This window comes from Zea mays, chromosome 8, assembly GCF_902167145.1.
Source record: "Zea mays cultivar B73 chromosome 8, Zm-B73-REFERENCE-NAM-5.0, whole genome shotgun sequence".
Lineage (NCBI taxonomy): Eukaryota > Viridiplantae > Streptophyta > Magnoliopsida > Poales > Poaceae > Zea > Zea mays.
The window spans coordinates 18,837,543-18,909,344 of record NC_050103.1 but is presented as its reverse complement, the minus strand read 5'-3'; the positions used below and the strand labels follow the sequence as shown (position 1 = coordinate 18,909,344).

The following is a 71,802-nucleotide window of genomic DNA, read 5'->3' as shown; positions in this document are numbered from 1 at the left end:
GGGCAGCATCCCCACTGGTCTGGCGTTAGGCTCTGCTGAATGTACTGAGCTCGTTCCTGCTGGTCTGCTGCAAGCTGCTTCGGGTGGTGGTCTTACACCTGATTATCCACTGATCTCTCCTGATTTGGGAATATCTTCGTTCTTCTCCAACCTCCAGGTAATTGTGCTGTATTGTAGCTTGATCTCTACATTGTATGAACTGTTGCCATTCTACTCATCTGTTCTTCTCATCAGGCTTTAGTGAATGGGATGGCCAGCCAGCTGAGATTGCATGGTGCTTCTGTCCCGGAAGTGGCTTCGTCTCTTGCATGCTGGAATCCAGTGTCGCTTCAACGTCGTGTGTCTGAGTTGGAGGCAACAAATGCTGGTCGGTGTTCTTTTCCTTCTTCTTCTTTGCCTTTGCTCGTGGATTGTTTTACCTTCTGACCTTATTTCATTTGATTACTCCTTGATAGGAATGACTCGGCAGATTGCAGTTCTTGAAGAAAAACATTCCCAAGATCAAGCTGAAATGGCTCAACGGTGCGCTGACTTCGAGGAGAAGTATTCTCAGAGTCAGATCGAGTTGAGTCAGGTATCTGCGGCTTTGGATGATGCCAACGCTCTGAGTTCTTCTCTTCATGCTCAGCTTGACTCTGAGAAGGTAGCTTACGAACCCGTGCTTTGCCTTATCATGCTCTTGGATTCTGAATGAGTTGATTTTTTGCTTGTAGGAAGAAAAACGCATCCTTGCTGCTTCTCGCGACAACCTTGACAGATTGTACCAAGATTCCAGCAACTCGCTGACCATCTTGGAGAGGAGCCACCGCTTTACGATGGAGGAGCTGGACAATCAGCGTCGTCAGCTGCAAGAATCCTCGGACGAAGTGACCCGCCTTACACAGTTGCTATCAGCAAAGGATACCATCATCAAGGGACTCCGAGCTTCTAAGAAATCCATTGCTCAAGAGTTAGAAACTGCCTAGCAGGCTGTTAAAGTTGCCGAAGAAACTGCTGCCACTTTCAAAGCTCAGCGCGATAAGGCCTTGGACAAGGCCATTCGGGCGGGACGAATCTTGATGAGAAGACCTGGCGTGGTTGTCCCTGAAGATATAGGAGCCGATGTGAATGCTGCCCCTGACTCCTCGAATCGCCCTTCTTCGTGAGTCGTTCCTGAGAAAGACATTGGAAAATAAAGAAACAGTTCGCGTGCTCTGAGCGCGCAGTTAGCATGATCAAGTACTCGTTAGAGGTTATCGGCTTATCATTCAAATGACATCATCATTTTCTTATTGTATCCGAATTTCGAATTCGTGGTAACGCTACATGATGATTATGAAGTTTGTTTGTGGGATATGGAAATCATCCCCTGAACTGCATAAGCGCGAGTGTGCTATACCGGTTTAAGCCGTAAACGACTTTTAGCCGATAACTCCGTTAGTAGGGTATAGTGGTCCCCCTAGGTAAAGTAAGCGTGAGCATGTTGCGCCGCCTTAAGTCGTTGCCGACTTAAGTCGATTGCTTCGTTTGTAGGGCATAGTGGTCACCCCGAGTTAAGTAAGCGTGAGCATGTTGCACCGCCTTAAGTCGTTGCCGACTTAAGTCGATTGCTCCGTTTGTAGGGCATAGTGGTCACCCCGAGTTAAGTAAGCGTGAGCATGTTGCACCGCCTTAAGTCGTTGCCGACTTAAGTCGATTGCTCCGTTTGTAGGGCATAGTGGTCACCCCGAGTTAAGTAAGCGTGAGCATGTTGCACCGCCTTAAATCGTTGCCGACTTAGGTCGATTGCTCCGTTTGTAGGGCATAGTGGTCACCCCGAGTTAAGTAAGCGTGAGCATGTTGCACCGCCTTAAGTCGTTGCCGACTTAAGTCGATTGCTCCGTTTGTAGGGCATAGTGGTCACCCCGAGTTAAGTAAGCGTGAGCATGTTGCACCGCCTTAAATCGTTGCCGACTTAAGTCGATTGCTCCGTTTGTAGGGCATAGTGGTCACCCCGAGTTAAGTAAGCGTGAGCATGTTGCACCGCCTTAAGTCGTTGCCGACTTAAGTCGATTGCTCCGTTTGTAGGGCATAGTGGTCACCCCGAGTTAAGTAGGAATGCAAGTCAATCATAAACGAACCGAGTATCTTTGAAATCTATCTTTATTGATGACATATTTCCACTTTACAGAGTACATGGTCGCCCCGGCTGTTTTGAAATACAGCTAGGGGTAAAACTTTCTGAGGTGCTCTATGTTCCAAGAGTTCCCAACTTCTGTACCATCCGTCTGGGTGAGGCGATACGATCCGGGCCAAGTGACCTCTGCTACTATGAAGGGTCCTTCCCATAAGGGTGATAGCTTGTGCCGTCCCTCCCCCGTTAGAATTCGGCGGAGGACGAGGTCTCCTACTGAAAAGAACCTTTGCCGCACAGCCTTATCGTGATAGCGCCTTAGAGTCTGCTGGTACCGTGCTGATTGGATTACTGCATTCAGTCGTTCTTCCTCAAGTACATCAATATCCTCCAGCCTGGTGGCCTCAGCTTCCGCTATGCTTTCGAAGATCAATCTTGGCGCCCCAAACTTGAGGTCAGCAGGTATCACTGCCTCCGACCCATAGACCATGAAGAAAGGAGTGTTTCCATGCAGGGCTCGGCTAGGTTGGGTTCTCAGGCTCCAAACGACATAAGGTAGTTCTCTTATCCATTTTCCTGCGAATTTTTCATTCTTATCGAAGACCCTTTTCCTGAGTGCCTCCAATATCATTCCGTTGGCTCGCTCAACCTGCCCGTTGGCTCTTGGATGCGCTACAGATGCGTATTTGATCTGAATGCTCTTTTGCTCGCAGAAGTCAAAGAATTCTGAGCTGGTGAAGTTGGATCCTAAGTCAGTGATGATGCTGTTTGGTATCCCGAATCTGAATATTATATCCTGTATGAATTCCACGGCCTTAGCAGAGGTTAAAGAAGCAATGGGCTTGAACTCTATCCATTTAGTGAATTTGTCAATTGCCACCAATACGTGGGTATAACCTCCTTGAGCTTTCTTGAAAGGTCCGATCATATCCAATCCCCAGCATGCGAAAGGCCAAGTTACTGGTATGGTCTGTAGCTGCTGTGCTGGCATGTGCTGTTGCTTTGACAGGTATTGACAAGCTTCGCATCTCTGAACTAACTCGGCTGCGTCGTTCTTCGCCGTCGGCCAATAGAATCCTGACCTGAAGACCTTCCCGACTAGTGTTCTGGAGGCTGCATGTATTCCACATTGCCCTGCATGGACCTCCTCCAGAAGTTGCTTCCCAGTGGACGGGAGAATGCACTTCATGAGAACACCTGATGCACCCCTTCTGTATAATATCTCCCCAATGAGTGTGTAGTGAGCCGACTGTCTGGCAATGCGCTCTGCCGAGTTCTTGTCGTCTGGTTCTTCTTCGTTCTTTATGTACTTAATGATTGGCCTCCTCCAGTCATCAGAGTCTGACTCGGGTTGATCTACGATGTTGCACTCTTCTGTTTGGTCTATTGAGATACTCGGTCGTGTAATTTCTTGCACGAAAACTCCGGGTGGGACCTGAGTTCGACCGGATCCGAGCTTGGATAGTGTATCAGCTGCTGTGTTACGATCCCTTTCCACATGATGAAATTCCAGACCCTCGAACTTATCTTCCAGCTTTCGGACGGCAGCGCAGTATTTTCCCATTGAATCACTTGAACAATCCCATTCTTTGTTTATTTGGCTAATGACTACCAGAGAGTCTCCATATACCATCAATCTTTTGACGCCCAGTGATATGGCGATGTTTAATCCGTGTATCAAAGCTTCATACTCGGCTGCGTTGTTAGAGGCCGGGAATAGCAGCTGGAGAGCATACTTGAGGTGCTCTCCTCCAGGTGCAGTGAAGAGAATTCCTGCTCCTGCTCCTTGCAGTTTCAGCGAGCCATCAAAATACATTCGCCATACTTCTGCGGTTTCTGGGTTATCCGGTACTTGCTGTTCTGTCCACTCTGATACGAAATCAACCAGTGCTTGAGTTTTGATGGCTGTGCGAGGTCGGAACTCGATATCATGGGATCCCAACTCGCAAGCCCACTTGGCTATTCGGCCAATGGCTTCCTTGTTGTGAAGAATGTCCCCTATTGGAAAACCAGTAACTACTATGACGTTGTGGTCGTCAAAGTAGTGGCGTAGCTTGCGGGCAGTTAGAAGTACTGCATATAATAGCTTCTGAACTTGAGGATACTTTTTCTTCGATGGACCCAGAACCTCACTGATGAAGTAGACAGGATGTTGTACCGGATAAGCATGCCCTTCTTCCACTCGTTCGACTACCAACTCAGTGCTTACCACGTGAGTCGTGCAAGAGATATATAGCAGCAAATCTTCAGCTGGTTGAGTTGGCGTAGCTCGCCGGGGCGGCTTTAGTACTGGTGGTGTTGTCAGGAATTTCTTAAGTGCATCTAGAGCTTCTTGTGCTTCTGAAGTCCATTGAAACTTATCCACCTTCTTAAGCAGCTTGTAAAACAGCAAGCCTTTCTCCCCCAGTCTGGATATAAATCTGCTTAGAGCTGCCATACATCCTGTGAGTCGCTGAACCTTCTTTTGTGACCGAGGAGCTTCCATCTTCATGATAGCTTCAATCTTATCTGGATTAGCCTCAATTCCCCGGTGGCTGACGATAAATCCGAGCAACTTTCCTGCTGGTACCCCGAAAACGCATTTTTCAGGATTGAGCTTCCATCTATATCTTCTCAGGCTGTTGAAAACCAGTTGTAAATCTTTGATGAAGTTTTCCGGATTCTCGGTTTTGATCACCACGTCATCAACGTAAGCCTCCACACGCTTGCCCCAGTGATCGGCTAGGCATGTTTGAATGGCTCTCTGATAAGTCGCTCCAGCGTTTTTGAGGCCGAAGGGCATGGAGGTATAACAGAAGGCACCAAACGGAGTGATGAACGCCGTTTTTTTCCTCGTCTTCTTTTGCCAAACTAATCTGATGATACCCGGAATAGCAATCTAAGAAAGACAACACAGAACATCCAGCGGTGGAATCCACCACCTGATCTATCCTCGGGAGCCCGAAGGGATCCTTCGGACAGTGTTTGTTGAGATCGGTATAGTCGACGCACATGCGCCAATCCACTTTATTCTTTTTTAGTACAAGAACAGGATTGGCTAACCACTCAGGGTGTAATACTTCTCTAATAAATCCAGCCGCGACCAGGCGAGCTAATTCGGCACGGATGGCTTCTCTCTTGTCGGGCGTGAAACGACGTAGCTTTTGTCGAATCGGCCTCGCCTGGGGGTAGACTTTCAGTTTGTGCTCGGCCAGTTCTCTTGGGACTCCCGGCATATCCGCAGGTTGCCACGCGAATACATCCCGGTTATCTTGCAGAAACTGGACGAGCGCGCTTTCCTATTTGTCGTTCAAACTGGAGCTGATGACAGCCGTCTTGCGCTCGTCAGCGAACCCCAGGTTGATTCTTTTGGTTTCTTCAGTCGGCCGCATAGAGGTCGCGGCCTGAGTTTCATTCGCCGGTACCGTGAGGCCTTCCTCAGGCTTAGAGTTCGCCGATGTAGAAGGAACCGTCGACGGCTTGGTGGTGAGGGCTGCCTGAATGGCCACTCGGAAACACTCTGCGGCGCCTTGGAAGTCGGCACGCACAGTTATGATTCCTCGTGGTCCCGGCATCTTCAGTATCATGTATGTATAGTGCGGAATGGCCATGAATTTGGCCAGTCCCGGCCTCCCGATGATGGCGTTGTACCCGCAGTCGAAGTTCGCCACCTCGAACCTCAGGAACTCGGTTCTGTAGTTCTCCGGAGTTCCGAAGGTGACCGGCATGTAGATGTGGCCCAGCGGGTATTCCCCTTCCGTCGGCACGATGCCGAAGAAAGGAGTGTCCGACTCGTGGAGCTCTTTGAGGTGAACTCCCAAGCCTTGGAGTGTATGGGGGAAGGTGACGTTGATGCTGCTCCCCCCGTCCACTAGCACCTTCTTTACCCGGCTCTCTCGGATCACCGGATCGACGAGGAGCGGGTATTTGCCTGGATGGTCGAAGTTGAGCCACTGATCCTCCCGAGTGAAAGTGATCGGGTGCTCCGACCACCGGTACGGGGCGGGAGGTCCGGTGGTCGCCACCAGTATCTGGCGGTCGTTGAGCTTTTGTTGTCTTTTGTTCTCCTGCGACCCATGTCCGCCGAAGATGACGTTGACCTCCCTGTCAACGCGCGGGAAAGCTCCTCCTCCCCCCTCCTCCTGCCGATAGGGCTGTCGTGGTTCATCAGGTCCTCCCCTCGGCGGAGGAGGCGGTAGAGGTTGGAAGGGTCGGCCGTGCCCGACGGAGTGCTTGAAGTCCCGGCAGTTTCGAAGGGTGTGGCGCATGTCCTTGTGGTACGGGCACTAGGCGTCGAGGATGTCGTCCAGCGTGCGCTCGCCTCCACGAGGTCCTCCTCGGGCGCGAGAGGCGGGTGGTCCGGCGGCGTGTACTTCTTCTCGAGGCCTCTTCTCCCAGCGTTTGTCGGACGGCTGGTTCGCGTCACGTCGTGGCGCTGCCGGTGCATGCTTTGCTCCTCCGATGAGATCCTGGGCCCGCTCGTCGGCGGTGATGTAGAGGTCGGCTTCCCGGAACAGCTCCTCGGAGGTAGTCGGCGCCTTTTGTAGTATGGCTCGGACGAAAACCGAGTCATTGGATCCTCTGTAGAAGTCCTCGATCACGGCCGCCTCCGTGACCTCGGGGATGCGGTTTCTCATGGTCTGGAACCTTTTAAGGTATGACCGAAGAGTCTCATCCCCCCGGCGCTTGATGGATTTGAGGTCCCATGGCTGCGCCGGCTTGTCGGAGAGGGACTGAAAGTTGGCGATGAAACGTCGACTGAAGTCTCTCCAGTCGTCGATGCAGTGTCGGGGTAGATGTCGCAGCCACTGCAGCGCATCTTGCCCAAGGACGATGGGCAGATACGCGGTCATGACGTCTTCGGATGCTCCGGCAGCTCGAGCGGCAGTGGTGTAGACGGCTAACCAACCCCCTGGATCCTGCTTAGGTTCATATTTGTCAACATTGGATACCTTGAAGCTGGGAGGCCATTGGATGGCCCTAAGGCGCGGAGTAAGTGCAGATACTCCGCACGTGTCCTCCTGTCGTCGGGGATGACGTCTGTCCCGGGGAGGGGAGTGGTGGTGGCGGTCCCTCGACCGTCCCCGGGTGGTTCCGCCAGTTGAAGCTGTTGCCGACTCAGTCCTGGTGGCCTGGCTTTGAGTCGGGAAGCCATGATCTCGGTCATACTCCTCCCGACGGCGAATTTCGTTCTCATGCCGCCGTTCGCGCGAAGCATTGATGGAGCTTCGCGCGTCTCGGCGACTGTTGATGGTGTGTCGCAAATCGTTCGGCGGGTGAGCGAGCGGTAGAAGATGGTTGGCCGCCTGAGTAAACAGGCGTCGGTATCCCTCGGCGTCGGGAGTCCGAGGAAGTCCGTCAGCTATCCGAGCTAGAACGCCTCCGACTTCGCTCGGCGTGTTCATAGCTCGAGCGAAGTCGGGGTTCAAGTTGCGCCCGAAGAGCGGATTCTCGCGTCGTTGCCTTGCATCTTGCTCGGCTTGCTCCTGAGTCCGACGGCGATCACGTCGTCGAGAGTTCCTTCGTTCCCTGAAGACGCGTTCTTCCGGAGTTTCTCCTATCTCTGAGACCTCGTCTCGCGAGACAGGCTGCTCCGGATCCCTTTCTCCAGCTGCGTGATGTCGTCGAACGTTCCTGCGTCGGTTCCTTCGTCGGCGGGATTCTCGCTGAGGCGGTTCTTCTCCAGGCGCGGTCGGTTCATCGTCGGAGATGGCGGGCGACTCTGCTCTCCCGATGAAGAGGACGTCGGGGTAGAACGGTATTGCTGCCGCGGTGACTTTCTTTCCGTTCTCCTTTGAGGTCGGAGGAACGGGAAGAACGACTTGCCTCTCCCTGGTCTCCTTCTTTCTCACGACCCGTGTCCATTCTTTCGTCGGGGAAGTAGACAGCGGAATCTTCCGGGTCAGCGAGCTTCTAGCTCCAGCCTCCCCGGAGACGATCTTTTTCCGAAGAGCCGGAGGTAGCGTCTTTCCAGCATTTTCGGAGTTTGTTGGAGGAGACTTCTGTTCCGGCAGATCTGCAAGGCGGTGTAGGATTCCTTCTTCATCTGCTACGGACGAGATTGTCCCGAAGCAGAATACAGATCCGGGACGCACGGCGATTTTGCTGTGGAAGGTGACGGCCATTGAGCTAGCTTGGATCGTCGACACACCCCCTACCCGGCGCGCCAGCTGTCGGTGTTTTGGGTCCGACCGCACACCCGGGGTTGCCCCTCAAGGTGTTTTTAGGAGTAGGACGGTGTCGACGACTGTAGCAAAATGGTTCGTGCCGTTCGCACGAGGGACAGTAGACAAGATTTGCAGGTTCGGGCCGCTTAGAAGTGCGTAACACCCTACGTCCTGGTGTGTATATGAGCGTGGTTATAAGAGGGTCCTCTGGATAGAGGGCGCAGAGAGTTTATGTGGGTGGCTAAGTAGAACAGGGCCGATCGTTCTGAAGGGGTGCCCCCTAGGCCTTATATACTCGACCGTGGGGCAGTACATGTGGATATGATAACAACAAGTAGCTAAAAGATAGTGAACCTCTTGAGTTTATCCCTACGTAACCCTCGCCGACTTATCCTTGCATGGCTCTGTTGCATGGGGGCTTCAGCGCGGGAAAGTCGGGTCTCTGTTGCGATTCATTCGTTCGACGTTTGTGGGCCGTCTGGGTTTGCACTAATCAGTCTCACGTCTTCTTTTCTTTGTTGGCTGTCCTTCCCTAGGCCCACGAAAGAATGACCTTACGAATTATTGGGCCCCTGGGCCTTTCGTGAGGCCTTTTACTTCTTTGGTGGACCCAGGGGATATCTATCCCCCACAGAGAGGACTACGGATTTTGGAGCCACAAAATGCGTAGTCACCTATTCTCTCTCCATCCTAGTATATGGGAGATTGTAGAGAGTGGAATGCACTTTGATAGTACGGATAGTCCTGTGTTCATTAATGAGAAAATACATAAGAATGCACAAGCTACTACTGTTCTTCTAGCCTCTTTGTGCAGGGATGAATACCACAAAGTGAGCGGCTTGGATAACGCCAAGCAAATATGGGACACCCTCAAGATTTCTCACGAGGGGAACGACGTCACCTTGCTCACTAAAATGGAGTTGGTGGAGGGCGAGCTTGGACGGTTCGCGATGATAAGGGGCGAGGAGCCAACCCAAACATACAACCGGCTCAAGACCCTTATCAACAAAATAAGGAGCTACGGAAGCACGCGATGGACGGACCACGACGTCGTCCGACTGATGCTAAGGTCCTTTACCGTTCTTGATCCTCATTTGGTGAATAATATTCGTGAGAATCCCAGGTACACCAAAATGTCGCCCGAAGAAGTCCTTGGAAAATTTGTGAGCGGGCGGATGATGATCAAGGAGGCAAGGTACGTGGACGACGCTTTGAATGGTCCGATCAACGAGCCGCAACCCCTTGCTCTCAAGGCAACAAGAAGCAAGGAGGCGCTACCTAGCAAGGTGGCACAAATCGAGGCGGCTGGACTTAATGATGAAGAGATGGCCCTCATCATCAAGAGATTCAAGACGGCGCTTAAAGGTCGCAAGGGACAGCCAAGCAAGACCAAAGTCAAAGGGAAGCGCTCATGCTTCAAATGCGGTAAGCTTGGTCATTTTATTGCTAACTGTCCCGACAATGATAGTGATCAGGATCAAGGGAACAAGAGGGAGAAGAAGAAAAACTATAAGAAGGCAAAGGGCGAGGCTCATCTTGGCAAGGAGTGGGATTCGGATTGCTCCTCGTCTGACTCCGACAATGAAGGACTCGCCGCCACCGCCTTCAACAAATCATCCCTCTTCCCCAACGAACGTCACACATGCCTTATGGCAAGGGAGAAGAAGGTATGTACTCAAGACTCTACTTATGCTTCTTCAAGTGAGGATGAATCTAGTGATGAGGATGAAATAGATTATTCATGTCTATTTAAGGGCCTAGATAGAACCAAGGTAGATAAAATTAATGAATTAATTGATGCCTTGAATGATAAGAATAGGCTTCTAGAAAAACAAGAAGATTTATTGTATGAAGAACATGACAAATTTATAGAAGCACAAAAATCTCATGTTTTAGAAGTCAAAAGAAATGAAATGCTTTCATGTGAATTATCTTCGTGCCATGAGACAATTTCTAGCTTAAGGAACATTAATGATGATTTGAATGCTAAGTTGAAAATAGTTAGTAAATCAACAACTTGTGTAGAAAATGTTGTTATTTGCAATAGATGTAAAGATTTTGATGTTGATGCTTGTAGTGAACACATAGCTTCTATTGCAAAGTTAAACGATGAATTGGCTAGTCTCAATGCCCAACTTAAGACTAGCAAAAGTGATTTCGATAAACTAAAATTTGCAAGGGATGCCTACACGATTGGTAGACACCCCTCCATTAAGGATGGACTTGGCTTCAAGAGGGAAGCCAAGGACTTAACAAGCCATAAGGCTCCCATCTCCACCAAGGAGAAAGGGAAGGCCCCTATGGCAAGGAGCACTAAAAAGAACCACACTTTTATGTACAACAATAGAAGACAGTCTCATAGGAGTTGCAATGCTTTTGATTCACATGACTCGTATGCTATGTTTGCTCCTAGTTCTTCCTATATGCATGGTAGAGATATGCCTAGGAAAAATGTTCATCATGTGCCTAGGAAGAATATTGTTCATGTTCCTAGAAGAGTTATGAATGGTCCCTCTACAATTTATCATGCTTTAAATGCTTCCTTTGCTATTTGTAGAAAGGATAGGAAGATAGTTGCTAGGAAATTAGGGGCAAAATGCAAGGGCGATAAAACTTGCATTTGGGTCCCTAAGGAAATTGTGACTAACCTTGTAGGACCCAACAAGAGTTGGGTACCTAAGACCCAAGCCTAAATTTGCCTTGCAGGTTTATGCATCCGGGGGTTCAAGCTGGATTATCGACAGCGGATGCACAAACCATATGACCAGGGAGAAGAAGATGTTCACCTCCTACGTCAAGAATAAGGATTCCCAAGATTCAATCATATTTGGTGATGGGAACCAAGGCAAGGTGAAAGGTTTAGGCAAGATTGCAATATCAAATGAGCATTCTATCTCTAATGTGTTTTTAGTGGAGAGTCTTGGATATAATTTACTATCTGTTAGTCAATTATGTAATATGGGATATAACTGTTTATTTACAAATGTAGATGTGTCTGTCTTTAGAAGATGTGATGGTTCACTAGCTTTTAAGGGTGTACTAGACGACAAACTTTACTTAGTTGATTTTGCAAAAGAAGAGACCGGTCTAGATGCATGCTTAATGGCTAAGACTTGCATGGGCTGGTTGTGGCATCGCCGCTTAGCACATGTGGGGATGAAGAACCTCCACAAGCTTCTAAAGGGAAAACACGTGATAGGTCTAACAAATGTTCATTTCGAAAAAGATAGACCTTGTGCAGCTTGTCAAGCAGGTAAACAAGTGGGAGGAGCACATCACAGCAAGAATGTGATGACCACGTCAAGACCTCTGGAGCTGCTGCATATGGACCTCTTCGGACCCGTCGCCTATCTGAGCATAGGAGGAAGTAAGTATGGTCTAGTTATTGTTGATGACTTTTCCCGCTTCACTTGGGTGTTCTTTTTGCAGGATAAGTCTGAAACCCAAGGGACCCTCAAGCGCTTCCTCAGGAGAGCTCAAAATGAGTTTGAGCTCAAGGTAAAGAAGATAAGGAGCGACAACGGGTCCGAATTCAAGAATCTTCAAGTGGAGGAGTTCCTTGAGGAGGAGGGGATCAAGCACGAGTTCTCCGCTCCCTACACACCTCAGCAAAATGGTGTGGTAGAGAGGAAGAACAGGACGCTCATTGATATGGCGAGGACTATGCTTGGAGAGTTCAAGACCCCCGAGTGTTTTTGGTCGGAAGCCGTGAACACGGCTTGCCACGCCATCAACAGAGTCTATCTTCACCGCCTCCTCAAGAAGACCTCATACGAACTGCTAACTGGTAACAAACCCAATGTATCGTACTTTCGTGTATTTGGGAGTAAATGCTACATTCTAGTGAAGAAGGGTAGGATTTCCAAATTTACTCCCAAAGTTGTAGAAGGGTTTTTATTAGGTTATAATTCAAATACAAAGGCGTATAGGGTCTTCAACAAATCATCGGGTTTGGTTGAAGTCTCTAGCGATGTTGTATTTGATGAGACTAATGGCTCTCCAAGAGAGCAAGTTGTTGATCTTGATGATGTAGATGAAGAAGACGTTCCAACGGCCGCGATACGCACCATGGCGATTGGAGATGTACGGCCTCAGGAACAATTGGAGCAAGATCAACCGTCTTCCTCAACAATGGTGCATCCCCCAACCCAAGATGACGAACATGTACCTCAAGTGGAGGCGCATGATCAAGGGGGAGCACATGATGTTCAAGTTGAAGAGGAAGAAGCACCTCAGGCACCTCCAACCCAAGTTCGAGCGACGATCCAAAGGGATCATCCCGTCGACCAAATATTGGGTGATATTAGCAAGGGAGTAACTACTCGCTCGAGATTAGTTAATTTTTGTGAGCATTACTCCTTTGTCTCTTCTATTGAGCCTTTCAGGGTAGAAGAGGCCTTGCTAGATCCGGACTGGGTGTTGGCCATGCAGGAGGAACTCAACAATTTCAAGCGCAATGAAGTTTGGACACTGGTGCCTCGCCCCAAGCAAAATGTTGTGGGAACCAAGTGGGTGTTCCGCAACAAACAGGACGAGCACGGGGTGGTGACGAGGAACAAGGCTCGACTTGTGGCAAAAGGTTATGCCCAAGTCGCAGGTTTGGACTTTGAGGAGACTTTTGCTCTTGTGGCTAGGCTAGAATCAATTCGTATCTTGCTAGCATATGCCGCTCACCATTCTTTCAGGTTGTACCAAATGGATGTGAAGAGCGCTTTCCTCAATGGGCCGATCAAGGAGGAGGTGTACGTGGAGCAACCCCCCGGCTTCGAGGATGAACGGTACCCCGACCACGTGTGTAAGCTCTCTAAGGCGCTCTATGGACTTAAGCAAGCCCCAAGAGCATGGTATGAATGCCTTAGAGACTTTTTAATTGCTAATGCTTTCAAGGTTGGGAAAGCCGATCCAACTCTTTTCACTAAGACGTGCGATGGTGATCTTTTTGTGTGCCAAATTTATGTCGATGACATAATATTTGGTTCTACTAATCAAAAGTCTTGTGAAGAGTTTAGCAGGGTTATGACGCAGAAATTCAGATGTCAATGATGGGCAAGTTGAACTACTTCCTTGGGTTCCAAGTGAAGCAACTCAAGGATGGCACCTTCATCTCCCAAACAAAGTACACGCAAGATTTGCTAAAGCGGTTTGGGATGAAGGACGCCAAGCCCGCAAAGACGCCGATGGGAACCGACGGACACACCGACCTCAACAAAGGAGGTAAGTCCGTTGATCAAAAAGCATACCGGTCCATGATAGGTTCTTTGCTTTATTTGTGTGCTAGTAGACCGGATATTATGCTTAGCGTATGCATGTGTGCTAGATTTCAATCCGATCCTAAGGAGTGTCACTTAGTGGCTGTGAAGCGAATTCTTAGATATTTAGTCGCTACGCCTTGCTTCGGGATCTGGTATCCAAAGGGGTCTAACTTTGACTTGATTGGGTACTCAGATTCCGACTATGCTGGATGTAAGGTCGATAGGAAGAGTACATCAGGGACGTGCCAATTCTTAGGAAGGTCCCTGGTGTCGTGGAACTCTAAGAAACAAACTTCCGTTGCCCTATCCACTGCTGAGGCCGAGTACGTTGCCGTAGGACAGTGTTGCGCGCAACTACTTTGGATGAGGCAAACCCTCCGGGACTTTGGCTACAATCTGAGCAAAGTCCCACTCCTATGTGATAATGAGAGTGCTATCCGAATAGCGGAAAATCCTGTTGAGCACAGCCGCACAAAGCACATTGACATCCGGCATCACTTTTTGAGAGACCACCAGCAAAAGGGGGATATCGAAGTGTTTCATGTTAGCACCGAGAACCAGCTAGCCGATATCTTTACCAAGCCTCTAGATGAGAAGACCTTTTGCAGGTTGCGTAGTGAGCTCAATATCTTAGATTCGCGGAACTTGGATTGAATTATAGCATACATGTGTTTATGCCTTTGATCATGTTCATTCTGCATTTTGTTGCTTATTGTGGTGCTCAAGTTGTACAAACATTATGCACATATTTAGGGGGAGCTGTGCTACAACTTGACCCCTTGAGACTAACCATGTACTTGAGTTTGGCTGTTTTTAGTCTCAAAAGAGGATTGAAAGGGAAAAGGTGGATTTGGACCATGCAAGACTTCCACTGCACTCCGATGAAAAGAGTAACTTTTCCAAGTTCATCTTTATACTCTTATTGCCTTTGTGTTCTCATTTGAAGATTTTGGTGAGGCAATGGGGTTAAAAGGGCCAAGATTGATCCCGTTTTGGTGTTTGATGCCAAAGGGGGGGAAAATAAAGGCCAAAGCAATAGATGGATCAGCTACCACTTGAGAAATTTTGAAAATAGTAGATTAGAGCTTTTGGTTTGTCAAAACTCTTTTATTGTCTCTTATGTCAAAAGTTGGCCTCTTGTGGGGAGAAGTGTTGATTATGGGACAAAGGGGGAGTTGGCCTCTTGTGGGGAGAAGTGTTGATTATGGGAAAAAGGGGGAGTTTTTGAAATCCTTGATCAAATTTCTTTGGAAAACCTCTCTTTATGTCCCTACAAGCGGATTTGACTTAGAGATAGGAATTTGAGTTTGATTTGCAAAAACAAACCAAGTGGTGGCATAGAGTGATCCATATATGTCAAATTTGAATCAAAACCATTTGAGTTCTTATTTGAATTGATTTTGTATTTGTTCTACTTGCTTTATGTTGTGTTGGCATAAATCACCAAAAAGGGGGAGATTGAAAGGGAAATGTGCCCTTGGGCCATTTCTAAGTATTTTGGTGGTTTAGTGTCCAACACAAGTGCCTAAGTGTAAAAAGGTGGACAAAGTACAAATCAAGGATAAAGGTATGTTTCTCAGACTTAGTACATTGTTTTATGGACTAATGTATTGTGTCTAAGTGCTGGAAACAGAAAAAATCGAGTTGGAGAAGAGATGGCTCGAGTAGCCAAAGACTGCTCAGTCTGGGTGCACCGGACAGTGTCCGGTGCGCCAGGCTGGCTCGAGCAAAGTGGCTGCTCTCGGGACTTCGACGGTGGTGTACGGCTATAATTCACCGGACTGTCCGGTGGGCCGTTCACAGGCGAACTCATCGCTCTCGAGAATTCATCGTCGACGTACGGCTATAATTCACCGGACTGTCCGGTGTGCACCGGACTGTCCGGTGAGCCAATGGTCGGCAGGGCCAACGGTCGGCCGCGCGATCTGCGCGGGACACGTGGCCGGACCAACGGCTAGGAGGGGGCACCGGTCTGTCCGGTGTGCACCAGACATGTCCGGTGCGCCAACGGCTCTCTGGCTGCCAACGGTCGACTGCGCCGTTTATGGAAGGAAATCGGGCACCGGACAGTGTCCGGTGTGCACCGGACTGTCCGGTGCGCCAGTCGACAGAAGGCAAGATCAACCTTCCAAGATTGCTCTCAACGACTCCTAGCTGCCTTGGGGCTATAAAAGGGACCCCTAGGCGCATGGAGGAGAATACCAAGCATTCCTACGACATTCCTAAACACCAAGACATCGATTTCGCGCATTCGTTTCATTGTGATAGCATATAGAGCTCTAGTGGAGTTGTGAACTCATTGAGTTGTGTTGCGAGCTCTTGTTGCGACTTGTGTGCGTGTTGACACTCTGATTCTTGTGTCTTGTGTGCGTTGCTAATCCCTCCCTTGCTCCGTGTTCTTTGTGAATTTCAAGTGTAAGGGCGAGAGGCTCCAAGTTGTGGAGATTCCTCGCAAACGGGATTGAGAAAAAGCAAGCAAAACACCGTGGTATTCAAGTGGGTCTTTGGACCGCTTGAGAGGGGTTGATTGCAACCCTCGTCCGTTGGGACGCCACAACGTGGAGTAGGCAAGCGTTGGTCTTGGCCGAACCACGGGATAACCACCGTGCCATCTCTGTGATTGATCCTTGTTGGTTATTGTGTTTTGTTGAGGATTCCTCTCTAGCCACTTGGCGATTATTGTGCTAACGATTAACCAAGTTTTGTGGCTTAAGTTTTTCAAGTTTCACAGGATCACCTATTCACCCCCCCCCCTCTAGGTGCTCTCAGTAACCCAGAGGCCTTAGGTCAGGCTCCACCCATTGGCTTACGTCACGTGCAGTAGGCCACGTGGCAGCATCGGGTCTCCGCCTGGGCGGGGAGCAGAAGTGTATGTGGACAGGTTCGCACCAGACTAGGTCCGGCCATATGTCGGTACCGGACCCCCGCCTGGGTCCTGTTCAAGGTTCGCGTATGTTCTGTTCTGGGACCTTGGAACCCCACTGTGGGCGGCCCGGACCCCATACGGGGGAGGTCTGGCTTCCCATTCTAGGGGTCCGGCTTGCACACGTGGAGGTCCAAGACCAACCTTGGGGGTCTGGACTGTATATCCGGGGGTCCGGCGCTCTCCCGTGGGGGTCCAGACCCACTGTTGATGCTTTGGAGTATGCCACCTTCTATGGACACGTGGCGGCTTCGGACCCGCCCATGTGGTGGAGTCGGGCGCTGCTGTGGACCCAGAATAGCCGCCTGAGATTGGGGCGAGCCATGGCTTGGTCCCACACACATCACTTCTACCACGCGACTAAGGGATAGCCGCGTGGGTTCTGTGTCTTTGCATGGTAGCAGGGGGTACCCTAGTTTCAGGGTACCGACATAACCATTGTTCATTAAATGTTGTCATATAAATGGAAAAAGGTAGTTTAAGTTATGTAACTCCATTTCGTATTATGTAGTATGCATTGTAGATAGTTATAGACAACATTTGACTTTTTTGGCATATATTTATGCATAAATCAATGTATTTAAAAACAATATTTTTTCAACAGATATATTGATTGTTGAACCACGAGATCCGTTGATCGCCCTCCATCTAATGCAAAAAGATTACCGATTGAGTCAAGTCAGGATGTGTTTTCTGTTGACATTTCAAGACGAACATGATGTAGCAGCTCAGCACAACATGCTGATAATCCCCATATCCAGCAGCAGATTGATCCACAACTAGCACCAGTTACTCGTGTCCGTAGAAAGGCACTAGCTTGTCGTGTAAAAAAAATCATCCTTTAGCTCCATCCACATTGTCTAATGATGATTTCATGGATGCTCCAACATTGAAGCGCCAATTCAGATCAGATGCACCTTCCCCTTCAGAAAAAAACCGTGCAAAGAAGATAAAAGTCCCTTCCCCACAAGTTCCTATTGTGTCAAGCAGATCAAAGATTGATATAGATGTCAAGTCAAAGACCATTACGAAAACAAGCTCACCCAAACAGAGGACACCCCGAAAATCCCAGGTACTATGTATATATTTATGGTTGTTTATGTGTTAATTTTGGTGCACAATCAATGTTGTATTACCCCAATATTACATTTTTATATATTATTATTTTTGGTATGTTGTTTATTTTGGTAGTGTTTTAGACTTTAGTTATTTCCAAGCATCTAATAAATATCATTTGTATATATATATATTATCCTTAGTTATAATAATATATATACAATGTGTATTAATGCATATTCATTTATGCCTTCAGAAATTGAATATTCGTTGCATCCCTTATGATGTCATTGTCTCAACTTGGACAATGAGCGATCGACAGCGGGATGCTGTTGCTAGGTTGGGATTTCAAAGTATATTTGATTTGCGTACTGATGCGTTAGAGAGCAGATCTCTCATAAGGTGGTTGATGGATAAGTTGGATCCAGACGACATGACAATACACCCAGGGGCAAGTAAAGAACTGAAGATAACAAAAGAGACGGTTCGTCTTATTTTGGGATTGCCAAGTGTTGGAGGTGGCAGGGAGTTCACTGCCAAGTGTTGGAGGTGGCAGGGAGTTCACTGATTGGTATGGTGAAGTTGACGCTGCTTCAAAACTGAGATGGGATCTCAAAATTTGTAAAGAAGAGTTTGATGTTGTTAAGCTTCAGGACAAGCTAGTGCTTGGCAATAATGATGAGTTATCAATCAGATGTTTTTTTTTCTGATTTTATTCAATCGACTTCTTTTCTCATCTACTTCATGGGGCATTACAAACAATGAGGTCCTAATGACATCAAACATGGACCGGATGGCTAAGATTGATTGGTGTCAACTAGTTTATACTGATTTGTGTGATGTTGCCAGTCGTTGGCACAAGAGGAACAGAACAAACATTACAACAACAGTATATGGTTGTTCACTCATTGTTCTTGTAAGTAACTCTCTGTTTACCAAGTATATATAATATATATGATATCCAAATATATGTTTTATACTAATTATATATGATTGATTTTTTTGTTCAGATATACTAGCTTGATCACTTACACCACCCTGCATCACCTGAGAACAAGTATGGTACTCCCCGCATTAAGTATTTTGATAACGAGACAATAAGAGATTTGGCTAGGGGTGACAGACGTGCCCCCCGTCAAACTGGTGAACCATTTGGTCATGCAGAGGTTAGACATAAACATTTTTTTCCTGTTATGCAGATGGTAAAATTCCAATAAATGCTAACAGTTATAACTTGGATTTAAACAGTTTCGTAGCCGTACAGAGACATGTTATGTCATTGCATCAGAACGGCCGGTTTCTGACGTATTCAACATATATGTGCCACGCATAAAGCATTTGATTGGCAACAAGCTGAAATGTCTACCCTCCCAGCATCGCCCCATGTTCGAATCAATGTTTGATGCGCATGACAAGGAGGTGGATAAGTATTGTGATTCTCTTCAGCAGAGCCATTAGATGCTTGTTTCTAAGCAGATTGAACTATCTGAGACCTTTGGTGAAATGATTGATGAAGTTCTAAGGGCTGTGACGCAGCGTGATACTCAGCAAGAAGGTATTAATAGTTATGTTTATTTTTTAAAAATTTAATTCAACTCACGGATAATTCAAACTAAAGTTGTATTTAGGTATACGATTTCAAATACATTATTTTATGCAACATATTATATATTACTTATGCATTCATTTGCACTACTACATCACCAACACCTTTCATTTGATTTTAGTCTGAAAACTCTCATTTTGATTTATGCACCCCGATATTATATCGTTGTAGTTTGTGCTAATATGTATGTATAACCATTATTTTTATTACTCTACATTTATATTTCTAGTTCATTTCAGCAACAACTAATTTATTATTTTATTGTCCAAATGTAGATATCCCTCCCACTACCTCAATGCCCCTGACAAATTATGTTGTATCCACTCCTCCTGTTCGAACCCCTGATCATCAGCAACACGATCAGGAAATATTCCTGCTGATGATAACAAAGTATCGGAACAGGTAAGTTTCTCATACAAACTTTATATATGAATCATATATAAAATATACCATACAAGTTCACATGTACACCAATTTCATATGTTTCCAATACAGGCAGTCAGTGGAAACGTTTGTGAAAAAGATTCAGTCATGGATGTCCCAATATTTGACAAGACTCCAATATCAAATGTTTGTTTTACTTTATTCCCAATGATCATACTTTTAATTACAATTTCTGATATTAACCCTAATATAGATGCATGTTTTAATTTATTTTTTCCACTAGGCTCCCATAACCGACAAGTGTGCTGTTTCTGAAGTATCACCACCCTTAAATATTGTCCGTATATATTCTTCATCATATTATGTTAATATTAGTCATAACCTATGTTTGATTTTGTATATATTAATACTTTTATTGTGTTTCATGAAGAACAAAATCCTGTTAAACATGATACTCCCTCATCTGGTGCACCATAGTTTGACAGAACCCCATTGACAGAAGTTAGTCATGTCGTGTCATGTTCTTATATTTTTATATATGTACACTACAATACATAATCATTTATGCCATTGATTACTAACAAATATATATATATTAGGCAACTCCTGAACTTGCTGCAAGGGATATTTCCACTAAATCTGCAATTGTTGAACCTCCCCATGTATCACGTGAAGAATGTGCTCGCCAACTATTTAAGTTCATTTGTTCAGGACAACTAGATCCGAGCATGTATGCATTCGTTATTCTAACTTCAATTAAGTATAATTAGATGATTTGAACTTCAAGTTGCATTTTTTAGGTCTATCATTGATTTTAGAGGATATGGTGGTTCTGTCTTGGATGTTGTAGAATCTTTTGGCCCTAATAGATGCCTTGAGAACTTTTTCATGCAGGGATTCATTGACTGTATTCATGATGATGATTTATTATACAATCCAGATACCATAAGCAACACACTCATACTAAATGTCAATGTTGTGGTATTTTTTATTTTACTCTTCAAATTTTTATCATGTTTTCAATCCTTAGTGTATAAATATATAATACTAATCAATATATTTTTTGTGCAGACTGTTTTGAATATCGAGGAGCTCGAACAACATAGTACAAATCTGCAGCCCTTCTCAACCTCAGTTCTTAAAGATTTACTAGTCCCGACGCTTCCTCCGGATGAAGTTCGAAACCAAATTAAACTGGTGAGCCCCAATTAGTATTATTTGTAAGAATATTTTAATATTCATTTTGGTCATAAGTTATATTTTACTTTATCTTTATTTTTCCATAGATAAATTATTGTTCATTCATAACCTCATACATATATGTTAACAAATCATGGTTCCTATGCTACGCCGTAGTCACTGGACCCTTTATGCAATCAACTTCCAGCTTCGTCGAATTGACATTTTAGATTCAAATCCTTATGGGCCATTGTTTGGTGGCACTTCCTGGAAACAAATCCATAATGATCAATTGTTGATAAATGGAACAAAAATACCTTGGTCCAGATTAATAATGAGAAGACTTAGCATTGCGTTACATGAAGCTCGACCAGATTCTAGTTTACCAAAGTTTGGCAATTACAAGATTGGGCTTCTCCCCAACTATCCAACCATGTTACCAGGGTCAAATGATTGTGGTTTTTTTGTCGCTAACTTTTTCCGATGCTACGATTTTGATGATGGCGACATATCAAAATTTGTTGTTCCGGTATGTTACTAAATTAGTTTTTTGTTAAAGCATATATTACTCCTTCATACATCTTCTTAGCATTAATTCAACTATTATGACTATTTCAGGATGAACCATTGGACCAACGTGCGTTTGTTCTGCATTACCTGACCTTTCATCGCAACAACAAGGTTTACCCCTTCCCTACAGTACTGCTGCCTTTCAAGTATGTTCTAAGGAAACGGTGTTGTTTGAAAGCCAAGACTTATATATCATAGCTGAACAAGATTCCCTCTAGGATCCCCAAACTGTTTATGTTACTTCTTAAGGAACTTATGTCAAGTGTTGCTCATTTGTATGCTACTTCCATGACACTTCTGTTTGCTGTTGCCAGTGTTTATGCTAATTCATATCAGTCTTTATTTCAAGTGTGTAAAATAGAAGTGGTACCAGAAATTTTAGTTATGTTATCTGTGTTGATCGTCTATGCCATTCATGTCCAGATTGTCAGATTGTTAATCGTTCCAGTCCAATGGTTGGCGTATATCTAGTATCATATTATCCTTAATCTTCAAGTGTTATGCAACATATTATAGTTCCATATATTATATACATTAGGTTCTTTTTTCAAATTTACCATGTTAATTATGTTCACTGTGGACATTGTATATGCTACTACATATCTGGTTTATATCAAGTGTGAAAACCGAAGTTTGTACCTGACTATTTAGTTATGTTAAATGGCTTGAGTTTATATGCCATTCCTTTCTAGATTGGATGATTGTTAATCGTTCCATACCAATTGTTGGCATATATTTAGTTTCATATTTTCCGTAATGGTCAAGTTTTATGCAACATATTATAGTATTATATCAACGCATTATATAACCCAGTCATGCAAAATATTAATGTCCTCAACCAAACATAGGTCATTGTGCTATTACAAATTTTTAATACATCAACCTCCCTTTTTTCACACTTCAAATTATTCACCCAATCCCATATGCTCAGCGGCTGATTCATTTTCTACTTCTTCATTAATACGATGTTTTTTAGCAGTCGAGGTTTCATTCCATTGTGGAGCAGTTGTTTTATTGTTTAGTCTTGATCCGGCCGGTCGTCCTCTCTTTCAATTAGCCAGTCTTCTAGTCTTGTCCTGTTCTGTTCCACAGACAGACACGTCCTGCTGTTATATCCATCTGCAATTCCACACAATTGGCATCTCCTATTCTTCTTTTTTCTCCTTTGGCACCTAGTTTCATAATCCTTTCTTCCGTATTTTTTATTGTCCGTCCTTTTGGTCTTGCACGATCCGACATACTCAGATTTATAACATCCACATTAAACTTCAACCTCTGTATAATACAAAAACGATATTAATTAGTATACATATATATATATATAAAGTATTTTTGTACCACTCAACAAAATCAGTTCTAAATGCTGACCTTCTTAGCTTCTGAGGATGCACCAATCTGTTCCATTTGGTCGTGTGCTACGTGTAACGGAGAACTTGTATCAGAAACCTCATGTGGAATTTTCATGTTGTCCACCTATATAGCATAACCCAAATACATCATCATTTCAATGCAGCATAAACATCTATTGCATTATATACAAATGAACACTAAATTTTGAATATGTACCTGGTTACCAGCTGTTATTAATTTTAACGCATGTCCACATCCAGTCATGGTGTTATGATCATCCTACAAAATAAAATATTTTTAGTACATTGATTTCATATATTCATTACATACAATACTTGATGCAAGATTATATATTTATCTTTTACATACTATTTTTGGCATATAATTGAATTGTCATCTTCTTCCAATCCATCGCCTGCATTATTATTATTTATTTCTCCTTCCTGTTACAAAAAATATGTGACCATACATACTCATATGTTCCAAATAGTTTATCATTAAAAAAATTGAATTTTATTACCTGGTTTTCCTCATCATCACTAACATTACATGACTCATTACATCCAATGTCTGGTTCTAATCGGCATAGAACGCCATCAAGCTCATCCAACACATCCATTGCCTTGTCGTACCCTGCTTTTGACATACACGCCTAGCGAACAACTTTCATTGTTTTCGTTAGCAACATTTTCTGTCTGTATGATTTAGTAACTCCATCCTTTCCCCTAAAGCTCTTATCATTTCTTTCGAACGGTACATCTCGTCTTGATGAAACAGTGTACCTTTGCAATATATACTTTGAAGGTATCTTTTCAACTTGTAGATGCATGAAGGCTCTTAAAAGATGAACGCATAATAGACCTAAAATCATGAGGGCCAACCATTATATTTTTAATGATAAACATTATTTTGTACAACAATCAACAAAATATATAATATGCACTTTAATTGGTATAATCAAGCCTAGATGTACAAACCTGTATGTTCCCACTGTTTGCACTCGCATGTATACTCTCCAGCTTCTATGTCCGCTGTTATCTTGAATTGATGTTGTCCCCACATAATTTTATTAGATCTTTTTGTATGTTGTACGATCCAATCTTTATCAGAACCGTCTGTGTCCTTCAATATTATGTATGCAGTGGCGTATTTCATTGATTCCTTAAATCTATTCATAACAGCTCTTGTGTATGCCCTAGAGACTCTCACTTCGAACCTATACAACGTATCTATTGTCCTTGGTCCCTTTAAGACGTTAATATCATAATTAAATAACGTATTTACATAAACATATATGCCATACATTATTGATAACAAACACGATATACCTTGCTGATCAATGCCTCCTTTGATTCTTTCATTTTCCTGCTATGCAACATTTTCATCATTTGTTTAGCGAACTCATGCAGAGGGGTGTTCGCATCTACATGTGATTTCTTCACTAACTTGTTCATGCTCTCACTGCGTTGTGGAGACACCATTACCCCACAGAAGTCATTTTTAAAAAATGCTGGTATCCATTCTTTCCTTATTTCATATAATTTGCGTAGAGTCATATCTTCATGCAGATTGAATTCTTCTAGCATCATTTCCCAGGCACATTCAAACTCACAAGGAGTTAAAGGATGATGTATAATAGATTGGAATGTTGTTTTAAAATCCTTATCAGCAAACCTTACATATAATTCATTTAAGAATGGCATAAATCTGTTTTGGACATGCCATAAACACAGTTTGTGAATTGTTTTTGGAAATACAATTCTCAGAGCAATTGGCATTGCAGGATCTTGATCTGCAATTGCTCACAAACTATTATTTGACTATCACAATAAATTATTTGACGTGTTAGCACAACAAATTCACATACCACATACCTGTTAGCATAACTCTCGGACCCTCGCCTCCCATACATGTTTGAATGAATTGAAAGCCCATTCAAAAATCTGAACTATTTCATCTCCCAACAACACAAATCCAAACACTGTACACTGCAGATGGCTGTTAGCTCCAATAAACATGCCAAGTGGTTTATCATATATATTTGTCTTGTGTGTTGTATCAAATGTCATAGCATCACAATAATCTGCATATTCCCCCTGCATACTTGCGTGTGACCAAAAAATACTCACTATTTTCCCATCATTGTCTAGCTGAAAATCACAAAAAAATTGTGGATTCTGTTTCTTGCAATCCGTAAAGAAAGACAGAAGTTTGGCTACATCATTTGCGCAGTTTTCTCGTCTCCTTGCTGCCCTCCTACAATTGTTGTACAAATAATGAATATCCAAACATTTACTATAGTAATATCTATGGCACTGAATATATACATAGTAAACACAAAATATCTACATGTTTTTCAGATCTTGAGCAGTTACCGGTACGTTCTCTGGCCCATCATGCATGTCTGATATAAAATCAACTATGCAATGCTGGGGCACTCGGCTATCATGCATTGCATCAACAAAATTAATGAATTCAGCATCCCTACTTTTGTTGGAACGTAGATGTTGTTTCTCTGCTTCGTCAGTTATGAACTCATGGTTATGCTCCAAATTCACCAGTTCAATCTTTGCAGCTACCACCCTTTTTTCATCATCATATATATATTTTTAATTTCATTCCATCCTTACCTGGGTACAGCCCGAATTCCTATTTCTCATCCTAGGTGTATCATTTGGTTTTGGTGCACTTTTACCTTCACTGAACAATTTATCCACTTACTGAAAGTCTTCTCTCAGTATTTCTTTAATGGAAATCCAACTTCATATGCATACCTTTTATAAAATTTATATGCATCATCAACATCCTTGAAAGTCATCCCTACTGTTGGCACTATATTCGGATTAATGTTTTTTTGCTGCAATTCATTGACAATGTTGTTTGTACCACGGATTATGATCATAACAATCTAATCAATTAATAATAAAAAACAACAATTGGACTTACATGTGAATGCAGTATTTGAGGCGTATCCATCTCCCTGGAGCTAATATTGGACATTGGCGGTCGAATCCGTTGTTGTTCTTCATCCCCCATGCTTGAAGCATCGATTACAGGCCCTAATAGAGCAGGAGGTGGTGTAACAATCGGTGTTTTGGGTCCGACCGCGCACCCGGGGTTGCCCCTCGAGGTGCTTTTGGAGTAGGATGGTGTTACCAACTGTAGCTCAATGGTTCGTGCTAGATGCACGAGAGACAGTAGACAATTTTGCACAGGTTCGGGCCGCTTTGAGACGCGTAACACCCTACGTCCTGGTGTGGATCTTTTATGGGGTGAGTTACAGAGGAATTCTCTAACACGAGGGATGCTAGAGAGCTAGGTAGATGGCTGATGAATGAGATGAAGATAATTTTGATGGGGTGCCCCCTAGGCCTTATATACTTGACCGTGAGGCGATACATGCGGATATGATAACAACGATGAAAGGGAAATGTGCCTTTGGGCCATTTCTATAATGTTTTGGTGATTAAGTGCCCAACACACATTCTCTAAGTTTTGAATGTGCCAAAGATTGAAGAAGTGCAATTCATGTAACAAGGTATGTTTCTAGACTTAGTACATTATTTTGAGTACTAACATATATTGTCTAAGTGCTAGAAATAGGAGAAAAGGAATTGGAAAAGAGTTGGCTGTGTCTAGGTGCACCGGACTATCCGTGTCCGGTGCGCCAAGCGAGTCCAAGGTGAACCGGCCGCTCTCGGGACTCGACGGTGGCGTATGGCTATAATTCACCGGACTGTCCGGTGGTGCACCAGACTGTTCGGTGAGTCGTTCGCGGTGAAGTCGTCACTCTCGGGAAAAGGATCAGTGGCGTATGGCTAAAATTCACCGGACTGTCCGATGGTGCACCGGACTGTCCGGTGAGCCAACGGTCAGCCGCGCAATCCGCGGGCGACGCGTGGCCTGCTCCAACGGTTGGCAGGGGGCACCGGACTGTCCAGTGTGCACCGGACAGTGTCCAGTGCGCCAACTGCCACGAATCAGCAACAGTCAACTGCGCCAAAATAGGAAGGAGATCCGCACCGAACTGTCTACAGTGACTGTCCGGTGGCACACCGGACTGTCCGGTGCGCCACCCGACAGAAGGCAATCTTAGCCTTCCTTGTTGGTCTCCAACGGCTCCTAGTTGCCTTGGGGCTATAAAAGGGACCCCTATGCGCATGGAGGAGTCACCCAAGCACACTCTAAGCATTCCAAGACTTCTATTCCTCACTTTCACGCAATCGTTCATCGTTCTTGAGATTGGAGCACTTATCGAGTTGTAAACTCCTTGCGCGTGTTTTGTGTGCTCATCTTCTCACTTGTGTGCGTGTTGTGGTGTGGATTTAATTCTAGTGTGCGTTGCTCTTCCCAACCTTACTCTGTGCTTTCTTTGTGAATAATCTTGTAAGGGCGAGAGACTCCAACTTGTGGAGATTCCTCACAAACGGGAAGAAAACTATAAGGAAGAATACCGTGATATTCAAGTTGATCATTGGATCACTTGAAAGGGGTTGATTGCAACCCTTGTCCATTGGGACGCCACAACGTGGAAGTAGGCAAGTGTTATACTTGGTCGAACCACGGGATAAAACACTATGTCTCTTGTGTTGTCTTTCTCTGTGATTATTGTGATTCGCAAGAGCTCGCTCCATAGCCACTTGGTTCTATTGCACTAACATCTTTATAACCAAGCTTGTGGCTATTTAGTGTTGAATTTTACAAGATCACCTATTCACCCCCTCTAGGTGCTCTCAATTGGTATCGGAGCCGTTCTCTTCACGTAAGGGACTAATCGCCCGAAGAGATGGATCCTAAGGGAAAGGGGATGGTGGTCAACGATAAGGAGAAGGAGTCCATCTTCAACGAGCCAAGAGATGATAAGCCCACTAACTCTGGCTCGAGTCACAAGAATAAGGACGGGAAGAAGAAGAGGCGCATCAAGAAGATCGTCTACTACGACATCGACGAATCTTCTTCTTCACCAAGAGACGACGACGACGAGAAAAAGAAACCGGTTAATTCAAATTATTCATTTGATTATTCTCGTATTCCTTTTAATTCCAATGCTCATTTGCTCTCAATTCCTCTTGGTAAACTTCCACACTTTGATGGAGAGGACTACGCTTTTTGGAGTCACAAAATGCGTAGTCACTTATTTTCTCCCCATCCTAGTATTTGGGAGATAGTTGAAAATGGAATGCAATTTGATAGTATGGATGACCCTGTATTTATTAACGAGCAAATTCATAAAAATGCACAAGCTACCACTGTTTTGCTAGCATCTTTGTGCAGGGATGAGTACAACAAGGTGAGCGGCTTGGACAACGCCAAGCAAATCTAGGACACCCTCAAAATATCACATGACAGAAACGACGCCACCATGATCACCAAAATGGAGTTGGTGGAAGGCGAGCTGGGAAGGTTCGCGATGATCAGAGGAGAGGAGCCAACACAAACATACAACAGGCTCAAGACCCTGGTCAACAAGATTAGGAGCTATGGAAGCACAAGATGGACGGACCACAACGTCGTCCGACTTATGCTCAGGTCTTTTACTGTTATTGACCCTCATCTTGTGAACCTCATCTGTGAAAATCCTAGGTACACAAAGATGACGCCCGAGGAGATACTCAGAAAATTTGTGAGCGGGCGCCTGATGGTCAAGGAGGCAAGGTATGTTGATGATGCATTAAACAGCCCAATGCCCATCTACGAGCCGCGGCCCGTTGCGCTCAAGGCAACAAGCAACAAGGAGGCGCTACCTAGCAAGGTGGCACAAGTAGAGGCTGCCAGGCTCAACGAGGATGAAATGGCGCTCATCATCAAGTGCTTCAAGACCACTCTTAAAGGACGCAAGGAGTACCCCAACAAGAACAAAACAAGGGGAAAGCGCTCCTGCTTCAAGTGCGGTAAGACTGGTCACTTTATAGCAAATTGCCCCGATAATGCTAATGACCAGGAACAAGAAAAGAGCGGGAAGAAGGAGAAGAAAAAGAACTACAGGAAGGCAAAGGGCGAGACACACCTCGGAAAGGAATGGGACTCGGACTGCTCTTCTTCTGACTCCGATGACGAAGGACTCGCTGCCTCGGCCTTCAACAAGTCCTCTCTCTTCCCCAACGAACGACACACTTGCCTCATGGCCAAGGAGAAGAAGGTAAGTGTTCGTGATACCCCTAAATACACTACTTCTAGTGATGATGATTCTAGTGACGATGAAGTAGATTACTCAAGCTTATTCAAAGGTTTAGATAGAGCTAAAGTAGATAAAATCAATGAATTGATTGATGCTTTAAATGAAAAGAATAGACTCTTAGAAAAGCAAGAGGATATTTTGTATGAAGAGCATGATAAGTTTGTTAGTGTACAAAAATCTCTTGCTTTAGAAACTAAAAGAAATGAAATGTTATCCTCTGAATTGTCTGTGTGCCATGAATCAATCTCTAGCTTAAAGACTTTGAATGATGATTTAAATACTAAGCTAGAGGTAGCTAATAAATCTAGTTCATGTGTAGAACATGTTGTAATTTGTAATAGATGTAAGGACTTTGACGTTAATGCTTGTAATGAACATCTTATTGCTATTACAAAACTGAATGATGAAGTGGCAAGTCTTAATGCTCAACTTAAGACTTGCAAAAGTGATTTTGATAAGTTAAAATTTGCTAGGGATGCCTACACCATTGGTAGACATCCCTCAATTAAGGATGGACTTGGCTTTCGAAAGGAAGCCAAGAACTTAACAAGCCAAAGGGCTCCCATTCCCAACAAGGAGAAAGGGAAGGCCCCTATGGCTAGTAGTAATCAAAAGAATCATGCTTTCATTTATGATAGGAAATTTTCTAGAAATGCTCATTATAATAGGAGTTATGATGCGTTTAATTCACATGCTATGTTTGCTTCTAGCTCCACTGTCGTGCATAGTAATGGTAGGCCTAGGAGAAATTTTGTGTCTCATGCTCCTAGGAAAATGTGTAATAAACCTACTATTGTCTTTCATGCTTGCAACACTACGTTTGTACTTTTATGTAAAAATGAAAAAGTAGTTGCTAGAAAATTGGGATCCAAATGCAAAGGAGACAAGGCTTGCATTTGGGTACCAAAAGCTATTGTGACTAACCTTGTAGGACCCAACAAGAGTTGGGTACCTAAAACCCAAGCCTAATTTGCCTTGCAGGTTTATGCATCCGGGGGCTCAAGCTAGATTATCGATAGCGGATGCACAAACCACATGACGGGGGAGAAGAAGATGTTCACCTCCTATGTCAAGAACAAGGATTCCCAAGATTCGATCATCTTTGGAGATGGGAACCAAGGCAAGGTTAAAGGACTGGGAAAAATAGCTATTTCATCCGAGCATTCTATCTCAAATGTGTTCTTAGTTGAATCACTCGGGTACAACTTATTGTCTGTAAGTCAATTATGTAACATGGGTTATAATTGTCTATTTACCAATGTAGATGTGTCTGTCTTTAGAAGGAGTGATGGTTCACTAGCTTTTAAGGGTGTATTAGACGGCAAACTCTACTTAGTGGATTTTTCAAAACAGGAGGCCGATCTAGATGCATGCTTATTAGCTAAGACTAGTATGGGCTGGCTGTGGCATCACCGTCTAGCACATGTTGGGATGAAGAACCTTCACAAACTTCTAAAGGGAGAACATGTGTTAGGACTAACAAATGTTTGTTTTGAGAAAGATAGACCTTGTGCAGCTTGCCAGGCAGGGAAACAGGTGGGAAGCGCTCATCACAACAAGAATGTGATGACAACATCAAGACTACTGGAGCTTCTCCACATGGACCTCTTCGGACCTGTCGCCTACCTTAGCATCGGGGGAAGTAAGTATGGTCTAGTAATAGTTGATGATTTTTCCCGCTTCACTTGGGTGTTCTTTTTGCAGGATAAATCAGAAACCCAAGGGACCCTCAAGCGCTTTCTAAGGAGGGCTCAAAACGAATTTGAGCTCAAGGTGAAAAAGATAAGAAGCGACAACGGGTCTGAGTTCAAGAATCTACAAGTGGAGGAGTATCTTGAGGAGGAAGGCATCAAGCACGAGTTCTCTGCTCCCTACAAACCACAGCAAAATGGTGTGGTAGAGAGGAAGAACAGGACGCTCATCGACATGGCGAGGACAATGCTTGGAGAGTTCAAGATGCCTGAGCGGTTTTGGTCGGAAGCTGTGAACACAGCTTGCCATGCCATAAACTGGGTCTACCTTCATTGCCTCCTCAAGAAGACTTCATATGAACTTCTTACCGGTAACAAACCCAACGTCTCATACTTTCGTGTATTTGGGAGTAAATGTTACATTCTAGTGAAGAAAGGTAGAAATTCTAAATTTGCTCCCAAGGCAGTAGAAGGGTTTTTACTAGGGTATGACTCAAATACAAGGGTGTATAGAGTCTTCAACAAATCATCGAGTTTGGTTGAAGTCTCTAGCGATGTTGTATTTGATGAGACTAATGGCTCTCCAAGAGAGCAAGTTGACCTTGATGATGTAGATAAAGATGATGTTCCAACGGCCGCAATACGCACCATGGCAATTGGATATGTGTGACCACAGGAACAACAAGAGCAAGATCAACCTTCTTCCTCAACGATGGTGCATCCCCCAACTCAAGATGATGAACAGGTTCCTCAAGAAGAGGCGTGTGATCAAGGGGGAGCACAAGAAGAACCAGCTATGGAGGAAGAAGCACCACGGGCCCCTCCAACTCAAGTCCGAGCGATGATTCAAAAGAATCATCTCGTCGACCAGATTCTAGGTGATATAAGCAAGGGAGTAACTACTCGCTCAAGACTAGCTAACTTTTGTGAGTATTACTCGTTTGTCTCTTCTATTGAGCCTTTCAGGGTAGAAGAGGCCTTGCAAGATCCGGACTGAGTGTTGGCCATGCAGGAAGAGCTCAACAACTTCAAGAGGTTTGGGATGAAGGACGCCAAGCCCGCAAAGACACCAATGGGAATCGACGGACATGTCGACCTCAACAAAGGAGGTAAGTCCGTTGATCAAAAGGCATACCAGTCTATGATAGGTTCCTTGCTTTATTTATGTGCTAGTAGACCGGATATTATGCTCAGCGTATGCATGTGTGCTAGATTTCAATCCGACCCAAGGGAGTGTCACCTTGTGGCCGTTAAGCGGATTCTTAGATATTTAGTTGCTACACCTTGCTTCGGGGTCTGGTATCCAAAGGGGTCTACCTTTGACTTAATTGGATATTCAGACTCTGATTGTGCCGGGTGCAAGGTTGATAGGAAGAGTACATCAGGGATGTGCCAATTCCTAGGAAGGTCCCTGGTGTCTTGGAGTTCAAAGAAACAAACCTCCATTGCCCTATCCACCGCTGAGGTCGAGTATGTTGCCGCAGGACAGTGTTGCGCGCAACTACTTTGGATGAGGCAAACCCTCCGGGACTTTGGCTACAATCTGAGCAAAGTCCCACTCCTATGTGACAACGAGAGTGCAATCCGCATGGCGAATAATCCTATTGAACACAGCCGCACTAAGCACATAGACATCCGGCATCACTTTCTGAGAGACCACCAGCAAAAGGGAGATATCGAGGAGTTCCATATTAGCACCGAGAACCAGCTAGCCAATATCTTTACCAAGCCATTAGATGAGAAAACCTTTTGCAGGTTGCGTAGTGAGCTAAATGTCTTAGATTCGCGTAACTTGGATTGACTTATAACATACATGTGTTTTATGCCTTTGATCAAGTTACATTATGCATTTATGAGATTTGTTGTTTATTTATGGTGCTCAAGTTGTGCAAGGGATCCCCGGACCTCACAAGTCCATGTGTGAATGATGCACATATTTAGGGGCAGAAGTGCTACAACTTGACTCTTTGAGACTAACCTTTGTGTTTGAGTATACTGGATGTAGTCTCAAAGGTGCATTGAAAGGGAAAGGTGAGTTTGGACCATGCAAAGACTTCCACTGCACTCTGGTATTAGTGTACTCAACTCCAAGTTCATTCTTATGCTCTTATTGCCTTTTGCTCTTAATTTTCATTTTTTGGTGAAGCAATGGGGTTAAAAGGGCCAATAATGATCCCATTTTGGTGCTTAATGCCAAAGGTGGAGAAATTAAGGCCAAAGCAAATGGATCAGCTACCACTTGAGAATTTTGAAAAGAGTAGAGTTAGAATTTTTGATTTGACCAAAATGCTCTTATTGCGCAATTCTGTCTCTTGTGGGGGAGAATTTATGATTATGGGAAAAAGGGGAGTTTTTGGCACTTGATCAATTTCACTCTTGGATTTCTCTCTTTATGCCCAAACAAGTGAGTTTGAATTAGAGATAAGGAAAATGAATTTGATTTGCAAAAATAAACCAAGTGGTGGCAAAGAATGATCCAAATATGCCAAATTAGAGTCAAAAACAATTTGGTTCTCTTTTGTATTGATATTGCACTTATTTTGGTTGCTTTGTGAAGTGTTGGCATATATCACCAAAAAGGGGGAGATTGAAAGGGAAATGTGCCTTTGGGCCATTTCTATAATGTTTTGGTGATTAAGTGTCCAACACACATTCTCTAAGTTTTGAATGTGCCAAAGATTGAAGAAGTGCAAATCATGTAACAAGGTACGTTTCTAGACTTAGTACATTGTTTTGAGTACTAACATATATTGTCTAAGTGCTAGAAACAGGAGAAAAGGAATTGGAAAAGAGTTGGCTGTACAGCCAACTCCTGCTCGGTCTGGGTGCACCGGACAGTGTCCGGTGCGCTAGGCGAGTCCAAGGTGAATTGGCGGCGGCGTACGGCTATAATTCACCTGACTGTCCGGTGGTGCACCGGACTGTCCGGTGAGTCGTCCGCGGCGAAGTCGTCACTCTCGGGAAAAGGATCAGCGGCGTACGGCTAAAATTCACCGGACTGTCCGGTGAGCCAACGGTCGACTGTGCAACGGTCGGCCACACAATCCGTGGGCGACGCGTAGCTCGCTCCAACGGTCGGCAGGGGGCACCGGACTGTCCGGTGTGCACCGGACAGTGTCCGGTGCGCCAACTGCCACGAATCAGCAACGGTCGACTGCGCCAAAATAGGAAGGAGATCCGCACCGGACTGTCTACAGTGACTGTCCGGTGGCGCACCGGACTGTTCGGTGCGCCACCCAACAGAAGGCCATCTTAGCCTTCCTTGTTGGTCTCCAACGGCTCCTAGCTGCCTTGGGGCTATAAAAGGGACCCCTAGGCGCATGGAGGAGTCACCCAAGCACACTCTAAGCATTCCAAGACTTCTAGTCCTCACTTTCATGCAATCGTTCATCGTTCTTGAGATTGGAGCACTTTTCAAGTTGTAAACTCCTTGCGCGTGTTTTGTGTGCTCATCTTCTCACTTGTGTGCGTGTTTGCGATGTGGATTTAATTCTAGTGTGCGTTTCTCTTCCCAACCTTACTCCGTGCTTTCTTTGTGAACAATCTTGTAAGGGCGAGAGGCTCCAACTTGTGGAGATTCCTCGCAAACTGAAAGAAAACTATAAGGAAGAACACCGTGGTATTCAAGTTGATCATTGGATCACTTGAAAGGGGTTGATTGCAACCCTCGTCCATTGGGACGCCACAACGTGGAAGTAGGCAAGTGTTATACTTGGCCGAACCACGGGATAAAACACTGTGTCTCTTGTGTTGTCTTTCTCTGTGATTATTGTGATTCGCAAGAGCTCGCTCTATAGCCACTTGGTTCTATTGCACTAACATCTTTATAACCAAGCATGTGGCTATTTAGTGTTGAATTTTATAGGATCACCTATTCACCCCCCCTCTAGGTGCTCTCAAATGTGCGCCTAAGAAATAGTGAACTGACTAAACTTATCTTCCTATGATCCTGCCGACTTATCATCGATTAGTTCCGACGTCTGAGGGTGCTGTGTGGGAGAATCAGATCACTACTATGGATAGCGCTTTGAACTCAGCGAACCGCATGGGTTTGAGTTGATCTGATCTCGTGTTGATCGAATTTGCTAAAAGTTCTTCCCCTGGCCCACGAAGGGATGGCCTTGCGAAATAATGGGCCTAGGGCCCTTCGCGAGGCCTTCTTGCCTTCTAATGGACCCGAGGGATATCTGTCCCCCACAAGCCCCCCAACCTTTGTGTTGATTTTGAAATAATCGGCCCAAAGATTCTAGGTCCAGCTTGCGATTTTGAAACATGTCTGCTAAGTCGTTACCTCTAACTCTGAGTGACTTGGTAAAAACGATCTTCTGTCATCTTCTTTTGGCATCATTCCACAGTCTTTTGCTTTAATCTTCAGGAATCAGTGTTCTGTTCATGCTTTGGAGATCAATATTTTGTTCTCAGGGGTTAAGGATTCATTGGGTGCACTAGAGGTGCACCCAATGGGTGTAGCCCCCGAGCTTTGAGTGAATTACTAAAAATAATCCACTCAAGGGTCTTCATCCCATGCTTTTTTAGAAATCATTGTCTCTGACTTGTACTCATGCCTTAGAAATCAGCATTTTGCCCTTAGCCTATGCTTTAGAGATCAGCATTTTGTTCTCGGGATTTCAGGATTCATTGGGTGCACCGAAGGGTGTAGCCCCCGAGCTTTGAATGGATTACTAAAAATAATCCGCTCGAAGGTCTTCATCTCGAGCTTTTTCAGAAATCATTTTCATCTTCATCTCATGCCTTAGAAATCAGCATTTTAACGTTAGTTCATGCTTTAGAGATCAGCATTTCGTCTTTTGGAGTTAACGATTCATTGGGTGCACCGGAGGTGCATCCAATGGGCGTAGCCCCTGAGCTTTGAGTGGATTACTGGAAATAATCCCCTCACAGGTCTTCATCCCATGCTTTAGAAGTCAACATTTTATCCTCGCTGAATGCCTTAGAATTCAGCATGATATCATCAACTTTATGCTTTAGAAATCAGCATACGGTTTTGCCTTTGAGATCACCAACAGGGTCTACCCATGTCCTGTTGAAATTTATTTGATCTGCGACAGATTGGACATCCGGTAGATGGCCCTTGGCTGGTCTTCCTTTCGCTTCATGCTTCAATGCTCCTGTTGATTAGACTTGTACGTCATCAGCTATTTGTGGCTTTCCTCTGATCTCCATTGATATCTTTTTTGTCTTGATACATTCATTGCGTATACTGTATGGATGTGACTGTTTGGGAAAATCTATTGAAAATTCCTGGACGTCCCCCCCAATGGGTGTAGGCAAAGGACGGCTTGGTGCGCTGAGCGTTTAGCAAACTACCCCTGAGTAGTAACTTGACGTGACCGAGGGTGTAATCATATCATCCAAGCAATTGACTTGAGTCCCAATGGGTGTCGTGTTACGTGAAACGATGTCAGTCGCCTGACTTGTTTCCAGACGATTTGAATTGCTTATTGAATATTTGCGACTGTTCAGTGACCATGGTAGGAGATGAGCGGTTGTCTTCTTCCTCTATAAATAGAGTGCTTGCTTCACTGGCGTCTTCACACATCTCTCTGCCGCTTGTTGTTTACTCTCTTCTTTTCTCTTCCCTCCTACTCCACCATGGGCAAGAGCAAAAAGGGTGGAAGCTCGTCGCACCATTCCGGCGACAAGCAGAAGCGTGAGCCGACCCCTCCCTCGGAGGACTTCGGCGATTCTGAGTACTCAGAGGAGGAGTTTTCCTCCAGGTCTGAGGGATCACCAGTCTACACCTCGCCCCCGACATCGTCCGAAGACTCGGACGATTCCCAAGGGATCGCCGTCGAGGTGTGGACATATATCCGGGTCGTCGAGCGCTCCGAGCTCGAGGGCTCGGATGAGTCGGAGGTCTCCTCGGACGAGGAGGACTCCTCTAACTCGTCCGAGGAGGGGAGCGACGGTGACGGCGACGATGAGGGCGACAGCGACGACGGAGGCAACGACAAGGGCGACGGCAAGGGCGACGGCAGCAGCAGGGCCAGTGGCAAAGCGCCACTGGCTTAAAATATTAGTATAGATAAGTAGTATTAGTATTAGTAGAATAATGTAGTAGTAGTTAGTAGTATAGTGTAGTGTAAGTAGTGTAGTAGTGTAATGTAGTAATGTAATGTGTCGAAAAATGGGAGGAAGGTCGGCTCATAATGAGTCAGTCTTTGAATTTGTGAAAGAACTTCTCCCTTTATATAATGAAGAATGTTGGCTCTTATGCATATCTTTTGCCTTTTTGATGCCCATTTATAGTCGATCAACAACTTGTACTTATGCCCGATGCAGCCGTTGTTCTTAGAAGTAACTCTTGAGTAACGACCTGTTACTGTCGGGTCGTATTTAATTCTGCCTACGTTTTATGTGGAGAAAAAACGGTTGAGTTGCTGTTGGTGCCTTCAAAGGCAATATCTGAGTCATGCTAAATCACGTCGGTGTTTTAGAAGTAACAATCGGGTGGTGCTGGGCCACGTCGTCGTTTTAGAAGTAACAACCGAGTGGTTTCTGGTGACGTCGGCGTTTTAGAGGCAACAGCCAAGTCATGAAGTCCTGTTTTTTCCCCGAGTGATGACTTAGCGCTTTTAGAAACGGTATCTGACCCGAGAAAACCCCATTTGCATCACGTCATCACACGCCTCCGCGTCCTGAGCCTTAGCCTTGCTTTTCGCCTCCAAACATCCTCTGTTTTCCTTTGATTTTGCTTCCGCCCAATTCGTCGGCGAGATTGTGATGGCACCCAAGTGGAAGAACCAGAATTCCACTGCTGCGGTCATTCCTCCTATCGATCCCAACAGCCAATTGCCTTTCGCAGGTAATCATATGTCTGTTGTTTCCGAGTCGGATCTTCTCCATCTTATCGATGTCGGAATTCTTCCTCCCAAGGAGCTTTGTTCTTGGCGGATTTGTCGTGGGGTTACTGTCCCGACAGAGGACACCCACGAGTCCATTGTTTACATTCCTTTTCTTATTCGTGGTCTTGCCCTTCCCATTTCTCCCTTCTTTCGCGGTCTCCTTGACTTTTACCATCTGAATCTGACTCACCTGAATCCCAACTCTATTCTGCAAATTTCTATCTTTGTTCACTTGTGTGAGGCCTACCTTGGAATTCTTCCTCACTTCGGTTTGTGGAAATACTTGTATCACTGTCGCCCTGGGATGGCTGGGGGGCAGCATCAGCTTGTGGGCGGTGCGAGCTTGGAGATGCGTCGTGGGAGGAAAACAGAATACCTCAATATCCCACTTAAGGATAGTATTAAAGGATGGCGCTTAGAGTGGTTCATTGTGGAAAATCATGGTAACTCCCTCCCCCCTCGGTCAGGGAGACAACCGGATGTGCGCACTCCGAGTTGGATTGAGTCTCCCATAGCCCTAGAAGTAATAGAGGCCAAGGTTCTGCTTGCTGAAATTTGTTTACTGAAGGAGAGAGGTCTGACCGCTGAAGCTGTGGTTGCAGACTTTGTGTTTAAGAATATCCAGCCTCTGAAGGACAGAGCATATCCGGCTTACTTATACAGTGGTATCGCCGACTCAACCCGGGTTACCAACAAGAGAATTCCTGCTGTGGATTTGGTGAGCCGACTGGGAATGATTCTTAGGGGCAAAGTATCAAATATTGGTGCTCATGTTGCATATTCTGCCTAGAATCTGCCATCTTTCAAGTCCTTTTTCAATTTTGTGTCCAATCCTCCTGATAGTGGCAGTGGTTTGGGTCTTAGAGTGTGACCCTCTCTTGAAGAAGTTGAGGTTTTGGTTGCTTCGCTTGGAGATCTTCCCAATGATGAGAGGCAAGTTCACTTTGAGATGCCTATGAGTCTAGGTGATGCAGAGATAAGTGCTATGTTGGACGTGCTGGCTGGGGATTCTTCTGACTCGGTCCCTACTGAAACAGTGGTTGTTGCAACTATCCCAGAGCCTAAGAAAACCGTGGATACTCGAAGGCCTGAGGGTACTCGCCCAAAATGTCTTCGCCAAGTCAGTCATCCAACTGCTCCTGCCGAGGGGAAGAAAAAGAAAAAGAAACGGCTTCAGCGAGTGTCGTGCTTGGATCATGATGCTGGCCCTTCTGCTCCTACTGCTGAAGAAGTACCAGTGGAACTCTTTACTGGAGCTGATCCCAATGGGTGTGACCCTACTGATGCTGATCCTAATGGGTGTGACCCTGTGCCGTTTGTTGCCCGTATTGTTGACGAGGACGAAGAGGAAGAAGAGGAAGTCCTGCTAATTCGGAAGAACAGTCGGCGCTACAGAGTCAGTGGGGGAGTAGCGATATTCCTTCTCTAGCTCTGTCTGCTCTTATTGGTCTACAAGAGTTATCCCTAGCAAATTTTGATCAGGCTCTTGAGGATGTTGTTCCTGAAGGTCTGCTGTCCGAGCCAACTGATGGTGATATGATGGACATCTGCTCTGATGTTCTAGATGTGGGATTAGAGGTATCTCGGGCAGCGTCTCGTGCATCGTCGACCTTGGAGGGCGATCTTTGGAGCCAAGAAGCTGGTCAGGGTTGTTCAATTTCCATGGAGGTGACTGAGAATCCTTCAGCCTTAGAGGTGGCTGTTGCAGAGTACTCAGTCCTCAAGGGTGGTTCCAGCGGTTACCCAGCCCCCGAGGGTGTTGCCGGTAATGATCCAGCTCGGGTGGGTAGCGCAAGCTGCGACCCAGCCCCCGAGGGTGTTACCGGTGGTGATCTGGCTCCGATGGGCAGTACGGGCTGCAACCCAGCCCCCGAGGGTGTCCGAGCGGGCTCCTCTTCTCATACCTCCATGGATGTCCATGTCAGATCCTCTCCACCACATTCTGGAGGTGTACTAGCAGTGCATGCTTCAAGTGAAGGAGTCGCCTTAGAGGTCGGTGCACTGGATGCTGAAGCTCTGATGCCTGTTAGTGGCGTCGAATTGATCCCTAGTGATGTTCCTTTATCGAGCCATCATCTAGCTTCTCGTGACTTGGGATTTCTGTCGTTCTTCTCTAATCTTCAGGTAACTTGGCTTTTCCTGTTCTGGCGATACTCCTAGTAAATTATTGTCTTTGTACTCATTTGTTTGTAATATCAGGCTTTGGTTGATGGGATGGCTGGTCAATTGAGATCACAAGGTGCCTCTGTCCCAGAAGGAGCTCTGTCCCTGATGCAGTGGAATCCGTTGTTGCTTCAGAAACAGATATCTGATTTGAAAATGGCAAATGCTGGTTAGTGTCTTTGTTTTTTCATTGACTTCTTGATTAGTCTGTTTTTAACTGTGTGTCCTTCTTCAACTGTTTTTTTGTTAGATATGACCCAGCGGTACTCTAAACTCGAGGAGAAGTATTCTCAAGGTCAGACCGACCTAGCTCGGGTTTCTGCTTCCTTAGATGATGCCAATTCATTGAATTCCTCTCTCAGTGCTCAACTTGACTCTAAAAGGGCGGCTAATGAGGTAAGCTTTCTTGACTTTCTCTGTTGTGTTTTTTCTGCTTACTGGATGTTTGAAAGCTGATTCTTATCTGTAGGAAGAAAAACGCGTACTTGTGGCTTCTCGCGATAATCTTGATAGGTTGTATCGTGATGCCAGCAATTCTCTGACTATCATGGAGAGGAGCCATCATTTTACCATGGCAGATTTGGATCACCACCGTCATGAGCTGCATACTTCTCAGGATGAGGTCCTACGTCTTAGGCAATTAGTGTCGAGCAAATATTCCATCATCAAGGATCTGCGTGCCTCCAAGAAGTCAGTCGCCCAGGAGCTAGAGGCCGCTCAACTAGCCACCAAAGCTACAGAAGATAACTCTGTCATTCTGAAGGCCCAGCGCGATAAGGCCATGGACAAAGCCATTCGTGCGGGGCGGATCTTGATAAGGAGGCCGGGCGTGGTTGTTCTTGATGATATAGTTGCCGATGTCAAGGCTGCTCCTGACTCCTCGAGTCGCCCTTCTTCATCGGTTGCTCCTGAGAAAGATATTACCAAGTAGAGATACTGAATACATTCATGATGTATATGTGATCAATGTGCCTGAATACTTTGCTAGAACGTGTTCTTAGTACTGAATGCTATTTTTGCTTTTTCTGTTGTTTGAATTCAACAGTTGTTACGATTGCAGAGGCAAATGCAGTGTGTTGGTTTCGAAACTTCTTCCTATTTTGTGAGGCATAGAGACCGCCCTAAGATGAGTGATCGTAAGCATGTTTATACTAGATCGAGTAGTCGTGAGCATGTCGCACCGCCTTAAGTCATTGCCAACTCAAGCCGATTGCTTCGTTAGTAGGGTATAGTGGTCACCCTAAGTTAAGTAAGCGTGAGCATGTTGCACCGTCTTAAGTCACTGCCGACTTAAGCCGATTGCTCCGTTGGTAGGGTATAGTGGTCACCCTAAGTTAAGCAAGCGTGAGCATGTTGCACCATCTTAAGTCACTGCCGACTTAAGCCGATTGCTCCGTTAGTAGGGTATAGTGGTCACCCTAAGTTAAGCAAGCGTGAGCATGTTGCATCGTCTTAAGTCACTGCCGACTTAAGCCAATTGCTCCGTTAGTAGGGTATAGTGGTCACCCTAAGTTAAGCAAGCGTGAGCATGTTGCACCGTCTTAAGTCACTGCCGACTTAAGCCGATTGCTCCGTTAGTAGGGTATAGTGGTCACCCTAAGTTAAGCAAGCGTGAGCATGTTGCACCGTCTTAAGTCACTACCGACTTAAGCCGATTGCTCCGTTAGTAGGGTATAGTGGTCACCCTGAGTCGAGTAAGTATGCAGATTGATAATAAATAGTTTGAGTGCCTTTGAGAATGAAGTCTTTTTATTGATGATGTACTTTTCCCATTACAGAATACAATGCTGCCCCGATAACTTTTGAAATCTAGCTAGGGGTAAAACTTCCTGAGATGCTCTATATTCCATGAATTCTCTATTTCTGTGCCATCCATTTGAGTAAGTCGATATGATCCTGGTCGGGTAACTTCTGCTACTACAAATGGCCCTTCCCATAATGGTGACAATTTGTGCCGTCCTTACCCTGTTAGAATTCGGCGAAGGACCAAGTCTCCCACTACGAAGGATCGATGTCGTATGGCCTTATCATGATAGCGCCTCAGAGTTTGCTGGTACCTAGCTCACTGAATTACTGTATTCAATCGTTCTTCTTCCAATATATCGATATCCTCCAGTCTAGTAGCTTTTGCTTCGGCTATGTTTTCGAAGATCAGCCTTGGTGCCCCAAACCTGAGATCGGCAGGTAGCACTGCCTCCGAACCATAAACCATGAAGAAGGGAGTGTTTCCATGTAAAGCTCGGCTAGGTTGAGTTCTTAGGCTCCAAACCACATACGGCAATTCTCTGATCCACTTTCCTGCGAACTTTTCATTCTTGTTGAAGATTTTTTTCTTGAGTGCTTCCAATATCATTCCATTGGCCCTTTCCACCTGACCGTTAGCTCTCGGGTGTGCTACTGACGCATATTTGATCTGGATGCTTCTTTGTTCGCAGAAATCGAAGAATTTGGAGCTAGTGAAATTGGATCCCAGGTCAGTTATGATGCTATTCGATATTCCTAACCTGAATATTATATCTTGTATGAACTCCACTGCCTTAGCTAAAGTCAGAGAAGTGATGGGCTTGTACTCTATCCATTTAGTGAATTTGTCGATGGCAACCAGCACGTGAGTGTATCCTCCTTGAGCTTTCTTGAAGGGTCCAATCATGTCCAATCCCCAGCACGCAAATGACCATGTTATGGGTATGGTCTGCGGTTGCTGTGCTGGTAAATGCTGCTGCTTTGCTAAGTATTGGCAAGCTTCACACCTCTAGACTAACTCGGCTGTATCACTCTTTGCTGTTGGCCAGTAGAAACCAGACCTGAAGACCTTCTCAACTAGAGTCTTGGATGCTGCGTGTATCCCGCATTGCCCGGCGTGGATCTCATCTAGTAGTTGCTTCCCAGTGGCCGAAAGAATGCACTTCATGAGGACTCCTGTTGCGCCCCTTCTGTACAGTGCTTCCCCAATGAGAGTGTAGTGAGCTGACTGCCTTGCGATACGTTCTGCTGCAGTTTTGTCATCTAGCTCTTCTTCATTTTTTATATATCTGATGATTGGCTCCCTCCAGTCATCAGAATCTGACTCTGGCTGGCTCAAAACGTTGCACTCTTCTGCTTGTTCTAAGGAAATACTCGGGCATGATATTTCTTGGACGAAAACCCCAGGTGGGACCTGGGTCCAACTGGATCCTAGTTTCGACAACGCGTCTGCTGCCGCGTTGCGATCTCTCTCCACATGATGAAATTCCAGCCCTTCGAATTTGTCTTCCAGCTTTTGGATGACTATGCAGTACTTGCCCATAGAGTCATTCGAGCAATCCCATTCTTTATTTATCTAACTTATGACCACCAGTGAATCTCCGTATACCATCAGTCTCTTAATGCCCAGTGATAAGGCAATGTTTAGTCCGTGAATCAAAGCTTCATATTCTGCTGCATTGTTGGATGTTGAGAATAACAACTGAAGAGCATATTTGAGTTGTTCACCTCCAGGTGCAATGAAGAGGATCCCTGCGCCTGCCCCCTGCAGCTTCAACGAGCCATCGAAATACATCTGCCATACTTCTACAGTCTCTGGGTTATCTAGCACTTATTGCTCGGTCCACTCTGATACGAAGTCAACTAATGCTTGAGTCTTTATTGCAGTGCAAGGTCGAAACTCGATGTCGTGAGCTCCCGCTCGCAGGCCCACTTGGCTATTCTTCCGATGGCTTCTTTGTTGTGGAGAATATCCCCTATTGGAAATCTAGTGACTACTATGACTTTGTGGTCGTCAAAGTAGTGATAGAGCTTGCGTGCAGTTAGAAGTACTGCATACAATAGCTTTTGAACTTGAGGATATTTCTTCTTTGAGGGCCCCAGAACTTCACTGATGAAATAGACGGGATGTTGTACTGGATATGCATGTCCTTCCTCTGCTCGCTCGACTACCAACGTGGTGCTCACCACGTGAGTCGTGCAAGAGATGTACAACAACAGATCTTCTGGCGGTTGACTTGGCGTAGCTCGGCGTGGCGGCTTTAACACTAGCGGTGTTGTCAGGAATTTCTTCAGTGCATCAAGGGCTTCCTGAGCTTCTGAGGTCCACTGGAACTTGTCCACCTTCTTGAGCAACTTGTAGAACGGTAGTCCTTTTTCTCCTAACCTTGATATGAACCTGCTTAGAGCTGCCATGCATCCAGTAAGTCTTTACACTTTCTTCTGTGACCGCGGTGCTTCCATCCTTATGATAGCCTCGATCTTTTCTGGGTTAGCTTCAATTCCTCGGTGGCTGACAATGAATCCGAGCAATTTTCCTGTTGATACTCCAAAGACACATTTTTTTGGATTAAGCTTCCACTGATATCGTCGCAGGCTATTGAAGACCAACTACAAATCTTCAACGAAGTTTTCTTAGTTTTCTGTCTTGATCACCACGTCATCCACATAAGCTTCTACACGCTTGCCCCAGTGATCGGCTAAGCATGTCTGAATGGCTCTTTGGTAAGTCGCTCCAGCGTTTTTGAGGCCAAACGGCATGGAGGTATAGCAGAAAGCTCCTAACGGGGTGATGAATGCAGTTTTTTCCTCGTCTTCTTTTGCCAGGCTGATCTGATGATACCCGGAGTAGCAATCCAAGAAGGACAACATAGAACACACGGCGGTCGAGTCTACCACCTGGTCTATCCTTGGAAGTCCGAAGGGATCCTTCGGACAGTGCTTGTTGAGATCTGTATAGTCGACGCACATGCGCCAATCCACTTTATTCTTTTTGAGTACAAGAACAGGATTTGCTAACCACTCAGGATGCAGTACTTCTCTAATGAATCCTGCTGCGACTAGGTGAGCTAGCTCAGCACGAATGGATTCTCTCTTGTCGTGCGTGAAACGACGTAACTTTTGTCGGATCGGCCTCACCTGGGGATAGACCTTCAGTTTGTGCTCAGCTAGCTCTCTTGGGACTCCTGGCATATCCACAGGTTGCCATGCGAATACGTCTCGGTTATCTTGCAGGAACTGGACGAGCGTGCTTTCCTATTTGTCATCCAGGCTAGAGCTGATGATGGCAGTCTTGCGTTCATCAGCGAACCCGAGGTTGATTCTCTTGGTTTCCTCAGTCGGCCGCATAGAGGTCACAGCTTGAGCTTTATTTATAGGTACTGTGAGGTCGTCATCAGGCTTTGAGTTTGCCTGTGCAGAAGAAGTCATTGATAGTTTGGTGGTGAGAGCCGCCTGAATGGCCACTCAGAAGCACTCTGCGGTGCCTTGGAAGTCAGCGCGCACAGTGATGATTCCTTGTGGTCTAGGCATCTTCAATATCATGTACGTATAATGCGGAATGGCCATGAACTTCGCCAGTCCAGGCCTGTCGATGATGGTGTTGTATCCGCAGTCGAAGCTTGCCACCTCGAACCTCAGGAACTCGGTTCTGTAGTTTTCTGGAGTTCCGAAGGTGACCGGCATGTAGATGTGTCCGAGTGGATATTCTCCTTCAGTTGGCACGATGCCGAAAAAAGGAGTGTTTGACTCGTGGAGTTCTTTGAGTGCGACCCCCAAGCCTTGAAGCGTCCGGGGGAAGGTAACGTTGATGCTGCTTCCCCCGTCCACTAACACCTTCTTTACCCTGCTCTCTCAGATCACTGGATCGACGAGGAGCGGGTATTTACCCAGGTGATCGAAGTTGAGCCACTGATCCGCCCGAGTGAAGGTGATCGGGTGTTCAGACCATCGATACGGGGCGGGAGGACCTGTGGCCGCCACCAGTATCTGACGATCATTGAGCTTCTGTTGCCTTTTGCTTTCTTGCGACCCATGTCCACCGAAGATGACGTTGACTTCTCCATCGACGCGCGGGAATGCTCCGCCTCCTCCCTCTTCCTGTTGTTGAGGCAGTCGAGGTTCTCCGGGTCCTCCTCGAGGTGGGGGAGGTGGTAGAGGTTAGAAGGGTCGGCCGTTCCCAACGGAGTGCTTAAAGTCCCTGCAGTTTCGGAGGGTGTGGCGCATGTCCTTGTGGTACGGGCACTGGGCGTCGAGGATGTCGTCCAATGTACGTTCACCTCCCCAAGGTGCTCCTCGGGCGCGAGAGGCGGGTGGTCCGGCGGCGTGAACTTCTTCACGAGGCCTCTTCTCCCAATGCTTGTCGGGTTGTTGGTTCGTGTCGCACCATGGTGCCGTCGGTGCAGGCTTCGCTCCTCTGATGAGGTCCTAAGCTCGTTCGTCGACGGTGATGTAGAGGTCCGCTTCCCAGAATAGCTGCTCGGAGGTAGTCAGTGCCTTTTGCAGTATGGCTCGGACGAAGGCCGAGTCATTAGATCCCCGGTAGAAGTCTTCAATTACTACTGCTTCTGCAACCTCGAGGATTCGATTTCTCATGGTCTGGAATCTTTTGAGGTACGACCGGAGAGTCTCATCCCCTCGGCGCTTGATGGATTTGAGGTCCCATGGTTGCGCCGGTTTGTCGGAGAGAGATTGGAAGTTGGCGATAAAACGCCGACTGAAGTCGCTCCAGTCGTCGATGCAGTGTCGGGGTAGGTGTCGTAGCCATTGTAGCGCATCCTGCCCAAGGACGATGAGCAAGTACGCGGTCATCACATCTTCAGTTGCCCCAGCGGCTCAGGCAGCGGTGGTGTATACAGCCAACCAACCTCCCGGGTCATGCTTAGGTTCGTACTTGTCGACGTTGGAGACTTTGAAGTTAGGGGCCATTGAATGGCCCTGAGAAGTGGAGTGAGTGCCGATACTCCGCACGTGTCCTCCTGTCGATGATGTTGATGTCGGTCCTGGGGAGGGGAGTCATTGACGTGGTGCCTCGACCGTCCCTGGGTCGTGCCGCCAGTTGAAGCCATTGCCGACTCAACTCTGGTGGCCTGACTTCGCGCAGGGATGTCGTGATCCCAGTCATACTCTTCTCGGCATCAAATCTCGTTCTCATGTCGTCGTTCGCGTGAAGTGTTGATGGAGCTCCGCGCGTCCCGCCGACTATTGATGGCGTGTCGTAGATCGCTTGGTGGATGGGCGAGAGGTAGAAGATGATTAGCTGCCCGAGTGAGCAGCCGTCGATAGCCCTCAGCGTCTGGAGTCCGGAGGAGGCCATCGGCTATCCGAGCCAACACTCCACCGACCTCGCTCGGTGTGTTCATGGCTCGGGCAAAGTCGGGGTTCAGGTTTTGTCCGAGAAGAGGGTTCTCTCGGCGTTGTCTCACTTCCTGTTCGGCCTGCTCTTGAGCTTGCCGACGATCACGCCGTCAGGAATTCCTTCTTTCCCTGAAGACCCGTTCTTCTAGGGTTTCTCCCATCTCCAAGATCTCATCTCATGATACAGGCTGCGCCGAGTCCCGCTCTCCGGCTTCGTGATGTCGCCAAATATTTCGGCGTCGGTTCCTTCGTCGGTGAGATTCCCGTTGAAGAGGGTCTTCTCCCGGCGCGGTTGGTTCATCGTCAGAGATGGGGGTTGATTCCACTCTTTCCCCGATAAAGAGGACGTCAGGGTAGAATGGAACCGTCGTAGTGACAAGCTTCTTCCTGTTCTCCTTTGAGGGCAGAGATATCAGAAGAGCAGCTTGACGAGCCTTTACCTCATTTGCTTCCTTTTTCCTTGTGATCCGTGTCCATTTTTCTGTAGAAGAGGTGGACAGTGGACTTCTCCGGGTAGACGGATCCTCTGTTCCCGGCTTGCAGGAGGTAGTCTTCACTCGGAGCGCCGGGGGTTGCGCTTTTTCCTGCTTCGCTCCGACTTTCCTGGAGATTGTTGAGGAAGGCTTCTTCTCCGATGGATCCGTGATGCGATGTAGAGTTCCTTCTTCGTCTGCCACGGACGAAATGGTTTCGAAGCAGAACATGGATCCAGGGCGGAGGATGATCTTGTGCTGGAAAGTGATGGCTATTGAGCTAGCTTGGATCAGTGACACACCCCCTACCTGGCGCGCCAGCTGTCGGTGTTTTGGGTCCGACCGCGCACTCGGGGTTGCCCCTCGAGGTGCTTTTGGAGTAGGATGGTGTTACCGACTGTAGCTCAATGGTTCGTGCTAGATGCACGAGAGACAGTAGACAATTTTGCACAGGTTCGGACCGCTTTGAGACGCGTAACACCCTACGTCCTGGTGTGGATCTTTTATGGGGTGAGTTACATAGGAATTCTCTAGCACGAGGGATGGTAGATAGCTAGGTGGATGGCTGATGAATGAGATGAACATAATTTTGATGGGGTGCCCCTAGGCCTTATATACTCAACCGTGGGGCGATATATGCGGATATGATAACAACGTGCGCCTAAGCAATAGTGAACTGACTAAACTTATCTTCCTATGATCCTGCCGACTTATCATCGATTAGTTCCGACGTCTGAGGGTGCTGTGCGGGAGAATCGGATCACTACTGCGGATAGCGCTTTGAACTCAGCGAACCGCATGGGTTTGAGTTGATCTGATCTCGTGTTGATCCAATCTGTCGAAAGTTCTTCCCCTGGCCCACGAAGGGATGGCCTTGCGAAATAATGGGCCTGGGGCCCTTCGCGAGACCTTCTTGCCTTCTAGTGGACCCGGGGGATATCTGTCCCCCACAGTAACCATTAAGTTACCATCAACTCCTCTCTCAGTGTTTGGACCAAGATGACCGCCATCTCCTACCATCACCGGCGATTGTCCAGAGCCGGCCATCTCCACCGCCAACTAGTTCTCCAGTAGTGGGATTTTTTTTCGAATGCAAGGAAATCACGGAGGATACTCTAAACAAGTAACCGCACCCACGTTTCCAGAGTATTTCCATAATTTCCGGAACCGTACCGATATTTTAGCAGTGTACATGTATTAAAAAAACATTACAAACTTCTTACGTACAATGACTCAATGTTTTACATCATTCTGTATATACTATATATACAACATTTATAGCGTACCTGTTTTATGCCAAACCATTCATCATCTTATACAATATTACCTTTCACCGCCGCCATTAAGCCCCATGCAAGATCCTTTAATTCCGCGCCCACGTTTCATAGTATGCACGTTTGCATGGAATCTAATCCCTATAATTCCGCCAACTCCCATATGATTCCCGCCTTTTCATTAATCCACCCCGTCACGGCGCCGTCGGTTCTGCATGCTCTCTGTCTCCTCTCCATCAGACCCACGCGTCGTTGCTGAGTGGACCAGACCCCGTCCACGACCCGGGCTCTCGTTAATATCCGAAGCCCAGGGCTCCGTTATACCTGCCATATATATATATAAAGCTACAAGTGATTATTCATATGCTTATTTTTTCTACAGCTAGGTTTGCTCAGAGAAACCACATGAATCACGTCTCCTGCAATTAGGGAGAACACGTGATCAAGGCATTGAGCAACGATTCTTGAGACATTTTTAAGAGACGTGAAATTTCTCTGTTTCACATTCACAATCACAAGATCTCACCTACTGCTGAGAATTCTCGAGGAAGATAAAAAAAAATGTGATATATTATTATTAAGAATAAATCCCGATAAAAAATGCGAGTTCGATTCTCGTCACACCTTGCTTTTTAATCACCACATTGTCATTCGTATCCATCTCTTCTTGTACCAACTGGGCCCACAATGCATTGACTTGTACTTCCACAAGCAAAATCTCAGATTTAAGAAGCAACACAGCATTATATACAGTACAGCACCATATTTCAAACGGCTGAACAGCACACGTAAACAGAAGATACAAGTCATGTAAATTTCAGACTTTTAACTCGTTCTTCCAAAAACAATGTACGATGTGCTCCTGCATCTAAGAACAGTTCAAAAACTCCAGGAAGTCTACAAACTGTTCCTTAATCTGACTAGCATCTGCTCTCGCCATGAGGCTAGAGAAATTCAGAAACAGGATTTGAGAAGGATATCATCGCGCCACTTTTACCCATACAACCGGTGGACTACACTGAACACGCAACAAACCAATAAACCTACAACTGTGTGGCCGGGCCTAAAATCTTCCTCTGCCCCTGCGTCGCCCTCCGCCCCTTCCCCTGCCGCGGCCTCGAAAATCTCTCCTACCACCACCTGCTTCGTCAGGGCCACTGAAGCTGAACATGCTCATCCGTAACCGTTCAGCATCCGAGCTCTCGGCCCCGCCATGGAGAACGCCTGCACCTGCCCCACCCTGAAATGCATCATATTGACACTGAAATCAGCATTCTGACACTGGGGCTGTAAAAAAGTCTGGGAAGGGACGCAACATCACAGCAGAGAGTCGGACTAACATGCAAGTCTTCTAGGTCTAGTTGTTCCTGCAGTTGCCTCGCCAGCTCCTCGTCTCGGCTAGTGTCATGCACGTAGCTTTCCGCAGCGGGCTTCGAACTGATGGCTTTCCTCTTCTCCCATTCATCGAGGGTAAAAACCTGAGCATCTTCTTCCTTGCCTTTGCCCTTGAATCTATGACCGCGACCGCGCCTGTCCTCAGGCACGGCCTGCGACATTTTCTGCAGTAGCTTCTGCGCGGCAGCTTGGTTCTGGACTGGAACAGCTTCGCTGACTGCACATTGCAAGGAAATAAGTATTAGTCCCCAACTGCCCCTGACAAATCATAAAGATTAAAGTGATACTATGGAAGATAAGGTTTTGGAGTCTGACCCTCTTTTGGCCTGCTGTCTTGAGTAATTTGCTTAGATTCAACCTTACTCTCAATATTGTCTCTGTTCTCATCGTTTGAACCCTCATTCATTGGCTTGCCACCAGAATTAACTGGTCCATGGTCATGAGTAACTGCCAACTTCCTAGCTTTATGCAAGGAAGACAGATCACATGTCATGAGGACATCTAAAAGTTTTGCAAGCATATATGCAATAATAGCTCGTAACAATGACAAGGAACCAGTCTGTCTGTTATCCGATTAATGGTGCTTGTTAAGATTTACACGACTTGACAGTGACTTCCTATTAAATTTCAACAAAATCAATATATTTCTAGCGACAAGTATAGCACTATACATTATAGCACCTTTTCATGAGGAATAATCCTGAAGTACCATTCATGCAGATTTCACTGCCTGAACCAAATGCAAATTTTCATTGACTTCTGGTGCTATATTTTACTTAATGATGTTTTTTACACAGGTTTTTCGTTTTTGCGGGTGCCTCATGTTGGGTTGCATCTCTAGCCTACTCCAACTTGCTTGGGAGTGGAGATAAAAAGGCTGTGTTGTTGTGTTTCTGTATTTTACTTAAGGCAAGCAACTCATAACTTCCACATCTATTTAGTGAACAGCATGAGTGCAGGAGTGAAAACGAGGGTATTAACCATTACCAGGATATGCTTGAACTTTGGTTTCCCTGCAGGGGCGTGCTTCAATGTCTAACTTCTCAAATGGTGGAGGCCCAACTCCATCATCACTTGGAGACAACCTCAATGATGGACGGGATAAGCCAGAGTATTTCTGGTTCATCTGCCATTCTTCATACAATGATTGGACAGCCCCCCCAATAACAGTCACATTTTTCGCGCTTAAGCACAATATGCCATTATTGATTGGAACCCTATTCTCGAGGCGAATCTATAAAGGGGCAAGAAAAGTAAAAAAATGCATGTCAATGCTAGTATTTAATGAACTGCAGGCGGGCAACGACTGTATATTTGAGGAAGTGTAAATACCAGTCTTCAAATGATCACAGAGAACAATAATGTATCATTTTTAGCCAAATTTTAGGCCTTCCTATTGAGGTTTAGAAAAAGCATAAGAAAATTTAGACAGACCATGGTGCAAAGTGGCAGGTAACCAATGGGAACAATTGAATGCTATCTCCCAACCCCATGTTAATGCCACATCATCAAAAATAAGTTGTTTACATCATTAAGTTGAAATATTAGTGTGCCTACTTTATCTTTTTCAAAGTTTGTTTTCATTCTGAAGGATAGTATACTGTCGCACAAAGAGCTACCTGAGTATTCTTGTTTACTTATTCATTTCTAACATGCTCAGAATTTAATCAAATGTTGTTAAGCTACTCTCTGGTCTCTGGCACTGATGGCATTAATACTCAGAACTGAACAAGAAGTCATGAACAATAGTCAATACCCAGATGGCAGGCAGTGGCAGAGGGAGGAAAGTATGTACAGTTTACACTTGAAAACTATCAAATTTGACTAAAATTGTCTACAAAAACAATTGAGGTAGAAGCAGAACACGGTCAACTGACCTTGGTACCTGGAGCTATCTCTTCGGTGATGAATGGGATGGGAGAAAACTCTATGGCTACTGCTTCACATATCCCATCAGTGAGACCAAAGCGCAGAAGGCGACGCTGCTGCGGGTTCTTAAAGGACGCATCAATGCTGCTGTGATATATATCTCTTAAAGAGACTATCTGTATCAAAAATAATAGATCATGGAAATAGTAAACATAGGTACAGGATTAAAGGAACCAAACACATCCAAGACATGACCAAAAAAAAAATCTCCTATAGTAGCATGAGAATGCACATTTGATCCACAAGCGCAAAGCAGACATGATTGTCATCTGTTCCATCGTCTGAAACATACAGCTAGGTTTCACAGACTCGGTTCAGAGAACTGCATTGACAATGCTCTTTTCCCCTAGTATTAGTACAACCACTGTCGTGGTACCTGTAGAGCACAAATGCAATGTCCACCTAAATCGAGCCACATATAACAAATTGAATAGGTACCCTATCCCTATACAAATAACGCACTTTCCTTTAGTTTCGGACACATTATTAACCGGTGCAGAGCATTGGGGACTGTGATTTTAGAGTTTTTATGCAATACCTGCAAGACGACGGGGCCGTGGAGGTACGAAAGCCGCTTCGACGTGCCGCCGGCGGCGGCCCGATCGGGAAGGCACTTTCCGCCAAACATCCTCAGGTCCATGCTGACGAGCTCGGACTCCACGGCCTCCGGCGACGGAGTGGGGGAGGCGAGGAGCAGGGCTTGGATGGCCTCGTCGGTGGGGTCACGGAAGCGCCACCCCCGCTCTGCGAGGGACTGCAGGAGCCTGTTCTCCGCGGAAGAGGCCGATGCGCCCGGAGCTTCCGCCGCCGCTGACGCCATCGCGGCCAGGGTGTTCTAAGGCGGCGAGGTGAGACTATCTGCAACGGTTACCCTAAATTTTTCCCCATATATCACTTTTTTGCGTCACATCATCAACATTCCATCCCCTACTTTTTCATCTCCCGCAGCGGTTCCCTCTATATTCTCTCCTATACTCCACTACAACTATAAAATATCACTATTCAAACCTACTCATCATTTATTACCATTTTTCTTCACCTATTAAAATCTCACCCAACGAACAAACAGTGGCAGGGGGCGTCACGGGCTCACGCTATCTGCAGCGTGCTCCTGTTCCTTTCCCCTGCGTAGAGTGGCTTCCAGGGAGAAGCGCTGCACACGCAGGGGCACGTCTGTAGCCTGCATGCGAGCGGAGGGGGAGGCCGCGCGGCTACCGCTGCGCTCAGCCTGACGAGGTCAGGTACTCACTTCAGAGAGGGCGGGTTTTACGTTACGGGCTTTGGGAAGTTTGGGAGCGGCTCATAGAAAGCGTATTTTGATGGCTATCGCGAGCGCGAAGTGAAGACGCTACACGTTGTTTGTCTACACTTTGATCCACCCAATCTCTACAACTATTAAGAGCAAAGTGTAGACTGCCCTCGCCTCCCTACGCCCGCCCGCCGCGATCCCCGCCGCGATCCCCGCCCACCCTCCGCAATCCGCCCGCCCGCCAGCCACGATCCCCACCATGAACGACGTAATCCCCGCCCGCCCTCCGCAATCCGCCTCGGGCTGCCCTGATGATGCGCTCTTATTTGCTGCCGCCCCCTCAATCGTCCCAATCCATCAGTCGTCCTCTCGCGAGCCAGAGCCATGGAGAAGAGCCGAGTGCTGGTGGTGGGCGGCACTGGGTACATCGGGCGGCGGCTCGTGCGGGCGAGCCTGGCGCAAGGGCACCCGACGCTGGTCCTGCTGCGGGCGGAGATCGACCTAGACATCGACAAGTTCCAGATGTTGCTCTCCTTCAAGGCCTAGGGCGCGTGGCTGGTGGAGGCGTCACTGGAGGACCACGCGGGCCTCCTCGCCGCCGTGGCACATGCCAACGTGGTGGTCTCGGCCATGTCTGGGGCGCACATCCGCAGCCACAACTCACCAAAAGGCGACACGGGCAGGGTCAGAACTTTGGGTGGCGCGTGGGGTTCGACGCAATTAAGAGGGCAGCAAGGCGGATGGGGCAGATCAACGACGCCGAGGTATAGCCGTGTCCCCCCTGATCTGCCACCGATTCGATCCGAGGAAGCGATTCATTGTAGACAGCCGGTTCGATAGATCCCCGCTCGAACTTCCCGTCGGTGTTGACTTCCATTTTTCGTGTTGATTTTGCTGTTTTTTGTCATGCTCGCCTCGGCTCTGGGATTCGGATAGGTGGTCTGGTATGTTGTAAATTTATCCAGCATAACGAGCAAATGCTACCAGCGTACATGTAGTCATGTACTCCTACTGCGTGTCCTATGATTTCTACAGTACCTCCGTTGTGTTTTGTTTGATTGGATTCTCTGGTTTATGTGATGGAAGTTAACCATGTCCAGTCCAGTTACTCAGTCAGTTCATGGGAGTATATATGATCTCTTGAGGACCCTCGCGTTCATCACCAGGAACTTGCAGATGCCCTCGCAAGGGTGGCCTTCCAGGAGCGAGTCGGTGTAAAAGGTGACGTTCGCCAGGTGGTACAGAAACCCGTCCGTGGTTATCTTCTTCTCCCAGAACTCCTGGGAATTATAGATGCCCTTTTGACCAATCTATTGATGTGAACACCTGGCCAAAAACTGATGTTGCATTTGCATTGTTCAATATACATCAAACATAGTCTTTGTATATTCAGTGCATTTCTAAGTGTTTTTTCCAAGGAAGTGAATATTTTATGATTGCGGTATACCCTTTACTGAGTTCATGATGGCAGTTGTTACATTTATGTGATGTATCCACTCTAACAGGATTTCCAGAAGGACATAGTTAGAGCAGCTGAAGGTTTGGTATCTATTGGAAACAAACATATTGAAGTGGGTATGTGCTTATGTGGCTCTTGTCAGTTATCCTTGGTTAATTTTGTCAGGTTGAGATTTCCTCAGAGCAAAAGAAAGTTACATTGTTAGTTTTTTATGTTTTTTTACATTTTCTCACATAGTAGAGCCATTAGTTAGGGTTAGAAATAGGATATCTACCCTCCAAAACTTAGTGTACTATGATACTTTGAGCTAGAATAGTCATTTGTGACTGCAGGGTCTGCAGCTATCTAGGATGGTAAATTCATATCATACACCCTCCATCTTGAGAAGGAACCACTACTACTTTCAATAGTTATCACCACTATATTTTGTAGAGGCTATTTTAGCTTAGTTAAAAACTCATGAATTTCAAATAAGATGTAATCAGTTTATTTGTCTTTTCTTTTTGCAGTGTGTGCTGCTACACCTGTATGCAAGTCTCCAAATTCAATATCTATGAAATAGTTTGTTAAACAACTGCATCTATTTCTGAGGACTGCTATAGATATGGAAGCGAAAATAATGCAAGCGACGAAGCCCTTAGAAAAGCAGCATCACTATACGGAGGTGCTTTGAGAAATATTGAGAAAGAGTATGAAGATTTCAACATAATTTTATCTTCTCAGGTAAGTGTTGACTGATCTATGAGTTACTTTCCCACATAAGGCATGTTTAGTTGGAGATTACTTGTGCAATTCTTGTGTAAGGGTTTTTTGAAAGCTCTTGATTGGTTGTCTGGTTCGCAGGCAGGAAATATAGGTGTTATGGGGATTGGGGAATGCATATTTAAGGGTACAGTTACCACTCATGGAGCGAGTTGCTGATTGGGATGGATTTGAATAACTTTTTGAGGCAGATTAATATTATCTCGGGCATTTAAAGCGAATTATTTTTTTGCATAGCTTTACTACTTGAAATTTCTAGATCTGAATTTGTATTGAAAGTTCCCATTGACAACTGAGGCGTGGTGACACTCTAAAATATCCAAGGTGTTGGGAGCCTTTTTGTTTGAGTAAAATTTTCACAAGTCTGTCTTAGTCTCATGAAAACCAAAATGTTGATACTCTCTTTAGCGGTAACTTTCTGATACTAATAATCCAAGTTACCAAGCATATCATTCTGTTTCTGCTTTACCTTTTGCTTCGCGGTTCATATAATACCAGTAGCTTGTGTATGGAATATTGGAACTGATCACCATATGCATAATTTTCTGTTTGTGTGTTTAGAATAGCTTTTTTTAGAGCAAGTTTGAGTCCGGGCTTTCTGAAATAAGTGCAAGTTTAAGTCCAAGCCTTCTGAAATATATTATATATGCTGTTCTGATAGAAATAAGAACACACTTATGTGTGAGGTATTTGGATCCCATTTAGATACGTTTTGAGTTTCTTTCATTTGTTGAGATTTCAGACTATAGACCCATTGAGAGCAATGGCTATAGGTGGTCCCCTGGAAGATGCTCGTGGTCTTGCACAGCGCTATAGCAGGATGAGACATGAAGCTGAGATCCTCGTATGTACTAGCGGCTTAATCCTTTGCTGCAAGTGAGCAAATTCCAATTACTGCTACTTCCATTTGCCCTGACCCTTGTTTGTTCAATAGTATACTGAAATTGCTAGAAGAAAGGCACGGGTAAGAGAAGCTCCAATTGCTGAGCACACTACAAAGCTTCAGCAATCAGAAGCTAGAATGATAGAGCACAAAGCAAGCATGGCCGTGTTAGGAAAGGAAGCAGCAGCTGCGCTTGCAGCTGTCGAGTCTCAACAACAACGGGTGACCCTTCAGCGGCTGGTTGGCGCGGTGAGATTGCCTACTTATAATATATTGCTATTCTTTTTGCATCGTTTGTTACGTTCGTTTATTTCTTATCCTTGGCAATTTTCATCTCGTTGAAGGCGGAAGCAGAAAAGTTATTCCATCTGAGATTAGCTGCTATACTTGATGACGTTGAGGCAGAGGTAGAGCTTTCACTTTTCACTTTGTTATGATAACTCGTGAAAATTCTTTTGCGTTCATTTTTTTTACGATTTCTTCTCTGTAGATGTCCTCTGAAAAGCAAAGGAGAGAATCTGCACCACCTATCATATCTTCACATAAGCGTGCTGAGAAAGCCCAGTACTTCCTTGCTGAGGTGAAGCTGAGTAACTGGCAGTAAAACGAAACAAGTATATGGCATGTTTCTATTTATATGTACAGTACTAATGTTTTTTTGTGCTGCAGGTAATGCATAATTTCAATGGAACCACGGAGAAGGAACTGAGCTTAATTGTTGGCGATTATGTTGTTGTTCGTCAGGTCAGTGTGCTCTTAACACTATCAGCTGTGGAAGTAATGCAGCCAAGTGCACGGGGCTCCCCGGGTGCCGGAGCTCCTGATAACACAACACCAATGGTGAGCTGTTTTACGAGCGGTTAACAGGAAACAGGACAGAATGGAAGGCATCAGCTGTATAGGAAGACCCACAATGATTCTGAGATCCTTGAGGTTGGGAGAGCTGTTCAGCAAGCATGAGACTAGAGTAGCAAGAACTGCATGGTTGTGGTCCAGAGTAAGGCTGAGTGATTTCAAGCCATGCAGGTACTTTGCGTTGAGCTGCATGCTATGCTGATCCGTAGCAGAGTAGCGGAACCGGGAAATTGCTCTCAGATCACTCGGTGAAGATCTGGAGATGACTTCAAGCAGTGAAATCACGTTGTTTCTGTTGATAATTCAGACGAAATGTGGCTCAAACATCTAATTAACCATTTTCCTCAATGAAACTGCCCCCTAATCCTCCTACCCAAATAGGAGTATGGTTTCAGACGATTCATGTAATGGGTATATATACGTGATATGTTTGTTGGCCATAAAAAATGAAACGTGCATGGTCTGATGGTAGCAGACAAATTTACGGCCAATCAAGTATCAAGATAATGAATAATTTGTATTATCAGCTAGCACCAAAGTCTGGTTGTCTCTGCGAATTGCTTGAAAGCTTATACTCGCATGAGTCAAGTATCAGTTTTTTTAACACAAAGCCAAGTTCAGTTTCTTAATCATGAACACTTGTGCACATTAGTTTTGGCTGATGACCGGCATGTTGCGATTTGGTGTCATAATACTTTTTTATGGGGTTTACCTGACTCCATGGACATTTTAACGATTAACACTGCCACAGATACATTCAAATACATTCTGAATATAGCATTCTGCTGCAGAACACTTTGAGAAATGGCTGAAGAGGATGTCCAGCCCCTTGTGTGTGAAAATGGCACCGAAATGGTCAAGGTTGGTTCTCCTGTCCTGTTGTCAATCCTTTAGCTACCATACATGTGTTTCAGTTTCCTTTTGCCAGTTTATGCATTTCTGATTTAATAAACTGATGGGATCTTGATGCCAAACACAGGCGGGTTTCGCTGGTGACGACACACCGAGAGCTGTATTTCCTAGCATTTATTCGAATAACTGTGTAGTGAGTGACAGGAATCTTTCTGCGGGTATTGTGCTCGACTCTGGTGATGGTGTGAGCCACACCGTCCCTATCTACGAAGGGTACACGCTTCCTCATGCTATTCTTCGATTGGCCCTTGCTGGTCATGACCTTACCGACAACCTGATGAAGATCCTTACTGAGAGGGGTTACTCCTTCACTACGACTGTCGAGCGAGAAATTGTCAGGGACATCAAGGAAAAACTTGCCTGTGTTGCCCTTGATTACGAACAGGAGCTGGAGACTGCCAGGACCAGCTCCAGTGTTGAGAAGAGCTACGAGCTGCCCGATGGTCAGGTTATCACAATCAGTGCAGAAAGGTTTAGGTGCCCTGAGGTTCTATTCCAGCCATCCTTCATTGGCATGGAATCTGATGGCATCCATGAAGCCACGGACAACTCCATCATGAAGTGTGACGTCGATATCAGAAAGGATCTGTACGGTAATGTTGTCCTCAGTGGTGGTTCCACTATGTTCTCTGGTATTGGTGACCGCATGAGCAAGGAGATTACTGCACATGCCCCTAGCAGCATGAAGGTGAAGGTGGTTGCTCCGCCGGAGAGGAAGTACAGTGTTTGGATTGGTGGTTCCATTCTGGCCTCCCTCAGTACCTTTCAGCAGGTTGTTACCCTCTCAAAATCTAAATGAGACGTTTCTGCTTGCTCTGCAATCTATTGTATTTGAAATTTGACTTAGTCTTGTTATTGTGTTGTAGATGTGGATCTCCAAGGAAGAGTATGACGAATCTGGTCCGGGCATCGTCCACATGAAGTGCTTCTGAATTTCAGGAGCAGTATATTTGTTGCTTGTATTTTCAGTTAGTTGGGATGCAAGTTTGTCCCGTGGTCTCTCTAGCATTGTTCATTCTTTCTGGATATTGAAGAGCAGTTGGTAAAGTCGATTGATGTACTGCATGAAGAAACATGTGCAGTACTTCAACAGTATAGATCCTCAGGTCAGTTTAGTTTTCTTTCCCCAACAACAGTGCCATATTAGGATGTTCCTGATGTGTGCAGTTGGTCTGGGTTTTTACACAACGCAAGGGTGTCGGTTGTCGCCCGGGCAGTTTGTGTCTTTGTGAGATCTGGGTCCGTTTCTGCACTCCAGTACGTGGAACAGGTTTCACATTTGGTGGCCAGTGCCCCAGCGTGGCGTGCGTGTTGATGATTTCTACTTGGAGCTGTTTGTTCTATTCCTTTCATGAAACAGATATTATCGTTTGTACAGGGATAAATAATAAATTGTTTATCCTTCAAATGATTTAGATACTGTTGGAACAAACTTCGTTTAATTATAATGTCTTGGATTTAATTCGAGTACCATGCGAGTTTCAGAGTTGGCCAAAAGAAGATTGGCATGCTTACATGAATTTGGCACACTCAACTAAGGAAACATCCAGATCGTAATAGTCTTGTACTTATATAGTTGAATTACTGCTTACAAAGAATTTCCAATCAACTGTGTAAAGGTTATGTTGCAGCTCTATCATTCTTGACAAGGCAGCACCAATAATCCACTCATAAACGGAGATATGAAAGCTGGAAGCATATCAGATATGGGTAAGGAGGTAACCAAGAAGCTTTTTGTGATTGAGCGAGGTAATACCGGGAACCATGTCCACCTGTGCCCACTGGTTCGTTCCTGGCTCCGAATTTCTTTTCCATCCATCTCCCTTGCGCTTCCTGGTTCCTTGTTGTACATGGGTCGCCGTGTATACCCCTTGTTGAAGCCCTTTATGATAAGCTTCCCTGGATCTGGGAAGTTTCTCTTTCACGGTATTGGGATCGTTTGATCGATTTCCTTGATCGCTACTTATGGGCGTGCGCTCAAAGGATACAAACAGGGATTCGCAAACAAAAAGGGGAATTCGTAGTCACTTTTTTCCTGTCGCGTAAAAAAAGGCTTTACGCGAGAGCAATAGAGGTTGGGATACATCTATCTCTTCTGAGCAACCTCTTTTGGATTCTTAAGACCACCCTTGCAGTAGGATACCGTCTGCTTTAGGTTCTTTATTATCTCCTTCGAGGGGTTTTTAGGATGCGCTTGAACTGGTAGGCTTGGATCTGAGTTAGGGAGAACCCCGATTTGGTCGACGAGGAGGATTTATGTGGTGATGACACACGCTGTTTGTTGGGTTCTGATCCGCCGAACCACGTGATCAGTATGTTGGCGACGTTATTGGTGTAGCACCATATTTGGAGTTAGATGGATATGTGACGTCCTAATTTATGTTGTGTTCGGTTTGAGGAATGAAGTGGTTCATCATTTTTCTCACACAATAATTTGTTAGATTCTCCATTACCATTGATCCCTCATAACCATTGATCCCCATGAGGGTTCCCCATTACCATTGCGCTCACGTCGCCTGTCACTAGGGCTCTTAGCCATTAGAGCTCGTCAATTTATATAAATTTATGTCTCGTTGCAATATACGGGCACATACCTATAAGATATTAAGATCGAAGATAATATATATTGTTTGTTTTCATATATTACCTAACACTGTCTAGATGAACATAAATTACCATGATATTATATGTTCCCGTTGCAACGCACGGGCATTCATCTAGTCCACATATATAAATTGAAGTCCAGCCAATCAAGGCCCTGTTTGTTTCGGCTTCTGGCAGCTTCTGGCTACCAAAAGCTGTTGCGGACTGCCAAACGCTTAGCTTTTCAGCCAGCTTCTACAAAATTCGTTGGGACAAAAACCATCCAAAATCAACATAAACACATAATCGGTTGAGTCGTTGTAATAGTAGGAATTCGTCACTTCCTAGATCCTGAGCCCTATGAACAATTTTATCTTTCTCCACACATAATCGTAATGATACTCAGATTCTCCTCATAGCCAGATTCTCCTCACAGCCGGATTTTAAAAAAGCTGGTTAGAAAAAAGCTGAACCAAACAGGCCCCAAGTTTACTCCCTCACCAGTCCTAAAGAATTTGATTCTTTATGTTTTTTTAGATAGCAACGTAAATTATTCACGTCTACTCCCTCTCTTCCAAATGAAAATTTCTTTTAGCCTTCTATTGGATTCATGTGTTTTTGTGTATGTGTTTAGATTTATTATCATTTAGAGTGCAACGAAAATTACTCCCATCTACTCCCTTTGTTTCAAATTAAATTTTGTTTTAGCCTTTTATTGGATTCATGTGTTTTTGTGTATGTGTTTAGATTTATTATCATTTATTTGAATATAGACATAAAAATCAAGTGATAAAATGAACTCTATTGTAAGACAGAGGAAGTAGAAGGCCATCTCTAACGGAGCATGTATATGGGTGCACAAAAATACTGTTTTTGCATAGTTTACACAACAGAATTTGAAATATGGAGTGGGATAGGGTTAGAATAGGGAGGTTGCTGGAGATAGCATAATCCACTCTAATTAACCATTGAACCGCACTAGTGCAACCAAACAAACCTTTAGTTTTTTATATATTTCAATTTTCATCACATAGTTATGTTGCAAAGTTTTAACAAAGTTTTAACCTCATTGGTTGATCCACTATAGTTCCATGTGTTGTCTAGTTTCACTAACAAGGATATGGCAAAAAGTTTCTAACAGAAGGCAAGCCAGTTAGAGCTCAACTAGCAACGATAAGAAGTGTCATTTCGTGTTTCACCTAATACGAATGTGTGATGAAAATTCTCAAACCGAAGTGTCATTTTGAGTATTTTAATTTTTCTCTTCCAAAACCTCAAAGGATGCCTAATGGTACCCAAAGGAGCAAATTTATCACTAACCAAGGGCATCCCATGCCAATGAAAGACTAGAAAGTGAGATGTGATGATAAGAAGCAATTATTTCACCGCTAGTGTTGGTAACAAGGAGCCAATGTCAATAATGTGTAAGGAGAAAGGTCACAGAGAGAGTTAAATGACCTCTCTCTCACATCAAATATTTATATACTAGTTAAAAATATTAAATATAGTTTAATTATAACACTAATTATAAATATGACGACTAAACGATAAGATGAACCTATTCCATCTAATTATGTTACCGTGGCCATTTGCTAATTATAGATTAATTATACTTAATATATTTGTCTCACTGTTTAGTCTTGAACTGTGTAATTAGTTTTGTACTCACTCCGTTCTTTTTTTATTTGTCACGTTTTAGTTCAAAAATGAACTAGCGGGTGACAAATATACGAGAATGGAGGTAGTAATTAAAATGAATTTAATACTCGTAATTGACATTCAAACATCCAATGTATCTAATACATATATATTAATCTTTAGTCATTGGAACCAAACATCCCCAAAATATTTATGTAGGTCATTAGACATCTCGTAGGTTTGTCTTGGACCCATATTCTCACATAAGCCACTTAAATGACCTAGGAGTGAACAAAACTATGACGAAAGATTGATTCATAGGCCATGCAGAAGGACAAAAGCATGCAGAGGTAAATAAATTGGAAACCTGGAAAAGGAGTACACAAAGTAACTATGAAATGGTATAAACTCTAATACTGAATTCTAATAAGTGACCATGGAAATTAAAAGCTTCTCTTCAGGTTAAGATTTTCTTGTGGTATCTTAGGGGAGGTGTTGCGTTAACTAAGGATAATTTAATCAAGCGTAAATGGCAAGGAAACAAAACATGTGCTTTTGTCACAAGAACGAGACAATGTAACACTTGTTTAATGATTACCAACTAAATATCATTATATTTAGTATAATTATTTGATGTAGTAAATCTTTATAACTTTCTCTAAAACTTTGATCAAACTTAAGGTGACCTAATAGGTAGACTAATTGATAGCTAAGTTTGTAACTTGCTAGTAGCTAGCTAGCTAGCCAACCTTAACTATCTGCTTGACTAAATTTTAACGCTACTAGTAATTGTTCCTAGTTCATCAAGCATCCCCTTAGTCATGCTGCTCCAACCTCCAAGGGAGTATAATCTGTATAGAGTAGGAAAAAAGTTGTGTTCGGACGTACTTGTGAGAGCACCTAGAGAGGGTGAATAGGTGATCCTGCAAATTTAAATCTAAACAACACAAACCTGGTTTATAATAAGTGTTAGTGACAACTAAAACCAAGTTAGGATGAGTAGAGAGATGGAGAGATGACTCTTCTCTTGATTGCTCTTTTAAGATAAGTATTAAACTTCGGAGCAATATTGCAAGAGAGTAAAGAACTTAAGAAGACAATAATCGCAATAAGTAAATGGACAAGTGACACAACGATATTTACCGTGGTTCGGCCAATGCCTACTCCACGTTACGGTGACCTCCTTTGGTCAAGTGTTGCACTCAACCCCTCTCAAATGATACAAAGATCAAACTTGAGTAGCACAAATATCTTCCTTATACCAAAATCCCGTGGTGAGAAATCTCCACAAATTGGAGTCTCTTACGTCTTACACAAATATTTACAATCAAAACCAGAGTAAGGATGTGAGTAGAAACGCACACAAGGGCACAATGCATCAACAACACGTATACAAGTGAAAAGAGAGAGCACACGAAACACAACGACAGAGTTACAGCTTAACAACGCTCTCAAATCTCTCTTGCAAAACAATAGCGTGGTCGTAAGGATTTAAAGTTGTAGTGTGCTCAAAGAGTGCTTAGGTAACACCTCCATTCACTTAGGGGGTCCTTGTATAGCCCCAAGAGATAAAGGAGTTGTTTGATCTTCATTTGGAAGGCACTAGTTGCCTTCTGTCCGCGGGTGCACCAGACTATCCGGTATACACCGAACATTGCACAATAGCTTATTCGTATCCTTCTCTGGTGAAGCCGACCGTTGGCCACTTGGCACACTGGATAGTCCGGTGGCGTACCAGGCGGTCCGGTGCAGCCTGGTAACCGTTGCCGAGCTGGCGTGGCCAGCGTCGATCGCGCGCCCGACCGTTGCCTGAGGCATGTGGTTGGCATACCGGACAGTCCAATAATTTATAGTTGTGGTGTTTTGCAAATTCCAAAGAGCAACTTGTTCTCGAGCTGAACAGTCTGGGCACCGGACAGTTCGGTGCTCCTCAGACTAGCACAGGTTTGACCAAACTTAGCCAAACTCCATTTCTTCAAATTGGTTCAACTTGAGATGTTCTCTATCACTTTGATGAACATAGTTAACAACTAAAACAGTTTACTAAATGCTAGAATCGTATCTTTGTCTCTTCGATACAATATGATTTGGAATATGCTCCAAAATGCATTTGTCTTATATTTCTCAATTTGCCTTTCAAACACCTGTGCTCATGCTCACAGCGCCGGCCCTATGCCCATGCACGAGATGCGCTCGCCTGGGGCCCAAAAAAAGGGCCCAATATTTACTGGATAATGAATAGTCTGTTACTCGGCTTGCCGGTTGCCCACGTTCCACTAATCCACTTCCACCACGGAAGCCCAAGTGCCCTGCCAGGCCACCGGTTGCCCACGTGCCACGTTCCACTAATCCACTTCTACCACGGAAGCCCAAGTGCCAGGCCGCCAGACCCAACGCGCAGTTGCAGACGGCCAGACGCCGAGACGTGAAGATGTCGTTGCGTCGCTGTCGCCGCACACCAGCACACGCCGATCGCCGAGTCGTCGAGACGCCGTCGTCGACAAGCGAGTGGCTGCAGCCTGCCAGCCTGCAGGGCATTCAGATTCAGGGCGATCGTCGATCGGCGAACGGGAACGGCGAAGGGCGAACGCAGAAGTCAGGACTCAGGACGCAGTCACGCAGCCGCCGACCGCCTGGGCGTTTGAGTTTGAGTCTTCCACCGCGGCATCGCACAGGTGATATTTGGTGCATTACTTACTAAGTGTTAACCTACACCGCTTCATGTTATTTAGTGTCTTAGATATTTAAAAAATTAATTTCAGTACACATGATCATACATGATAGTATGATATATATTCTTAAAAAATTTAATTACATGTTTTTCTGATTAGGTCTTAGATGTTGCCCAAGAAATCATAATCAGGTTATCAGAAAAGAAAAAAGCGAAAACATGAAGATCAATTGGTTGAATCGCAAAAGGGTGCTTTAGATAAGTTATTTGTCGTTTCAAGTAATGTAGATGTCAACGAAGTTGAAGGGCGGGAATCTGATCATAATGAGGAACATGATCATAATTTAAATACAGAAGATGAGGTCAATGAAGATGGTTCGATGGAAGAAAATTTAATTGCAGCAATTGATGCGGTTGAGGATAATATGATGCGGGAAAATTTACAGCCCTCATCTAATCATGAAAATTCAAATGATGATGAACAAGATGCTTCTGGTTTATCTATCTTTGATCCTAGAATATGGGATAATCTAGACAACAACAAAAGGGATATCTTAATTGAAAAGGGCCCGATAAGAGGGTTGAATCTGGTTTTTCCTAAGGATTCCATCGGTAGACATTTTTCATATGCTTACTACTCTAGAAATTTAAGTAATGGTGAGTCCGTTGATAGAAAGTAGTTGGTTTACTCTCTAAACACGTGAACAAAGTTTATTGTTTTTGTTGCAAGTTGTTCAAGTCAAACAAAAGCAAGTCTTTGTTAGCATATGATGGAGTGAGGGACTGGCAGCGTCTCAGTACGAGACGCAAAGAACATGATAGTTGTGTTGAGCATCTGACAAACATGAATACTTGGAATGAACCTAGGTTGAGGTTGAGCAAAAATAAATCAATCGACGATGATTTGCAGTGGGAAATTTCAAAGGAGAGAGAGCGTTGGAGACAAGTTTTATTAAGAATTGTTTCTGCTATCAAGTTTCTTGCTAAACATAATTTGACTTTTCGAGGGAGAAATGAGAAACTATACCAAGCTAACAATGGTAACTTTTTGGGCACAATTGAAATGATGGGTGAATTTGATCATGTAACTATACCAAGCTAACGACTTTATTCCTTAATAATTATTTTATATGTTAAATTAAATATATCAATGTATTTGTTTTTGTGTGCAAGTAAAATTAGCGTATATATATATATATATATGTATCATAGATTTTTTTATATAGTTTAGAGGGCCCATCGCGATGAATTCGCATGAGGCCCTCAAAATCATAGGACCGGCGCTGCATGCTCATATGATGAGTTCTTAGTCCGTTGTAATGTGTTGATTATCTAATCACCAAAACAACTCCCTTTCAACTTGCCAAACTACTAGTTTTGACTTTGTAAGGTTGTTCGCAACAAACAAAGTAAAATATGATATTTGCAATGTAAAGACATTGTTTGCATAGTGAAGTTTAAAATAATGAGTTGTTGGAGGTATACTAACAATTAATACTACGGTGACCAGCTATTTGACTTTATTCACTTGGGCAAAAGAACACACGGATTCTTCTAATTTTTTTAATCTTATATAGTCGTTCAGATCTGAGACTGAGTTATAGACCGTTTTATTTTGTTAGATATTTTTTCCTTGAGTTCCTAGATATATCGTTTGTCTATATACATAACAAAATTTACATATAAAAAAAATTCTAAAACGACCTATGGTTTCAAACCCACATTATTTAGGGCGCTTTCGGTTGTCTAGGAATGAATCCGGAATTATTTTAGGTGATAAAAACAAATTAGAGAAGTAAATTGGCTAGGAATTGTTTATTGCCTCCATTTTGGAGAAAACGAACGATGTACATCCGTTTGTACAGGAATAAATCTACAATCGTTCCATATAATCAAAACTTATATAAATTAAAGAAGCAAACCGGTTAGAAATTATTTCATACATTTATTCGGTAGAAAACGGACGATCCTTTGAGGGGTTATTCGTTTTGCTATCAATCTACGTGAAGAAAGAAAAAACCGAAAGTGTGACCGATGGAATCGGACCGTGAACGACAATCGGTCGGCAGCACGACCGGCTTGTCCAACGGAGCCGATTCCATCCACGACGCGTCGACGCTTGCTTAGGGATGGCAGTGGGTAAGGTACCCAGCGGGCACACGAATCCATACCCATACCCACTAGAAAAAAATTGACCCATACTCATACCCACTACCCATCATAGGTACAAAATTACGCCATACTCATACCTACCATGGGTAGCGGGTACCCATCGGTTACCCATACCTATTAATATTATGATAGACATAATCATTTGAATCTCAAAAATAAGTACCGGCATAACAAATGTATCGAACCCAACATAATTTTATCACATGTTCAACAATATTCAACATTAAATGGCAATATCATGCCTTCAAATCACACAAAACATAACATTGATTCTACAAAACTGTGGACAAAACATAACATTCATTTTATGTGAGACATATAAATCCGGACCCACGTGTCATATATTAACGGGTTCCCCATCGGGTAGCGGGTACGGGGCAACAGAGAACATAAACATGCCCACCGTACCCGATGGACATAACAAATGACCCAATAAAATACCCATGGGTATTAAAATCTGCTATACTCGTGCTCTAATAGAATTTTTACCCATCGAGTTTCGGGTACCCATTGCCATCACTACTCTTGCTCAAACACGACTCACGTCCGTCAGTCCGTCCCGTCATGCTTCACGGCGCCTCTGCGCCAACGACAACGCAATTCATGCGCTCCACGACCGAATTTTTTGTTTTTTAGTCCCTTTTGTGACACAAATTTACGTTTGGACCCCCAGAAATTTTATTTGCACGTTTGGACCCGATGCTCGGCGCCATAGGTTGTGGCGCCGAGGTAACACAGCTCGACGCCACAGCCTATGGCGCCGAGCTGTGACGTGGCAGCAACGGCTACTTGCGCCTAGGGCTGACCTGGCGCTTAGGCCTGGGCGTTCGGGTTACCCGAAAATTTCGGGTCGGGTAATCCGGGTAATTAAAATTTCGGGTTTTAGAAAGTGTTACCCGAATTTACAGTGGGTATTATAGTACCCGACAGTTCGGGTACCCGATACTTCGGGTTCGGGTATCGGGTACTCCCGAAGTAACCTGGATGGCAGGAGCAGGATGGTGTGGCGTCCCAGGATCCCTGCGATGCGAGCCCTGTACCGCTGTACGGGTACGGCTGCGGCCTGGCTGCCTGGCTCGGCTGGACCTAGACGTTGGAGGATTGGCTGCCGCATGGAGATGTCGCGACGCCGGCAGAGAAGTGGAGTGGAGATGAGATGGAGCGTGATTGCGTGAGCGTCACTGAGGAAGCATGGAGAGGAGGTACTGGACGAGGCAATTTCCTTCGCTAGACGACGTTGCCTTGAAGCAGGCATCGTCCCGCTTGAACACACGGAATCGCCATTTGCAAGGGAGCTGGTGTCTTCTTCCCTTGGCAGTGCTAGGCCTGGGCCCTGGAGATGTCGCGCGTGGCGCCGCTGTGCGCCTGTGCTAGTGCCTGTGCGGTGTGCGGCTGTGTGCGCAACGCTAGCCGCTAGGGTTTGCATCTTTGCCTAGGTGGGCCTGGGCCGTTGCCAGCCGTTGTGTTTCGTGTGATTGTGATGGCCGCGGGCAGCCGTTGTAAATTTCGGGTATGGGTTGTTCGGGTACCGGTAGGTGCTACCCGAATTACCCAGAATAATTTCGGGTTTCACAAGTTAGTACCCGAATTTCCCAAACAAATTTCGGGTACCCGACATTACGGGTTCGGGTTCGGGTATTTCGGGTTCGGGTAGCGGGTAACGGGTTTTTTGCCCAGTCCTAGCGCTGACGTGGTGCCGGCGCGGCCTTGTAGCTCGGCGCCACAGATCTCGGCGCCGAGCTACGAATTCCTATAAAAACGCCCGCGCGGCTGGCCGAGAGCAGCTCATTTCATCCCATTTCCAAACTTCGTCAAAATTTGTTGGATTCAAAGATTTGAGTTGGTTCACTTCGTAGAATAAGGTATGATGTCCAACTGATTCGTTTTGTATATTGGGTTCTTAGTTTCATAGTTGCTCATAGCTTCAATACGAGATGCATTTGGCATTTGTGGAGACAACCTGACTGGACCATCGCAATGACTAACAGGTAACTTTTGAACAACCACATCCAAACATGGTGGAACCATCGTCTTCACAATTCTTAAATATATCACCCAGTCATCTTCTGAGGTAATGGAGATCAATCGTCGGACAACTGTTCCATATGTAATATGGGACAACAAACTCTGAATTGATATTCTAGGGTCGTTTATGTCGCAACTAATCTCCTCACAAGCTCGAGCGAAAAGCTTGTCAAAAGATGGTCTTTCATCGAACAACATGGTCACGATCTTCATACCATCAAAAGTAACATTCCCATAAGCATCTATCTCCACCCTTCCTCCATGGTATAGTGTTACTAGGCTGTCCATCTATTGCAAAAATGGATTACTAACTCAATAATGGCTATATACTTAAGCCTAAAAACTTACTAAGTAATAAATATATATAAACTAATAACTATATAGTAAATATTAAATGAACACATCATACGAAATTACATAATCTATAAATAATGTACGAAAACAATGTATACCTGAGATCGCGTACGAGTCCAGCTAACGGTGGAGAAGGTCAAGTCGGACGAACACCTATGTACAAAAAAAAACTATTGTCAATAAAAAAATTTGGCAGCACCTCCCCTGTAAAGTGATGTTTATAGAACCTGCAAATAAACGACAACACGATGGTTGCCAACAAAAACATGTAATATAAATGCGCTAAACAAAATGCTAACTATATAATCACTAAGAATTTACTAAACACTAATAATATGCTAAGCAAGAAACTAGCTAACTATTTTAATAAACACTAACAAGAAAATATCTAACTATTTACTAAACAATAAAAAAATACCTAACAATAGCTAACAATTTACTAACTAATACCTAACAATAGCTAACAATTTACTAACTAAGTAAATACCTAACAATACCTAACAATTTACTAACTCTTTTGGATTAAACTTCAATACATGGGACTGCAAATCATGGTCAGGTACCAAATCTGCTCAGACCAGATTTGCATTGAACTCAAAGGAAAGGAGTCAATTAGAGTTTGAAAGAGACCAACCATCACATACCAGCATAGAATTTCAGCTCTATTAAGAATGCTCTAGTTGACCAGTAATCCAGCATAATGCAATATAACACCTCATCGAAGTTCGACTTTTGTAACACTAGGATCAAATGCACATTTTTTCATTCCAACTTAACTAGACAGAAATCACCAATCATTTACCTCCGGCCGGGGCGGGAGCTGGAGCGGCGGCCGGTGGCGGGAGCTGGCGCGGCGGCCGGTGGCCGGGCCAGGGCGGTGGCGCGGCGGCCGGGGCGATGGACCGGCGCGCTCGGCGGGCGGGCGGGGCCTGGCGCGCTCGGCGGGCGGGGCGGGCGGCGCGGCGATGGACCGGCGGCGCGGTCGCTCGGCTATGGCGAAGAAGAACGAAAACGACGGGAGCGAGAGTGGAATGAAGAAGAAACGGCCAGGACGCTTAAGTCCTAGCTCGGCGCCAAGATCTGTGGCGCCGAGCTAGGCGCCACGCGTACATCCACGTCATCCCTGCCCGCCATGGCCACGTCACAGCTCGGCGCCATAGGCTATGGCGCCGAGCTGTGTTACCTCGGCGCCACAGCCTATGGCGCCGAGCATTAGGTCCAAACGTGCAAATAAAATTTCTGGGGGTCCAAACGTAAATTTGTGTCACAAAAGAGACTAAAAAACAAAAAATTCGGGCTCCACGAGGGAGAATCCATGAAATAGCACTTGTTTGAGACGGCGTTCACGAAATAGCATCCGATTTCAAGTAATTCATAGAATAGCACTTGTTTTACCAAATTAATTCAGAAAACAACACTCTATCTATATTTTGCATTCTTTTATTGCTTACCTCACATACAAATGGACCAAATTACCCCTATTTATCGCAACCTTCTTTTTTATCTCTTATGTCCATAAGAACAACATAAATAAATAAAATATATGACCTCTATTTTTATAGTGTTAAACATACAAATAGACACATATGTTTTATGAACAAAGAAGTCTATGGCGTGTCTATTTGTATGTTTAACACTATAAAAATAGAGGTCATATATTTTATTTATTTATGTTGTTCTTATGGACATAAGAGATAAAAAAGAAGGTTGTGATAAATATGGGTAATTTGGTCCACTTGTATGTGAGGTAAGCAATAAAAGAATGCAAAATATAGATAGAGTGTTGTTTTCTGAATTAATTTGGTAAAACAAGTGCTATTCTATAAATTACTTGAAATCGGATGCTAACGCCGTCTCAAACAAGTGCTATTTCATGGATTCTCCCGCCTCCACGACGGGGACGGGGACCCGACGCAGCAGCAGCAAGGAAAGGGCCGCGTGCCCGCGCCCCGCGGGCGCCCGGCGACTAAAGCCTCCTCGCCCCCGAAGGGCTCCCTCGCATCGGATCCAGCCGTGTACGAGCGCCGAGCGGCACGCGGCGCGGCGCGACGCGAGTTGCCCGGGCGCCCCGGCCTTGTGCTTCTGCATTGGACCGCGATCCAAATCCAGGGAGGATCCGAACAGGACAACAGGTCCGTCCGAGCATTATTCTATGCCTTTCCGTCTCGTCGGTTTGTCACACAATTCACACTGTCCCCAAGCCGTACTGGGTGGAACTAGTCTAGACTCCCTCTTGGAACTTGGAAGCGTCTCAAAATTTTCTGAGCATGAAATTAGGTTGTCGTTGACATGACCAGCTAGATATATACATGGCCAGTTAGTAGGTAGACTAATTAGCTGTAATTAACTAGTTAACTGACTAAAAATTAGCTAAAGACTTAACTGAAAAATAGTTTATCTATTAGATCTCCTATTTAGATGTAATAGAGCTAATTTAGATGAACTTTTAGCTAGTTAACAAATAGCCCTTAGATCCAACCAAAATTCATGAGTCGAGGAGATATGTCTTTAGTATTTTCTGAACTCGAAAAATAAGTTCTTCGCATCTACGCTAGGAGCCTGTTTTGATAGGTTTAACTAGTTACTGGTTGGAGCTAAAAGCAAGCCTAAATTA

At 45.0% G+C, this 71,802-nt stretch overlaps 3 protein-coding genes across 3 annotated transcripts; 2 read left to right on the top strand and 1 right to left on the bottom strand.

Annotated features, from left to right (window-relative positions):
* Positions 1–49,066: 49,066 nt before the first annotated feature.
* On the bottom strand, positions 49,067–52,509 carry LOC100278570 (putative DUF1767 domain containing protein). The gene is made up of 6 exons (NM_001151805.2): positions 52,164–52,509; positions 51,574–51,741; positions 50,684–50,930; positions 50,012–50,158; positions 49,642–49,913; positions 49,067–49,541 (listed from the first exon to the last, which is right to left on the bottom strand). The coding sequence occupies exons 1-6, from the start codon at positions 52,443–52,445 to the stop codon at positions 49,365–49,367; spliced, it is 1,293 nt and encodes a 430-aa protein (NP_001145277.2). The 5' UTR covers positions 52,446–52,509; the 3' UTR covers positions 49,067–49,364.
* Positions 52,510–56,035: 3,526 nt separating this feature from the next.
* On the top strand, positions 56,036–57,605 carry LOC103636794 (SH3 domain-containing protein 3). Its single transcript, XM_008659115.2, has 5 exons — positions 56,036–56,227; positions 56,323–56,385; positions 56,469–56,558; positions 56,648–56,818; positions 57,585–57,605. The coding sequence occupies exons 1-5, from the start codon at positions 56,117–56,119 to the stop codon at positions 57,603–57,605; spliced, it is 456 nt and encodes a 151-aa protein (XP_008657337.2). The 5' UTR covers positions 56,036–56,116.
* Positions 57,606–57,637: 32 nt separating this feature from the next.
* Positions 57,638–58,703, top strand: LOC103636793 (actin-7). The gene is made up of 3 exons (XM_008659114.2): positions 57,638–57,694; positions 57,813–58,517; positions 58,612–58,703. The coding sequence occupies exons 1-3, from the start codon at positions 57,638–57,640 to the stop codon at positions 58,675–58,677; spliced, it is 828 nt and encodes a 275-aa protein (XP_008657336.1). The 3' UTR covers positions 58,678–58,703.
* Positions 58,704–71,802: the final 13,099 nt, after the last annotated feature.

Bases quoted from the DNA above. Each gene is read 5' to 3' on its own strand.
- LOC103636793 (XM_008659114.2), top strand. From the start codon at position 57,638: ATGGCTGAAGAGGATGTCCAGCCCCTTGTGTGTGAAAATGGCACCGAA. The intron at 57,695-57,812 runs GTTGGTTCTCCT...TGCCAAACACAG, and splicing joins ATGGCACCGAAATGGTCAAG to GCGGGTTTCGCTGGTGACGA. The intron at 58,518-58,611 runs GTTGTTACCCTC...ATTGTGTTGTAG, and splicing joins CCCTCAGTACCTTTCAGCAG to ATGTGGATCTCCAAGGAAGA.
- LOC103636794 (XM_008659115.2), top strand. From the start codon at position 56,117: ATGATAGAGCACAAAGCAAGCATGGCCGTGTTAGGAAAGGAAGCAGCA. The intron at 56,228-56,322 runs GTGAGATTGCCT...ATCTCGTTGAAG, and splicing joins TTCAGCGGCTGGTTGGCGCG to GCGGAAGCAGAAAAGTTATT. The intron at 56,819-57,584 runs GTGAGCTGTTTT...ACACTGCCACAG, and splicing joins CTGATAACACAACACCAATG to ATACATTCAAATACATTCTG.
- LOC100278570 (NM_001151805.2), bottom strand. From the start codon at position 52,445: ATGGCGTCAGCGGCGGCGGAAGCTCCGGGCGCATCGGCCTCTTCCGCG. The intron at 50,159-50,683 runs GTAATGGTTAAT...CCTTGCATAAAG, and splicing joins CAAAGTTCAAGCATATCCTG to CTAGGAAGTTGGCAGTTACT. The intron at 49,542-49,641 runs GTTAGTCCGACT...GATGCATTTCAG, and splicing joins TAGACCTAGAAGACTTGCAT to GGTGGGGCAGGTGCAGGCGT.